This window comes from Hevea brasiliensis, chromosome 11, assembly GCF_030052815.1.
Source record: "Hevea brasiliensis isolate MT/VB/25A 57/8 chromosome 11, ASM3005281v1, whole genome shotgun sequence".
In the NCBI taxonomy this organism is placed as follows: Eukaryota; Viridiplantae; Streptophyta; class Magnoliopsida; order Malpighiales; family Euphorbiaceae; genus Hevea; species Hevea brasiliensis.
This window is the reverse complement of record NC_079503.1, coordinates 75993838-76065926: the sequence shown is the minus strand read 5'-3', so window position 1 is coordinate 76065926 and position 72089 is coordinate 75993838. Positions and strand designations below refer to the sequence as shown.

At 32.4% G+C, this 72089-nt stretch overlaps 5 protein-coding genes and 1 long non-coding RNA gene across 6 annotated transcripts; 1 reads left to right on the top strand and 5 right to left on the bottom strand.

Moving 5' to 3' along the window:
* Nucleotides 1–12497: 12497 nt before the first annotated feature.
* Nucleotides 12498–13780, bottom strand: LOC110668952 (uncharacterized). Its single transcript, XR_009141197.1, has 4 exons — nucleotides 13549–13780; nucleotides 13387–13479; nucleotides 13173–13289; nucleotides 12498–13086 (listed from the first exon to the last, which is right to left on the bottom strand). It is a non-coding gene; the product is annotated as an uncharacterized LOC110668952 (long non-coding RNA).
* Nucleotides 13781–13866: 86 nt separating this feature from the next.
* On the bottom strand, nucleotides 13867–14893 carry LOC131170455 (uncharacterized). The gene is made up of 2 exons (XM_058129480.1): nucleotides 14369–14893; nucleotides 13867–14219 (listed from the first exon to the last, which is right to left on the bottom strand). Exons 1-2 carry the CDS (start codon nucleotides 14544–14546, stop codon nucleotides 14011–14013), a joined length of 387 nt encoding a protein of 128 aa, XP_057985463.1. The 5' UTR covers nucleotides 14547–14893; the 3' UTR covers nucleotides 13867–14010.
* A 5499-nt stretch (nucleotides 14894–20392) lies between these two features.
* Nucleotides 20393–39081, bottom strand: LOC110670482 (ras-related protein RABA1d). The gene is made up of 2 exons (XM_021832554.2): nucleotides 38608–39081; nucleotides 20393–21106 (listed from the first exon to the last, which is right to left on the bottom strand). Exons 1-2 carry the CDS (start codon nucleotides 38826–38828, stop codon nucleotides 20671–20673), a joined length of 657 nt encoding a protein of 218 aa, XP_021688246.1. The 5' UTR covers nucleotides 38829–39081; the 3' UTR covers nucleotides 20393–20670.
* A 5211-nt stretch (nucleotides 39082–44292) lies between these two features.
* Nucleotides 44293–44882, top strand: LOC131170645 (uncharacterized). The gene is made up of 2 exons (XM_058130187.1): nucleotides 44293–44604; nucleotides 44740–44882. The coding sequence occupies exons 1-2, from the start codon at nucleotides 44302–44304 to the stop codon at nucleotides 44755–44757; spliced, it is 321 nt and encodes a 106-aa protein (XP_057986170.1). The 5' UTR covers nucleotides 44293–44301; the 3' UTR covers nucleotides 44758–44882.
* Nucleotides 44883–46878: 1996 nt separating this feature from the next.
* On the bottom strand, nucleotides 46879–57535 carry LOC110670484 (protein HIGH CHLOROPHYLL FLUORESCENCE PHENOTYPE 173, chloroplastic). The gene is made up of 17 exons (XM_021832556.2): nucleotides 57297–57535; nucleotides 56419–56664; nucleotides 56168–56329; nucleotides 55973–56023; nucleotides 54640–54774; nucleotides 54438–54461; nucleotides 54173–54284; nucleotides 53675–53800; nucleotides 53539–53588; nucleotides 52078–52233; nucleotides 51906–52001; nucleotides 51706–51821; nucleotides 51486–51609; nucleotides 48926–49039; nucleotides 48652–48732; nucleotides 47927–48089; nucleotides 46879–47203 (listed from the first exon to the last, which is right to left on the bottom strand). Exons 1-16 carry the CDS (start codon nucleotides 57360–57362, stop codon nucleotides 47943–47945), a joined length of 1806 nt encoding a protein of 601 aa, XP_021688248.2. The 5' UTR covers nucleotides 57363–57535; the 3' UTR covers nucleotides 46879–47203; nucleotides 47927–47942.
* A 2431-nt stretch (nucleotides 57536–59966) lies between these two features.
* On the bottom strand, nucleotides 59967–60906 carry LOC131170454 (uncharacterized; the record flags this gene model as incomplete). Its single annotated transcript, XM_058129479.1, has 1 exon — nucleotides 59967–60906. A coding segment is annotated over one exon (480 nt), but the record flags the coding sequence as incomplete, so codon positions are not given.
* Between the last annotated feature and the right edge of the window lie 11183 nt (nucleotides 60907–72089).

Below are 72089 nucleotides of genomic sequence, written 5' to 3'. Positions count from 1 at the left end.
AATCTCTCGAGCATTTGTGGGTGTTGTCTCCTCATGTCCTCCTCTCGTTCCCAAGTAGCCTCTGCCCGAATGATGGTTCCACAAAGACTTTTACCAATGGTATCCGCTTGTTTCAGAGTCGCTTTACCTCATAAGCCAGAATCTTTATGGGTTCTTCTTCATATGTGAGGTTTGGATTCATTTCAATTTCTTCTACTGGTAGTACATGAGATGGGTCTGATCGATACCTCCTCAACATAGACACATGGAAGACGTTATGTATCTTCTCCAACTCTGGAGGTAGTCCAAACGATAAGCCAATGGACCCACTCTTTCCAATACCTCATATGGCATGATAAAACGAGGACTTAGTTTCCCCTTCCTGCCGAATCTCATAATCCTCTTCCAAGGAGAAACCTTGAGGAAAACTTTCTCACCCACTGCATACTCAATATCCCTTCTTTTCAAATCAATATAGGACTTTTGACGGTCTGATGCAGCTTTAAGTCGATCTTTGATCACCCTAATTTTCTCTTCAGTCTGTTGAACAATGTCGGGTCCAATCATCTTTCTTTTGCCCCCGTCATCCCAAAACAACGGGGTTCTACATTTTTTGCCATACAAAGCTTCATATGGAGGCATCCCAATGCTTGATTGGTAGCTGTTGTTGTAAGCAAACTCAATCAAAGGCAAGTGTGTATCCCAACTACCCTCAAACTCAATCACACAAGCCCGTAGCATGTCCTCCAAAATCTGAATTACCCTCTCAGACTGGCCATATGTCTGTGGGTGGAATGCAGTACTGAAGTTCAATCTAGTTCCTAGGGCTCTCTGAAGACTACTCCAGAATCTAGAAGTGAACCTAGGATCTCTATCTGATACGATGGATACTGGCACTCCATGCAGTCTCACAATCTCATCAATGTACAACCTGGCCAATCTGTCCAAACTGTAGTCCATTCGGACTGGCAGAAAATGAGCAGACTTAGTCAGTCTGTCACCAATGACCCATACTGCATCATGACTCTTCTGTGTCCTCGGAAGTCCCATTACAAAATCTATCGTTATTCTTTCCCATTTCCATTCTGGCACTGGTAGTGGATGTAACAACCCAGTGGGTACTTGATGCTCTGCCTTTACTTGCTGACAAGTCAGGCATTTGGATACAAACTCTGCCACATCTCTTTTTAAACCCATCCACCAGTAATGCTCCTTTAGCCCTATATACATTTTTTTACCACCAGGGTGCATGGCAAAAGGAGACTCTTGTGCTTCCTTCAAAATGATCTGCCTCAAATCAACATCATTAGGAACACATATTCTACCCTGGTGTAGCAATAGACCATCATTTCTGATTGAGAACTCTAGTTTCTTGCCCTGCCGGACTTCTTCTAATAATTTCTGATACCTTTCATCATTCTGAGCAGCCATTTTGATCTGATCAATTAACACTGGCTGTACATGCCATGCAACTGCTGTCTGCCCCTCATCATTAATCTCTAAACTGGCATGTAATGATCTCAACTCATGTACCAAAGACAAAGGAGTAACCTGTAGACTTGCCATAGTCTTGCGACTTAGGGCGTCAGCTACAACATTAGCTTTCCGTGGCTGATAGTCTATCAGGCAATCATAGTCTTTTATCAACTCTAACCATCTCCTCTGTCTCAAATTCAACTCTTTCTGGGTGCCCAAATACTTCAAACTCTTATGATCTGTGTAAATGTAACACTTCTCCCCATACAAATAATGTCTCCAGATCTTAAGAGGAAACACAATAGCTGCAATCTCCAAATCATGTGTTGGATAATTCCTCTCATGCGGTTTTAGCTGGCGTGATGCATAGGCAATGACATTTCGATCTTGCATCAATACACAACCTAACCCATTATGAGAAGCATCGCTGTAAACTGTATATTCTTTACCCGGTGTAGGTAAAGTCAGGACTGGAGCCTCTATCAAACATCTCTTCAATTCATCAAAACTTTGCTGGCATTTGTCCGTCCACTGAAATTTCACATCCTTTCTAAGTAGCTTGGTCAATGGAGATGCAACATGGAGAATTCCTTCACAAATCGACGGTAGTATCCAGCTAACCCCAGAAAACTGCGAATCTCTGTGACATTTCTGGGTGGCTTCCAATTAAGGACGGCTTCAATCTTGCTAGGATCTACCTTAATACCCTCTGCTGATACTATGTGCCCCAAAAATGATATCTCCTTCAGTCAAAATTCACATTTTGACAATTTAGCGTATAGCTGTTTCTCCCTCAAAGTTTGTAGTACAATCTGCAGATGTCTATCATGCTCTTCTGCATTCCTCGAATAGACCAATATATCATCAATAAATACCACAACAAACTGGTCGAGGTATGGTCTGAAGATAGTGTTCATCAGATCCATAAAAGCAGCCGGGGCATTAGTTAACCCGAAGGGCATGACCAAGAACTCATAATGGCCATAGCGGGTTCTGAAGGCAGTTTTAGGAATACTCTGCTCTTGTACTTTCAGCTGATAATAACCTGATCTCAGGTCAATTTTGGAGAACACAGCTGCACCCTTCAACTGATCAAACAAGTCATTAATACGGGGTAATGGATATCTGTTCTTTATTGTCACCTTATTCAACTGCCGATAGTCAATGCATAACCGGATAGTGCCATCCTTCTTCTTAACAAACAATACTGGTGCTCCCCAAGGTGAAACACTAGGGCGAATGAAGCCCTTATCAAGCAGCTCTTGCAACTGTACTTTCAATTCTTTTAGTTCTGCAGGTGCCATTCTATATGGTGTTATGGAGATTGGGTCCACACCAGGCATAACATCAATTTCAAACTGCACCTCCCTTTCTGGAGGTAATCCTGGCAATTCATCAGGAAATACATCCGGAAAGTCACATATAGTAGGAATGTCCTCCAATGCTGGACTCCCCACTTGGGTGTCTATCACATGTGCCAAGTACGCCTCACACCCTTTCCTAATCATTTTTACGCGGTCTGGTGAAATGATGTTTGAAGGCAATAACTGCCTCTCCCCATGTATTACTACCTCGCCATACTGAGGAAGACCAAAAGTGATCTTGATCTCTGATCCAATCATTGCATAATGCCTGGCTAACCAATCCATGCCCAAGATAATGTCATAATCTCTGAAGGGCATTTCAATTAAATCAAACAAAAAAGTGTGTCCTTGGATCACCAAAGGACAGTCCCTATATAGCCTATTTACCCTGACCTCCTGGCCTAATGGACTAGTTACTAGCACATCATAGTCCATTGGTACACACTGAATAGCAGTACAGCACATCACACTAGCACTAACATACGAATGTGTGGAGCTAGGATCAAATAACACATGCACATCTTGGTCAAGGATGGAGAAATTACCAGCTACAACGTCTGATGTTTCAGCCTCCTCCCTCTGACGCATGGTATACACTCTGACTGGTGCGCCACTAGGTACTGGCTGATTAACAGTGCTTTGACTTCCAAGGGTGTTACCAGGACCCCTACCTCTGCCTCTACCTCTAGCAGCTGACTATGGTCCTCTAGGTGCAGAGACTTGGGCTGATCCCTCAGATGTAGCAGAAGGTCCAGACCGGCGCGGACTAGTGCAATCTTTAGCGAAATGTCAGCTCCCTCCACAGTTAAAACATGCACCGGTGGCCTTGAAACAAACCCCACCATGAGTTCTCCCACAAGTTTCACACTGTCGTACTAATAGAGATCCTCGAAAAGCTTGTTGGGTCGGCTGACCAGACCGGGGTGGTCTTTGGCCAGAAAATCTGCCTCTGCCGGATCTACGGGAGCTGGATCCCCCAAACTGTTTCCTCTTGCCAGAACCACTCTCAGATGCTTGTCCTGTAGTCTTTTCAGTCTTCTCTTTCTCCTGTGTACCTTTCTTTACTGCCCCTTCTGATTCTATCCTTTCCAGTTCCAGGGCCTGTGAGATCAACTCAGCGAAATTCTGATGTCGAAAACCCATGACTTGCATTCTCAAATTCGGCCTTAATCCGGACTCGAACCTCTTACATCTGTCTCTGGGGGTGGAGACTAAGCTTCCAGCATAGTGGCTTAGCCTTGAGAAGTCTCTCTCATATTCTACTATGGTTCTGTCCCCTTGTTTCAAACTCAAGAATTCTTGTAACTTCATATCCACATACGCATCAGGAACCCATTTCTGCCTGAATTCCCTCAGAAAGTCTGTCTATGTCAGCACAGGTGGCTCAACCAGGCTGTGGGGGATGGTCTTCCACCATTCATATGCATCCCCTTGTAATAAGGAAACAGAATACTCAAACTTCATCTCTTCCGTACACTGCAGTTTTCTGAAAACTCGTTCCATTCTTTCCAGCCACTGTTCTGCCTCCAGTGGATCCACAGTGCCTTTAATCTCGGTGGCCCCAAATTTCATCAACTTTTCATATTACCGAACTGAGGGCTGTGGTTGTGCTACAGGTACTGGCATTTGAGCTTGGGGTGGCACATTACCTGCCATTTGCTGGAAAAACGCAGCCATCTGCTGTACAAATTGAGCAGGGAACTGCGGTGCTAGAGCAGGAGCTGGAGTGGCTAACCCACTCACGTTCTGGAGTGCTGGGGCTTCCCCTTGAACCTCAGCCTCAACAGATTGTTCTTCGGAATGATCTCCTCCTTCCATTCCATTTTCCAAAATTTTCTACTTCCTGAAATCAAACACAAGGAGGTTAACCTCCGTTAGTGCATATCCATGATGTAAATATGTCATATGTATTAATTAAAGACACTTGAGCAGTTGTACTTATCAATAAAATGTTCATACACATAGTCAAAATTTATTACAAAAAAACATGCTCTGATACCACTAAAACATGTCACACCTTACCCCTCTATAAGGCATAACATGATCCCGTAGAATACTTAATGAACTACCGAACTTCACCTACCGATAACTCATTAAGTACCCTACAAGGGATTTTAAAACAATTTTCTTACATTTTGGAAGTGGTGAGCATTTTGGGAAGAATTAAAAACCATTTATTCAAAGTTTAAATACTAGTAAAAATTTTTGTCCATTTTAATTTTGCCGCAAATTTTATAAAAATTTTGACAGAGTTCCGTTTGTAATTGGAGAAAACAGTTCTTCAATTACCTGAGAAAAACACTTCCAAAAATTTTTCACAACTCCCAACCTCCAATAAATCTCAATCAACTCAATTCAAATCACTTCAAAGTAATTCCACAATACAAATCAAAATTCATCATCTCAAAACATTTAATACTTCATTCACAAGGCATAAAACATGAAATTCATATGTACAAATATTAAATTTACAGAAGGAAATCCAAAGTAATATTATTACAATTTACTTACAACTGCTCAACTTACATTAACACATACAACATTATTATATTTACATCAAAATTAACTACAAGGGTATAAAATAATATCCGTACAAAAAGACCAAAGTAGTTCTCGATTTAATAGCAGCTCACTCTGCTGCTTTCTCCATGCTCTTATCTGTGACAGTAAAATAAGATATCGCTGAGTATAAAAATACTCAGTGGTGCACAATAAAAATTTAAAATGTAATACATAAATCATTCATTGGTGAAACACAATTTAAATATTTCTCAAATGATCAAAGCTCATAATAACACAATTTAGTCAAACAATTTCATAAACACAGTGTTGCCAAAGTCATACACAACTTAAGCCATGACACAAAATTTTCGATCAATGCCGTGTTGTACACCACGACAAAGCAATCTACAATCCCATTAATCGAAATCAATGAGGGAGGTGGCTAGCTAGCTAATGAGTACTCATCCAATCTCAACCTCAACTGGCAAGCCAGAGAGGGAGGAAAATAAACGATCTCAACTCCATAAATGGAGGAGGAATAATGTGATATTGTCATGCTAAGTGTGAACATAAAATTAATTCAAAACAATTTATACAAATAATTTATTGGAAATCTGGTAAACTTTCAAAGTCATATTCACAATCATAAATGGCAACATAATTCATAACTAGCTCAAAAAAAATCAATTTTTCAAGAATCATATATTCAAATAAAAATTTCTGTGCACAGACCTGACGTGAGTCGCCTCTAGGCCTTGACTCAGTCTCTCAGAGCTTCTAAATCTCTTTTAGCTGAAACACACAGTTTCATAGTGTTTCAGTACCATAACTTAACATAAGTCTGAAAATAAATTTAACTTTATTTTTACTAGTTCTATTGCGTTAAATTCGACGTTCTCGAAGTTTTTGTGTTTCGGGTTACTATTCACTACACTATTCAAGTCAAATTGTTGACTTTTTAAGGCTTAATAGGTATGGGAACTTCAACTTCACCCACATACCACATTTTGGTCATAAATTTGTTGGTTTTGGTCATTTTCTCAAAGCTTAAATCCTTTTGGCCAAATTGTCAAATTTTCAGTTTTGGTGCTTCAAGTTGCACTGTTCCATTGATAATTTTACTGTTGGAATTTGACAAAACTTCCTTCATAGAAAATGTTCCTTAATGTCTGAAGTTTATTCTCATTTTTGGATCACCCCAATTGGAGTTTTGTAGCTCAAGTTATGGCCATTTGAACCAGGGCTGCCGGATGGAAAACAACCCTCATTTTCTGGGTAATTTTGGTGCTGGCAGGTTTGGGTCACCAACTTGGGGTGGACAAATGGCTTGGTTGCTGGCAGAATTTGGACTTGTGTTCTTCATAAAAGTTTTAGGTATATATCCCACCTAACCACTGGTAAAGTTTCAGGTCAATTTCACCTGCCTAGCTCGAGTTATGACCAAATGAACAAATACTGTTCATTTGGTCAGTTTATACAGTGGCAGACTGCTCTTATTCAACTTTGGTCAATTTGTTCACTAGGTTTTGGTCAGTTTTTGGGCATGGTTCCTAAATGAAAATTGTGTCATTTTATGTCTATTTTCATCCCCAATTGGTACCATATCAATTGGACTTGTAAAATTTCAGTTTTGGTCCTTCAAAGTTGACTTGGTCATGCTGCCAGCAGCATGACCATGCAACCTCCTAATTTAACTTAATTTCCTACCATTCCCACACAACTCATTTGGTCATAATTGACCATTATTTCACTTCACAATAGGTCAAAGATGCCATTTACTCATTTCTTACATTTTTAGTTCACAAACCCTAAGTCCCAAAACCCTAACTCACTTAATTGTTGTAATTAACTAAATTCAAAGCTATCAACCATAATCAATCAACTAATGGAGGTCCATAAACTCATTTAAATACATCAAACCGTACAAAATCATACTCCCTTCAACCAGGCCGAAATTTCAGTAATGGTCCTCACAATCTTTTTCTTTTCATTTTAAACATATTACAAGCTAATTCAAACCAAAACACAACAATCAAATCTCAACTTTTAAATTGATACACTTACCTCAACTTTAATACCAAATCTTCAATTTTTCTCCTCCTTTCTTCTTTCTTTCTTGTTCTTAAGTTGAGATTGCAAGCTCTAGTAAGGTTTTTAGGGGAGTTATGAAGATTAAGTGAAGGAATTTAAGCTTAAGTGTAAGCTTAAATGAAGAAAATTCATGGAGGAACTTGGGAGGAGGTGGGGCAGCACAAAGGAAGAAGAAGAGCTAAATTGAATTTTTTTTTTCTTTTATTTTCTTTTATCTATTTTGGTTTATGGAAGACCACAAAAACCTAATTAATTAATTAAATTAATTTATTTATTTATGGCATCATGCATGAGGTCATGCATGATGTCATCACCTTTTTACTTTTTCATTTTTCTCTTTTTTTATTTCTATTTTATTTCTATTTTTCTATTAGTTCTTTAATTTAATTCTCGATTCCGAAATTTTCTTTTCTCCGATTTTATTTGACAGTTAGGTCAGGAGTCAGCTCTCGGGGTCAATTGACCAAATTGACCCTCGCCAAGTTCATCGGTTTGCAAATAATTTCATATTTCTTAGGCTCTCGACCTAATTATTTGACTGGCTTAACAGTTCTTTTTGTGATTTTCTTTTCCATTGTGTTCATAAGGGTCCTAAGGACCGCGTCACATTTACAATTCGAATTTGAGTTTAAAACGACTTGTGATGCTCTCGAGTAGGTCACCCATCGCTGTGACTCTCGGCTCGTTTAACTTCTTATGTTCTATTTTTCTTATTTATACTTGACTAATTGAACATTACTAATTATTTGTGTTTATGGTTTCTCTAGTTGTCTTAAGTATGGTTCTAATCCCCTTAATTGTCGGACTGACAGGTCACCTAACGATAAATATACCAGGCTATACAAATAGGGGTGTTACAAATTCAGCCACTTTGATATATTTATTTATTATTTTATTTCTTTTAATTTCTTTATTTTGAAAAAACTTGATCCCAAACTTAAATTTCTGTATAACACGATTTTTCATCATATTAATAATTCTCATGCCCAAAACTTAATTGAGTCAAATTTTATTTTTATTATTATTATTATTATTATTATTATTATTATTATTATTATTATTATTATTATTAAACTTAATCATATAACTTTCACGATCTACACTTTAATTCTACCCAAATCTTACAACAAGTGAGAATATTAACGTCATGTTCATCATTATAAATTTAATGAAGAAATTTAATTGTTCAAAACCTAAGACTCTGATACCACGTATAAAATAATTCTTAATAGATCATAACAATCATAAACATAATGTGAGTCATAAACATAAGATTCAACTATCACTCTAATAATGAATTTTGAACAAATAAATTCTCACAGATCTAGAAAGTGTACCTGATGCGGAGTTTAATTGAGTCATAGTAATAATTGAGAGAGACTATTTAATTTAATAAATTGATTTCTCCCTCTTGACCTTTCTTAATTTACACACAAAACTTTAGTGATGGAAGACATTCTTGAGATGACCCCAATATCTCTGACTTTATAAAAGAGAATGTGTGTGACCTTATGAGTAGAGAGAGGACTAGCATATATATATATTCAAGATTTAATCTGGCACGTCCATCAAATATCCTTATACAATTAGAATTATGATTTATTTTAATTAAAGTAAGTATCAATTAATATCAGACCACATTAAAGGATTGATTTTGGCCCATTTAATTTTTTAAAATCATGGGCAAAATCTTACATTAAAATGATGAGTGAGTTATTTTAAGGTCCTTATTTTATCATTTACGTATTAATCTTTATATTTATATAAATTAGTCCCTAAATATAATAATTATTTACAAATAGATCCTTATAACTTAACAAGCTAATCCCTCAATATTACCATTATTTATAGATTGATCCTTGTATCCCTCTCTCTCTCTCTCTCTCTCTCTCTCTCTCTCTCTCTCTCTCTCTCTCTCTCTCTCATTCTTATATGTCTCATTTTGTCCATATTTGCAACAAGCTGAAAGTACATGTCCCACATTGTGAAAAAAAGTTCAAGCGTTGAATGCTAAAAGGCAAAAAATTCAAAAGTACATGGAAAAATTTAGAAAAGAGAGGGACAATGAGAAAAAAAAACAAAAAGGAAAGAGAGGGAGTCACTGGAGAGAGAGATAGAGAGAGGCATGGAAAAGAGAGAGAAACAAAGTGAGAGAGATATAGGGACAGCGAGGAAGAGAAGCATCTGAGAGTCACTTTGTCTCTCTCTTCCTATTTGCCTTTCTTTCTTTCTCTCTCTCCTCCTTTCTCTCCTAATTCTTTTATCTCTTAATTAGACAAACTGAAAGAGAAAGGGGAGAGTTTGATTACAAAAAAAAAAGGAGATAGAGGGAGAGAGAGAAGCAGCAAGAAGCAAATAGAAAAACAGAGGCATGAGAGAGAGGGAGAGGGAGACAGAATGAGAGAAATATGTGGCGAGAGAGAAAGACTCTCCCATGCATCTGTCTCTATCTCTCTATCTCTTCCTCTCTCTTTTTTTTTTCTTATTTGTGTCTCTTTTGCCTCCCACTCTTTCCTAATTTTTTTTCATCTGTGCTTCTCTCCCTCTATTTCCTAAATTTTTCCATGTACTTTTGAAATTTTTACATTTTTGTCATTCAAGGTTTGAACTTTTGTTTTTATTTTTATTTTTATTCTTTTATTTTTTGTAATTCAGGACATGAACTTTCAGGATATTGCAAATAAGGAAATAATAAATATCATCATAAAACTTGCCGACATTAGATAGCGTTGATGGCAACATTCCAGGTCAGCACCAATTAATGTCATTAGCACTTTTTCCAAATGGTGCAAAAGTAAATGTCCTCATTTGTACAAAAGTACATGTCCTCATTTATACAAAATAAAGTACATGTCCTAAATGCTAAAAGCACATTAGTACAAAGTACTAAAGTGTGATTTCCTCTAAAAATGAAAGGATTATTTTATCCTAATTAATTCTTTTGTATAAAATAAAGAGCCAAAATAATGTAAATAAATGTCAAACACACACTCTTTATCCTCCATCTCTTCTCCTCTCTCATTTTTCTTCTCTCCTCTCGTCCCTATCATATTTCTCCTTTAGTCTCAAATTTCTACTTCTTTGACATTGTAAATATCAATTGCAAAGATTAAAAGCCATTTACAAACTCATCAATAAGAAAAGAAAATTAATCATCATGGAAATTGAATGAGTCGGGCCAAATCCTTGAGCACTTGTTATGTTATCTCAACAACCCATTTGCCTTACTTCCTCATCCCCTTATACTGTATATTGCTATTTATCATTTCACCTCCTCACTTCCTTTTGGAAACCACCTTTTCCACTCCATTTTCTGTTTCTATAAAAAAAATCACACAAGATTTCAAAACATCTCCTTCCTCTTTTCTTCCTCCTACACAAGGAAAAAAGGTTGCAAAGTCATAGTATTCCAATTTCAAAATCAACAAGCTTTCATGGTTGAAAAGATTCAAGAGGTGATGGGTTTCATAGATAGTAGTCAGATATGAAAAAGAGGGTATCGGGCTAAGTTTACATGTACCAATAATGGGCACCCAAATACACTCTGTATCCTAAAAATATTGTAACCCTTTGTTTGGATTGAGGGAATGTATAGAAGAGAAAATAAAAGAAATTTAATTTCTCCAAATTCTCTTATTTGGATATCAAATAGAGGAGAGAAAAGAGGATAATAAAAAAGAAATCTCACTTCCCAAATTCTCTTAATTAACCTAAAATATTTCCCTCCAAATTGGAGTGAAATTAAATGAAAGGAATTATAGGAATAAAAGTGTTATTTATATCAAAACTACTTAAATACCCTTGTATAATTGAAAAAAAAAGGAAAATGTATAATTTAATTAGTTCTAGAGTTTTACCATTAATCACTATTTAGCCTCTGTATTTTAGAAATTGAACGATTTAGTCTCTAACTTTTCTTTCATTAAAATTGAAGGTCCTTTACATCCAATGAAACCATTAGTCAAAGCAATTTTCCTATGGTTCAAAGAAAGAGAAATTTTAGAGTAACTAAAAGACCCTAAATTACCCTTTCTCTCTCTCCTTGTCCCTCTCCCTCTTTCCCCTATTATCTCTCCCTCTCCCCTCCTCCCCACTCCCCTCCCCTTTTCCCTCTCTCTTTCCCCTGTTTTTCGCTTTCCCTATTTCAATCTCTCCTCTCCCATTTCTTCCCAAATAATGCCAAACTAGCAAATTAAAATAGACAATTAATAAAAGACAAAAAAAAATTACAATTCCCGCATTTACAATCCCAACCATTATAATTTGTTATCAAGAGAGTTCGTCCTTGCCACGAATTTCCAGTAAAAAAAAATTGAATCCTAGCAATTATAATCCCCGCATTGAAATCCCAGCAACAAACACTACAAAAAAAGTGAGTATAGGGGACACATAAAATTGTCCCTAAAACTATGAATAATCATCCCCAAAGGTATAGGGGACAACATTAATCGTCCCCACCTGTTGTCCTCTTTACCTCCGTACCCTATTCTATAAGAGATGACAACTCATAATGTCGTCCCTAAAAAAAGAGATGACGTCCCCAATATGGGGAAAATAGTCGTCCCTAATATGGGGACGACAATCATAGTCATCTCCTAACATGGGATGACTGTCGTCCCCCTATATGGGGATGAATGTCGTCCCCATTGTCCAAAGTCAAGGGGGACCATAATCGTCCCCTATAAAAGGGGGACAACGCTTGTCCCTAATTTTGGATCAAACTCAAGGGGGACCATAATCGTCCCCCCATCAAATGGGGATGACATTCGTCCCTATTTAAAGGGGACAATACTTGTCCCCAATTATGGAGACCATAGTCATCCCTTACTATTATAGGGACAACAGTCGTCCCCTGATAAAAATTGAATAGGGATCATTTTCGTCCTCATATCCTCATATTTTATCCCTTATAAAGTTGCTTTTAATGTTGAGATATTATATTTATAATTATTAAAAATATTGATACTCTTAAATTTCATATTTAATTCAAAACAACTACATGATAAAATTAATATTCAACAATAAAATGCAACATAAGTTTTAAAGTATGATATAATAATAATTTTTAAGTGTACATAACTAGTATGCAAAATAAACTTAAATCTACCTATTTTTATTCCTAATTTGTTCATACTTGATAATATTCAAACTAAAACTCCTATGATAATAGTAGTCTTCAAACCCTAATTCAACTTCATTGCTAGTCTGCAAGCCTTCATCACTCGATCTGTTAATCCTACAATAGACTTAAATAAAAGGTCATTCAAAAAGTAGTTTTTCCAATTCATAAAATTAAATATATCTAAAAAGTACTTACTATTGTCATATCCTGACTTTTTGATGATTTGTATCCTATCAAACTCTCAAATCTTTTAAAAAACTCTAAATTGCGCTCTTCTTGTTCCTTGAGTCAAGCATTTAGTTATGCTATCTCATTATTGCATTGTTCTTGTTCCTTCAAACGAGCATTCAACATTACTACCTCATCTCTCAAGTCATTTAATTCCTCATTTCTAGAACCACATGCCATTCCTCTAGTGCTTGCTTTGTATCCTAATCCTTTACCATGAACATAACCAGATCTAATGCCAAACATCTCTTTTAAGACATCATCTGGAGGAGGACCAGTCTCATTATCATTTGTTGGTTGTTTCTCAATCCTTTGCATCTCTTCCTACAAAATATAATATTAAATATGTGAATATTTAATATATAAATATAATCTAAAAATATTAATAATTTCATAGTCAAAATACTTACACATATCCTTGATGATTCTAGATCATGCCATTATGTTTGGCCTTGCTCATCTAAGAACCCATGTGTAGCCATCCAAACTTCAGAAGCATATGGTACTTCACCAATCTCCTCATCTATCTATAGTATTAATTATATTAACCATGCGTTATATAACATAATATAACTAAAGAAAAGAAATAACTATGAGTAAATAGTTTTTTTTTTAATAATTTACCATATCTTACTATACTTGCGCAAAAGGAGTGGGACCAGTTGAAGCGATAATTCTTTGACTAGCACGATTATTTGTATTGATGGAACATAAAGCCTACATGATATTGATGTTAAAAAAAAATATTTATTTTTTACCATAATAGAAAAAGTAATTAAAAAGTACCTGAAAGTCCTCATTAGCAAAAACTTTGAACGTTTCCTTCCAAGTATCCACAGTCAATCCTTCAGGAACATGTTGCAGTCTTTCATCATTACTTGAGTACTTCAAATACTTAAGGTGTAGCTTGTATTTTCATTTACGATACAATATTTTCATCTCATAGAAACAATAGAATTCAAACTTAGCTTTTTTTTATCTCAGCCGTATCAGGCTTCACCTTTTGCATTTCCTCAAGCTTTCATTTTTCTGGACTCTCAGGATTTACATCAAAGTAATCCTATAAAATTTAAAAATTGATTCTTAATCATGCAATATCATGTATTCATCTTATTTGGCAATTTAACATAGAATATAATAAAATATAATGTGATATGATTTAAAGGATAAAAAGAATTTTTTTAAACAAGAAACTTTAAAAAAGCATATGAAGTTAACCTGAATCATACTCCATAAATGAGTATGATATCAAGCTTCAATAGCATTCCAAGGCTCCTTAGGTGGACCACAAGATCTTGCACAATATCCTAACCATGATGCCAACTTTCTTTCATGTTCACCAATTGGTCGAAAATATTTTCTTGGGGGTATGAAGATAATCAACTTGTCCTTCTTTCCATTTGTCAACTTATCAAGATCAATGCCTTTGTACAATCCCCTACCACTAGCCAAACATCCTAATGGAAGAACAAAAAAAAAATCATCCAATATACACAACTCATCAAATGTGTTTGAGCAAAAAGATTAATCCAATAAATTAGCAAGATTTGGTGAACTTCTAATAATTTTATCAATCTCTTAGCTTATAGAAGTGTGTGAAAATTACCTCCAAAATTCATTGAACTTCTTCCACTTGTCTCAATCTCAGGTTGACAAGGATTTCTATCAGATTGATTATTTACTCCAGTAAAAGAAGTTGGAGGAAGCGAAGATTGTGAGCAATCATTAATAGCACCAAATAACTCATTATCAATGTGAGCCCTCAAAGATCGTCTTTGTTCCATTAAAATTATAAAATAACAAAAGCATTCATATGCATACCTATTATACTTCAAAATTATTAAAATAAAACTTTTATTGAAATTTAGTTAAAATGTATAGAATCATACCAACAACATTTGAAGCGGGTGGAGATAATGAAGGAGCATTACTGACACCAACTGGATCATTTTCAATGTTAGTTGTTAAAGATTGCCTGCTTTCCTCTACATCATATCATAAGAAAAGAATTTAGTTATATAACTATCATAATTCCAAATTTCTAAAACAAAAATTCGACACTTATTTATAAGTAAAATACGAAATTATACCGATAATTGATAGAGGAGGAGAAGATAGTGATGGAGCATCAGTAATGGTAGGTGGTGCATGATTAGAGTTGGCTCTAAAAAGTTGTCTTTTTTACCTAAATATAAAAAAAAAAATAAAATTGGTTACTTAGTATTTATAACTTATAACTTTTTCGCATGTAAGCTTGCACTGAGCTTGCAAACAGGGTTAGACCTTGAAACTTGTCTCCATCCATCTAAAATTTGAAAAAAAAAATTACAATTTTCTAATAAATTATAACATTACCATTCAAAGCTAAATAATTCAAATATTCAAATAAATACCTTCAAGTGTAACAAAGTCAGACAAATTTTTTGATTGGGAGGGTGGAAGTGTTTCTTCAGACGAATCATCATGTGCAGAAGATATGCAACTTTTCAACCTAGGCGGCATCTTCCTATTATTCTTCTTATGTTTACTTACACTTGCCATCACCTAAACAAATTAAAATATGAACAAACATTAACAAACTTAATAAAAAAAAATCAACAATGTGTCAATATATCAAATTATACCTGATAAATAAACAAATACAATAGGAAGAGTATGTCAAAATTAAAAAAATTTATATTTAAAACCACCTTTAATCATCATCATCTTCTTCTTCAAATTCATTAGTATCATCTCCAAATTCATCTTCACTAACATCTATATTTTCTTCCTGATTATGTTCCTCATCATTTTGTCCAATTCATTATTGAATTTCTTGAGCTGTTTGAATAGGAACTTCTTCAGGATCAACATCAACCCTATTCAAGTCAACAATATCATCATCATTGTCTAACGGTCTTGTTGGACGACCATGCATGTCATTTTCCTCTTCTTGGTAAACCTCATTATCATCAGTAATTTCACAAACATCATCCTGTAATTCAATAGGCATGTTATAAAGATCTCAAGGATAAGTTTTCATTACAACAAGCCAATTTAGATTTTTTGGATCCTTAACATAAAAGACTTGCTCAGCTTGATAAGCCAAAATAAAAGGCTCCTCTATACTTAATCAAGCATTGGCTTTGACACTTGTGATTGGCTATAAGTCCAAGGAAAAGGCATGCTAAATTTTATTTTGATTCAGTATTTCTTTGAGTACAGTTATGTGCCACCAGAAATACAGTATAAGAAATGAAAGGGAAAACAATACAAAGCAACAAACCCAAGCAAGAGATAAGAGAGAGAACGCGCACAAAGACCTAATGCACTAAGAAAATGCGGTCGTAATATCATGAAAAGATCTCCATATAAAACAGATCTACAAGTAAAAATTATACATTGCAAAAACTTTTAATTGTTATCTAAAGGAAAACAAGAAACAAAAGGGAGCCAAACCAACCAAAACCCTAGAAATTTCAGAAATGAAACATTTTAAAAAGGGAGAGAGAGTACCGGTGCCAGTCTGTTTGGTTTCGGAAAAAAGGGTTTGAGTAATCTGAAATCAGAAAATGGGCAAAAGCAGGGGATGATAACTCAGAAATTTATACAGTGAGGGAGAGTAGAGGGAAAAAGGACTTTACTGAAAATGAAAGGGCAGTAGTAGGGATTTGCTTTTAGGAAAATAGATGCATGCGTCTCAGTCACCCCCCACATAAAACCGATGTTGGGCATTACATCTTAGCACACCACAACACCCCCACCCCCCCCCCCCCCCCACCCCTTATTCTCCCTTTTTACTTTTATTTAAAATTTTTTTAAAAAATTTATTTATTTTACCGACCAAAACAATATTTGGTCGGTAAAATTATAAAAAAAATTTCAAATAATTTTTAAATTGTAAGACCCAAGTTCTACTAAACATGACTACTATGACTAAAAACCAAAATTTCAATATTTCTACTATAATTTAACGATTTCATCACTTAATAACAATAATAATAATAATAATAATAATAATAATAATAATAATAATAATAATAATAATAATATGAAAAACAAGAAAATAATTTTATTTTATTTTGGACCGCACCTATTAAAAAGATTATACATATCATTCCCTCAACTGACACCAAATGTAAGTGTCCAAGCCCAGATCTTCTAGGCATTAACAGGAAGTCAAAACATTAAACTAACTATTGAGTAAAAGTTTAAGGAATATATATATATATATATATATATATATATATATATATATATATATATATATATATATATATATATATAATACACTGATAGAAATTTCAAGTGGCATCTGCATTCAAACATGAAAATGCACGATAATTGAAGATTTTTTTATTATTATTAATATTATCTTTTTTTTTTAATCTCCTGCTCTGTAAATATATCAATCACTAAGGTAAAAAGATTAACTAGTATATAATAAAAAATATTGCTTAATACTCGGCCAATTCTATAGTCCTTTTTCCTGAATTCTAGAAACAATCAATTAGGCCTACTGCACAAGCATTCAGAAGCCAACAGATTGCTCAGTCATAGTCTGATATAGCCCAAAATCTACACCCACTTGATACTCTAAAACCATATCAAAATTGTATCCAGTCTCCTAACCACAACAAATAAAAAAATAACTTCAATTCCAAGCAAGTTGCCTAACTTCAAAATTTTATTTTTCTTCCAATGAGCAAACAGAAATAATCGTCAATAGCAACTCAATTAAGAGAAACCCAGCAAAACCATCATAAAAGCAAAATCTAAATAAGCAAAGAAACAAATTAAACCTAGAGGCAGAGGACAAACTGGGAAGGAACGAGTATATGTATATACGGAGAGTGAAATAACAATTTGGAAAGTACCACTTTCAAAAGGAGTTGCGATTGGTCTGAGAATGATACTAGTTAAGTGAGCAAGATTTTCGGACTTAAGCATGAATCATCCTGTTATTTTCTGATGGAATATTTTGGTTAATGAAACTTTCTCATTGGCAAAGACACTGGAAGATGAGATTGCAGTGCTAGATTCCATGGTTAGATTCATCTCCTTTTCTACCTTTCACGATCTCCCCCATTTCTACCTCTTTCCTGATTCTTCTACTTTCCCTCCTCTTTTTTTTTTTTTTTTCCTTTTCCTTTTATCTGCTGGAGGGATGTGCCAACTGTCCAACTTTTTAAATAAATTTCATTTTGGTCATTGAACTTTCAAAAAATCCTATTTTTCACCCTAAAACTTCTATAACTTTTCTTTCAAGTCCAAGTTCAAATTAAAATTTTCTCCCCAAAACTTTATAAATTTTATTTCTATTCCTAATAACAACCATATTTAATATTTCCTTCAAAAATTAGAGTGCTACATAAATAATACTAAAATATACCGACAAATACAATATTTGGCCCGTAATAATTTAAAAAATTTATTGAATAATCATAAAAAATACCAATGAAAACAAATTTGGTCGGTAATAATTCAAAAAAATGTATAGAATAATTATAAAAAAACCGACAAAGACAATTTTGGTCGGTAAAATTACAAAAAATTCAAATAATTTTTAAATAATATTATAACTTTTTTTTTCTTTTAAACTAGTATGTGTTTTATTTTGTCCACTTCAAAAGTAAATTTTTTTAGCTAGTATGGGTGACTTGACTCTATTGAAAATAAACCCCAATTCGTTGTATATAATTTTGAGATTCTATATAATTATATAATTATGTAAAAAAGCTTAAGATGTTTCTAATTTTAACATTTGGAGACTAAAAATTTTCGTCGTCTCCTATATTTGTACCCTTAACTCACACTTCAGGGACGAAATATATAATTGTCCCCTACATTTGAGATTTTTTTTTTTTTTTAATTATGATAGAAAAGTCGTCCCCAATTCTAAATGGTAATTCAATTAAGGACAAAAAAAAATATATTGGTCCCTATAATATAAAAAAAATTATGATTTGAGGACCATAAAAAAAATTGGTCCCCAAAAATTGTCCCCTGTACTTACTTTTTTTGTAGTGAAACTCAGTCTCATAATCAACAAGTGCAGTCTTCCTTTCATCTTGTGCAAATGGAAGTAACCTCTGAGCAACAATTCAGCCAGACTTTAAGGAGGCTAAAACTTTCTAGCCATTCAACTTCACAGCCACCATTTGGACTCCACCAAAGACAGAACCACCAAACCCACATGCAAACCATACGTCTACACAAACCCAATATCCTCAACAGCTCAAACAGTGAAATTCAAACAAAACAAAATCTTGAAGCCCAGTTGAAGAATTGCTTCACTCAAGAATGAACATCATCAAGCACAAAGAGCTTACGGTGTAAACTCAACGTCAAACTAGCAATCAAGGGAGACTCAACAACCACTGTAGGCGCCGTTACTTCCATCATCGTTGCCATTCAAGCGAGGACTTTTCCCTACAATGGCAAACTCGAGAAACCAGGCCGGAGTGACCCCAACGCCATCGAAGCCCAACAGCTTCATCACAATCGCAACATCATTGCATAATGCCAAATATTCCCTACTCGCAGTGACTTCACAATGCTATGTGTTGAGAGAGCTCGATAACATGGGAGGCGAATAATGGTGGTGATAAGGCATTTGGGAGGCATGCAGATTTGTGGCTTGCAGTTGAAAATGGAGAGGTTACAGAAAACGATTTGGTTTTTCCTGAAGAAATAAAGTGAAATGGATGTATCGTATATCATGGAAACATTCAATATCATCTCTATTAATACCAAGGTCCGATTGGAATGGAGTAAGAATTTCAGTGTTTTCAGAAGCAGGGAAAGAAGAGTAGGTCTAGGACTTGTTTTGGAACAGTAAGGATGAGGATCCAATCCGCAAGAGAAATGGTGTTTTTATTTACAGACAAATAATTTTCATTAAAAAAAAATCAATTTTCCTCTATTTTCCTCCAATTTAGAGAGTATTTTTTTGGTTCACATCCAAATAATTGAGAAATTCATTTTTTACTTACTCTCCCTTTCTCCTATTTTCCCTGTCAATTTAATATTCTAACAAAGGAATTCAAGGAAATCATTTTTTTTTCTCCTCTCCATTTTCTTCTATCCAAATAAAAGGTAAAAAGATCACAATCTAGACACAGTAGAAATATACAAATAAAGAGCTTCATGCTATCTGATCTAAAACAAATGGCAACAAATTGCTCGAGATTTTGCAGAATCGATGAGAGTGGGAACCTTTTCTACCATGACTGCCTTTTTTTGGCCTCCTCACCACACATTTGTAGATCAAAACCTCCATAGTTTTCTTTGAAACTTCAAACCATTGAAACAGCACTCTTTTTCGAAGCTCAATGGGATCCTTTCTCTTCAAATATACCTCGCCAAGCTCCCCAAAAAAATCCACATGCTCAAAAATATTAGATCTCCAGCCACTGAAAGAAAGAAAGAAAGACCCACGGACGATAGAGTATCAAGCCCGAGATGCCATATAACATCAATAAGACAATAAGGTTTGCTGAAAGTAAAGCCCACATCATCCGCTGCCAAACCCCAAATGATAGATAGCTTCAAAGAATAAAGAATACAAGACATTTGCAAATTTTCAGATGCGATAGGGTAATTTAATTCAATTTCCTGTGAATTAATGCAGAAAATGTGATTCCAAAAATGAATACAACTAAATAGATAGATTAATGCAGCTTCGGACTTGACTGGGAACCATTTTGAAAGCAATAGCGTAATAACTTGCTCCTAGTTAAGCTGTCTTGTCAGCTAGAAACAACAGTCACAGTTTAGCTCCAAAAAAGGAAAATAAAAATCAATCCATAGCTTTCCTACTGTTGGCATCTTTGAGAAAATTTTACAGAATAATGGTGTACATTAACACAGATGCAGCAAAAACAAACCAGCTCCATCCTCCGTGACAATTGAATTCAGACTCAACTCCTAGCTTGAGCAGCACCCAACTCTCTTCAGAGCAGAAACATCTTTACTAACGTCGATTTTCTCTCCTTTCGACGGAACAGCTGATGCAGCACCTTCATCCCCTGTCTCCATAGCCTTCTTGCTTACAATTCGGTAGATCTGAGTAAGTACTTCAGCAAATGCATTTTCCACATTAGTAGCTTCCAGAGCAGAAGTTTCCATGAAGTAGAGTGACTCTCTCTCTGCAAAGGACTTTCCATCCTCAGTTGAGACAGCAACAAGGTGGCGAAGGTCTGATTTATTACCAATGAGCATCACCACAATGTTTGGGTCTGTATGGTCCCTCAATTCCCTTAGCCACCTTTCAACATTTTCAAATGTTGAGTGTCGTGTGACATCATACACAAGTAGTGCACCCACTGCTCCTCGGTAGTAAGCGCTAGTTATGGCACGGTACCTATAAACCACAAAAGATAAGTTCCAAATAACAATGAGAAGTAGAAGGGAAGCCAATGGGTGATTAATGCATTCGAGCATTTAGTGGCAAAAAGCAAAACAGCATCACATGTGACAGAACAATCTGAGAAATTACATGGAGACATCAGCGAGTAAAACGGCTTGGGATCCAAGAAAAAATCCATTTACTGCACCATATCTAAAAATAAAGATTGAATGGTGCATGCCCAAGAGTCTCACAGGTAAGATCTGAATTGCAATATCAAACTATTGACAGTTACCCAAAAGATCATATCTCATAAAGCGGTAAATTGGTACCTGGAAAGCATTCAAATTAGCATTTAAATTCATCCAGTAAAATTTAGTCAAATTTTGTTAGGTCCACATGCCTTTTCTCGTCAGTTGAAGTAATTTGGCTCAGAACCCCCTAAAATCATTCTCAAACTTCCTAAACAGCACGGTAATTATGATAACACCATCATGTATAATTAAGCTTAAAATGGTCCATTAAATCATACAAGATGAACTTGAGTTATGAGTACCATCGGAAGATTCAAGGAATTTGAATAAAGAATCTACCTTGCAAGATTATTGGAATTCTTTTAACCACTTATATTCAAAAGTCAGAATTCAAGAAGATCAAGCGTTGGATTTTTTTCTCTCTGGACTAGTTGATGAGTTGCAATTGGCAGTGGGAATGTTTAAGCCAAAAACACTTGCAGATGCTTACATTCTGGCTAAGTTGCAGGAGCTAACTGTAGCAACAATTCACAATAAGTCCAAACAATCTACTAAACCCACTACCTTTGTTAAGGCTGAAACTGAAGTTCTGAAGTTTGAGGAAGCTGGGAAAATTAGCAGCCTTTCACTAGATTCCAATTCTACGGATGGGAAAATCTCATCTGATCAGTTTGACCACTTCTTGTACTCTGCTTCAATTGCTCTCTATGGTGACAGTCTTGTTCCATACTATGTTGATGAACTGACTGGGTGTGAATTGGAAATGTGTCTAAGAAGAAACTAGAAGATGCAAGGTCTAAGGATGTTATTCAGGTTCTTATTGAGAACAACCAGCAAACAATTTTGGCAAATGAGGTTTATCAAGAAAATGTGTATGTTCCCAAGAAGAAGTTCCACTCATTTAAAAGGATTTCAAGTTTTATGGGGTATGGTGAAGAGGATATATGTCTAGTCTCTTTGTTTGCAATGGACGCATTCAAAATGTACAAGAGATACTCCCAGATAAAGGGTTGGAAATATGCAGAAGTTGATATTACTGAATTTGATTTGAAAGATTACAAGGAAGCTAGTGTTGGTAAACATATTTTTCCACTTTTGAAGCTATTCTTGGAAAGGATTAGATATAAGATGAAACGAATGTTAAACCAACATTCAATTGGATATTTGAGAATGATTAAATGCAAGATGAAGCAAGGCGCTTCAATTCCTGCCAATGCTTCTTTGGAGTTTCCTAGGAGCACACCAATGAGTTGAGAGCTTGGTTTCTTGCATTCCTTGAAGACAAGGAATCTAGAAGGAGAGAGGGGAGGGGGGAAGGAGAAGTATTGATACGAGAATATGCCATTAATAAAACGGTGAGTACTAGAAGTGAAAAGATGTGTACTGGTGAAGGGGAGTCATTAGAATGGTTAGAGTTGTTTTACTATTCACCAATGAAAAGAAGAAACATAGCAATTGTAGCTTAGAATATGGGAAGTGGCAGAGCATTCATCGTTCTCCTTTAGCTACTCTTCTCTAGCTACTAGTTGAATAAATAATGAAAGCATATTTGTATGATGTATCTTAGATAATAGATCAATGAAGAAGTCTCTCTCTCTCTCTCTCTCTCTCTGAATTCCCACTAATTCTCTCTCTATTCTCTCTCTCTCTCTCTCTCTCTCTCTCTCTCTCTGAATTCTACTAATTCTCTCTCTATTCTCTATTCTTCCTGTTCTTGTGTTCCTATGGTTGGAATATCATGCATCGATGGTATCAGAATGAACGATCTTTGGCCATGGGTTTCTACTTGTAGTTCTTCTTCTTCTTCTTCTTCTCTCTCCTTACTTGAATCTAGGTTTTCCCTCTTCTTTGTTCTTTCCATTAATTTGTCGTTTCTCATTCTTCTTCCTATTTTTCTCTATAATTTCCTAAGATTTCGTTCACTTGGAAACGAAATCAACTTCTTGATTCTTGATTTCTTCTTGCTCAAAACTCTTGTCCATTTGTTTATGCTAAACCCTATTTAATTACACAAAATTTCTAACGCAAAATAGAAGCAAATCTAAATTTTTAATTAGGAAATTATTAGGTCTACTATTTTCTAATTTATATTATTTAGTATTCCTAATTAGAATTGAATTAGAGTTTCAATTCCTAATTTGACTAGAGTTGTAAGCTCTATAAATAGAGCTAATTTTCTATTATTTAGTATTCCTAATTAGAATTGAATTAGAGTTTCTATTCCTAATTTGATTAGAGTTGTAAGCTCCATAAATAGAGCTAATTTTCTATTATTCAGTAGCTTTAGACTATGATTATTATTGAGATTAATAAAATTATTGAGAATTAATTCTCTCTTCTAAGGATTTGTTCCTTGTTCCTTGTTGTTCTACATCAATTTCTGCCATGGATTTTGTTCCTTTCTCATCACAAAGACCTTATCAAAATTGAATGATTAGAAGGTGTAAGGGCTTGTGCTTGTGGTGTGATGAACAATTTGCTATTAACCATGATTGTGACAAGGCACCATTCATGGTGAGTATCATAAATGATATTGAAGATGAGGAAGATGTAGAATTCAATAAAGAAGAAGAAAAAAGTGTTGATGTTGAAGATTACTCTTGGTCCTGTGAAGAGAACCCAAAAATTCAAGGAAGTTTTGATGAAATACAAGAAAGTGATGAAGAAAACAGCAAGGAATTGCAACAAATCCAAGAAAATGTTCCTGACATTGATGATAATTTTCCACAACACTAGCCATCAATAGCAAATGTTTCTGCTGTCAATAAGAGTGTCGAACAAGACATGACCATTATTGATGATGAAAAGAATGAACAGATTCAAGATGTAAATGAAGAACATTTTGATGTTGAAGAAGATCAAAAGAAGTAGTGCAAGATCATGAAAGATGAAGTTTTTCAAGAAAGCAAGGGCATTGTGTGTGCGTGAGATGTTGTAATTGAAGCTCCTGCTGCACCACCATCTTCTCCTCAGTTGCCAATATTACCACCCTTACAGAGTCCAGTAATTTCCAAGAGAACAAAAAAGTGCATGATGATTGGGAAGATACCTATGCAAGGAAAAGGCAGCTTGGTCTGTTTGTCATTAGTGGCAACAGTGAAGACGTACAACCTATTAAAGGAATTGCAAAGTCATTGAATGTATTGTTGGCCAAGTTGTGCAGGCTCCATCAACTGAAGACTCGAATCAGTATTTAGTTTTTGCGGGTTTATCATCAGATCCAAGAAAGCTTGACATAAAATACTACTACATTGGGCTTTGTGCATCATATGCAGTACAAGCACCAGTTTGCAAATCAGAGGCTGTTGTATTTGGATTCAAAGATAATAAATTTGATTTCAAATAAACCACCAGGATTTTGAAGGTTCTGACATGCACATTTTTGTCATTGACACATCAGCAAAATATTCCACAATTTAATCAACAGTTATACCAAGAAGAACAGGAAAGATTTTAAGTTATAATGGTAGGAACAAATGGCATGGTATTGAACAATTTTGATTAAATATCTTGACAAACCTCTAGAGATTAGAAGTTGATAACCAACTATGTAATCATGCTCTCAAAGATTATAAAAATGGACCTCATAAAGTTTCTTAAACAGGGTAAACATAAATCAAATAATGAAAACATTTTCAGATGAATAGAATACCAAGTCTAGAAGAGAAATGAGGGATGCGCCCACTTGCACACAGAGAGTTGGAAGAGAAGAACGAGGGTTGGGGGGGTGGGGTTGTTGTGGGTGGGTGGATGTGGGTGTGGAGGACCAGAAAGAACAAAGGCCCAAACCTTCACTACACAGCGACCTCATAACTCCACTTTACATGACCATCAAGTGGAACAACTCACTGCACAATTGAAAGCCCTTGGCAAGCATCCTATAGTGGAAGAAGAGTCTGTTACGCAACACCTAACGTCACGACCCTAATTCCATTGAATCTGCACCTATTGCAGTTTATACTCTGGGTGCACAACATGCATCTCATAGTAGTAATGTGTTAGGGTTAAGGAACCCTAACAAAGAATTATAAGAGTAGGGAAAAATTAGAGAAGAGAGAGAGAATTGAGAAGTATTATTTCTTTGATAATTCTTGAATGAATTACAAGATTAGCTTGTTTGAGAATTTATATCTCAACTCAGTAGCTACTTTCTCTAAAGTCAAACATAGCAGTTACCAATTCTGTTACAGAATCAGTTATACACTCTAGCTTCCTTTCCCGCCAATATTCCCCTTTCTATTACTATTATACTTTCTTCTATAGTATGTAACAATACCCCCTCCTCAGCACTTTCTTGTCCCCAAGAAAGTGGCTGTTCTGGAAATTGAGCAGTGACAAAACTTCTATACTCCCAGGTGGCATCCTCTTCAGGCAATTGAAAACACTTGATAAGTCCTTGTTCCACCTTCTGATCTCCCCTGGAAACCACTCTAGTCTGTAATACCTTCTCAAACACAGATAAAGCCTTACTCCTAGGCCCAAAAGCCTTAGAAATGAAGGCAATAAGATGCTCTTGCTGTTGCAACACTGCTCCCATTCCCCAATTACTAAGCATCTGTCCCAATTACAAATGGCTTAGAAAAATCTGGTAGAGCTAAAACTAGAGCTGTAGACATTAATTCCCTAAGCTTCTCAAAAGCCTTTTGAGCAGCAGCATTCTAGTGAAATGAATCCTTCTTTAATAAATCAGTTAGAGACTGACAAATAACCCGATAATTTTTTATGAATTTCCTATAATAGCCTATAAGTCCCAAAAAACTCCTGAGATCCTTGACTAAAGTAGGAACAGGCCAGTTTACCATAGCAACAACCTTCTTTGGATCAATAGCAACCCCCTGTCTTGAGATGATATGCCCAAGATATTCAATTTCAGTTTGCCCAAAGAAACATTTAGATCGTTTAGCAAAAAAAACGTTGGGCTTGCAGCACCTCAAACACTTGTTCCAAATGCTCCAAATGACTCTCCATATCCCTACTATAAACTAATATATCATCAAAAAATACTAGTACAAATTTCCTTAAAAAAGGTTGGAAAATGTGATTCATTAAGGCTTGAAATGTGGCAGGAGCATTAGTAAGCCCAAAAGGCATCACTTTAAATTCAAAATGCCCATGGGGTGTCCTAAAAGCAGTCTTAGAAACATCATCCACCTTCATCCTTATTTGATGGTAACCAACCCTCAAATCTATCTTGAAAAGATCACAGCCCCATGCAATTCATCTAGCAAATCATCAATAATAGGGATTGAAAACTTATCCTTAACTGTCAAATCATTAAGTCTCCTATAGTCAACCCAAAATCTCCATGTCCTATCTTTCTTCTTCACTAAAAGAACAGGAAAAAAATAGGGGCTAGTGCTAGGTTGAATGATGGAAAAGGAGAGCATATCTTTTACCAATGTTTCAATCTCTGTCTTCTGGTAATGGGGGTATCTATAAGGCCTAATATTGACAGGCTGAGCATCATGCTGTAGAGGAATAGCATGATTGTGACTTCTAAAAGGTGGTAAACCTTGAGGCTGTTCAAAAATGCTGCTATATTTCTGGAGTAATTGTCGCAGCCTCTCATCACACCCAAAATTGGAAGTAGCTGATAGTAAGAAGTGGTCAAAATGCATAACACAGAACAAAGAAGTCTGAAAATCCTTACCATCTTTCCTCAATATATTGGCAGAACACCAAAGCCCAGACAGCAGCTTACCCTCTCCAATGCCATGCAAAACTACTGATTTTCCTTTCACAATAATAGTAATTGTTGATGCCTCAAAGTCAAATAGTACTGGATTATACTTCTTTAACCAATCCACTCCTAATATCATATCAAAACCCCCTAATTCCAGAATCTTCAAATCAAAATTAAACTCATTATTGTCCATTTTCCATTTAAATTGCTGACACTGTAAATCACACCCCAACTTCCTCCCATCTACCACTGTAATAGCAGTGTATGGGGTTGAAACCAACTCCAATTTCAATTCTTTAGCTATTCTTTTGTCAAGGAAACTGGTGGTACTACCACTATCAATTAATATCACCAATTGCTTGTTTTTATAAAGGCTCAACATCCTTATTGTATCAATACCATGACTACCTTCCAATGCATGAACTGACAGAGTATTTTCTTCCATATTATTTCCCCTTTCCTCCATCTCCATTCCTGCTTCAAACCACTCCTCTTCACCTCCATCATCATCCTTCTCCTCGGCACAAACTGCATTTAATGATTTCTGCTTACATTGGTGCCCTGGAAAATACTTATCCCCACATCTATAACATGGTTTAGGCTGATTCTTAACAGGGTTTGAAGAAGAATTTGTTGGTTTATATACTGAAGATGAAGTAGAAACAGGCAGTGGATTGGGTGAGTTGGTACTGGACTGAGTTTTAATTGTTGTAGGGCTAGGTTTATCAAAATTTGGTGGTCTTGTAGGGTTTTGATAGGTCTGATATGGCTTGGCACGCTAGTTTGGGTAATTAGTCTAATATGGAGTTGAAGGGACAGTAGATTGGCTTCTAAAAGGTTTGGAAAAATTGCTGATATTTATAGACCCTTATTTTGTGATTTTGTGATGAATATGTGCATTGAGGCTGTGAGAAACCCGATGATGAAAAATTATGACTGTAAGATGTAATTAGAGGCATGGAGCTGAATTATTAATTCCGTGGCATGATCTTGAAAAAAAAATAATAATATGTTTTTTAGGAAATTAATTTAATTTAAATAAAATCTTGTTTTGTTTAAATTAAATATGGGTAGTTCTTAAATAGACCTAATTAAGTTTAATTGGGCCCCATGGACCTAAGAAAGCCTATTTATGAATTTTAAATATGACCCATTTAATTTATTTTTAAAAAAATTAAAATAAAAAAATATCTTTTTCACTATCCCTCTCCCATACAAACTCTCTCTCACCCCATTGGTCCCACTCTCTTCCTTACTCCCTATTGGTGCCGCCCCTTCTCTCTCTTACTATTGGTTGGAACACCTCACCCATATCCCAATCTCACCCAATTTCCTCAATCCCAGTTGTTTAAGTTATCTAAACCTTATCACCTTAGGACTCTAAACCCTACCACACCTCTTCCTCACTTTCTATTGGTGCCTTCCCCTTCCCATCTCTTCCTATTGGTTGAAACACCTCATCTATATCTCAGTCTCACCCAAATTCTGCAATCCTAGTTGTTTAAATTTTCTGAACTTTATCACCCTAGGACTTCAAACCCTATCACACCTCTCTCCCAAAACCCTATAAATACCCCACTGGTAAAAAAATTTAAAAAAAAAAAACAGGGAAGAAAAAAGAGGAGGAGGAGACAAAAAAAAAAAAAAAGGAAAAAAAAATTAAAGAGAAGAATAGCCAAAATTCTTTTAATTCTTCTTTCTTTCTAGCGATATTTTTTAAAGGTTAGTTCTTTTATTTTCTTTTCAAGATCTATGCCATGTAATGTTTAATTCTATGTTCCTTGTTTTAAATTTATTTTATATGTTCATATAGATCATGTAATCATGTTTAATTTGAGGGGATACACAACTCCGCACATGTTCAGTTGTCTGTCTCTTATATTTTTGTTAATTTTCGTTATTTTCTGAATCTGTAAAAAATTTGTAAAAATTATATTCATATTCTACACGAAATTCTATTAATTTTAGGCTCAAGAATCACTAAAAAAGCATTAATATTTTGTAATTTTTTCATGATTTTTAGACTTGTCTAACTATTTTTCAAAAATCAAATTTATTGCTACTATCAATCTGTCAGAATTTAGAAATTGTATATTTATGCATGTTCTTGTATTTTCTTGGGTTCCAATTGATATTTGATCTGTTTTTTCTGTGCTTTTTTAATTCAAGAAGTGTTATGAAGTGTTTGGAATATGTTAGAAGATGTGGACCCTTAGGCAGTTGTACCTAATTAGGAATCTTAACCCTTTAGGAGACTAGAGTTAGAATGCAATGTAAATTGTTATTAATGTTTTTTTATTTTCTTTATTTCTTTTATCTTCTTTAGTTTCTTTATTTTTAATTACAAACAAAATTGGTAAAAGTAGCCCTAAGGTAAGTACCAAAATAGGGCATTTGCGTGGAGCTTATATGGAGCTAAATAGAGTAAGCCAGGGATATCATTGCCATACTAGAAGAGAATATCATTTTTTAAGGATAGCTTGCCCCCAATAGCAACTGCATTTACCAACAGGTAAATAGTCCTAAACTCCTTAAATAACCATTGGCATGAAATTGTAGTAATAATAGAATTTTTACTTGATAAATTAAAATTAACTTTGTTTTTAATTTAACCGACTTTTGCATTTAATTAATTTAAATAAATACTTTGTAAATTAAAATTAATCTTATTTGTAAATTAAACTAACATTGGCATGTAAAATAAATTTAATTTAATACTTGGTAATTGTAAAATAAATTTGCATGTTAGAAATCTTTATTAGGTTGTGATTGTTTAAACCTTATGTGATATTAGAATAAATTACACATGTACATAATTAACTCAGTTCAATTATCATTAAATTAACTTGGTGAAAATTAATTAATTAGGTTAAATAGAAAAGTAGGGTTATTTAATATTGAATTTGTTTGTAAATTAAATTCTCAATAATAAATTAATTTTAGTCATCTGGTAAATATCATTTAAATAATTAGCAACCCCATATATAGGAATTACTTGTGCATGAAAATTGTATGTAAACAACAACCCTTTTGTGAATTATTTGCGTGTGTAGGATTAGAATTGCATTTTTTAGGATGAAGTTTAATAAAGAAATAATAAACAAGACTTTTAGAAACATTAGTGGAGGACTGACACTCGAATTAACGAGGTTAGACCAGGCATAAGGGGTGCCTAACACCTTCCCCTTACGTACCCACTATCCCGAACCTAGACATTAGGCTATGGTAATAACGGTTGTGGAAACTCTGCAAGGAGTAAGTTGTCATCCATGACCATCGGAAGAAACACTGAATATGTCCCGGTTATTACCCGGGTGGCGACTCCTGTCTATCTATGCTTTTGTGGCATAAATCCTTAGTACCATGGTAGTGTTATGAGAAGACGGCACTTACCAGTGGTTTGATTCTATTAGGATTATATGAAGTGCATGTCTAGGAAATGCAATTTACAATTTGTGTAGACCATTCAGTTAGGATTTTGTTTGGTTTATAAATTTTATGATGTTGTATGATGTTTTGGCTAACTTTTGTAATTTTTTCATGATTTTTAGGCTTGTCTAACTATTTTTCAAAAATCAAATTTCTTGCTACTATCAATCTATCAGAATTTAGAAATTGTATATTTATGCATGTTCTTGTATTTTCTTGGGTTCCAATTGATATTTGATCTGTTTTTTCTGTGCTTTTTTAATTCAAGAAGTGTTGTGAAGTGTTTGGAATATGTTAGAAGATGTGGACCCTTAGGTAGTTGTACCTAATTAGGAATCTTAACCCTTTAGGAGACTAAAGTTAGAATGCAATGTAAATTGTTATTAATATTTTCTTATTTTCTTTATTTCGTTTATCTTCTTTAGTTTCTTTATTTTTTATTACAAACAAAATTGGTAAAAGTAGCCCGAAGGTAAGTACCAAAGAGAGCATTTGCGTGGAGCTTATATGGAGCTAAATAGAAGTAAGCCAGGGATATCATTGCCATACTAGAAGAGAAGACCATTTTTTAAAGGTAGCTTGCCCCCAATAGCAACTGCATTTACCAACAGGTAAATAGTCCTAAACTCCTCAAATAACCATTGGCATGAAATTGTAGTAATAATAGAATTTTTACTTGATAAATTAAAATTAACTTTGTTTTTAATTTAATCGACTTTTGCATTTAATTAACTTAAATAAATACTTTATAAATTAAAATTAATCTTGTTTGTAAATTAAACTAACATTGGCATGTAAAATAAATTTAATTTAATACTTGGCAATTGTAAAATAAATTTGCATGTTAGAAATCTTTATTAGGTTGTGATTGTTTAGACCTTATGTGATATTAGAATAAATTACACATGTACATAATTAACTCAATTCAATTATCCTTAAAGTAACTTGATGAAAATTAATTAATTAGATTAAATAGAAACGTAGAATCATTTGAAATTGAATTTATTTGTAAATTAAATTCTCAATAATAAATTAATTTTAGTCATCTGGTAAATATCATTTAAATAATTAGCAACCCCATATATAGGAATTACTTGTGCATGAAAATTGTATATAAACAACAACCCTTTTGTGAATTACTTGCGTGTGTAGGATTAGAATTGCATTTTTTAGGATGAAGTTTAATAAAGGAATAATAAACAAGACTTTTAGAAATATTAGTAGAGGACTGGCACTCGAATTAACGAGGTTAGACCAGGCGTAAGGGGTGCCTAACACCTTCCCCTTACGTACCCACTATCCCGAACCTAGACATTGGGCTATGGTAATGACGATTGTGGAAACTCTGCAAGGAATAAGTTGCCATCCATGACCATCGGAAGAAACACCGAATATGTCCCGATTATTACCCGGGTGGCGACTCCTGTCTATCTATGCCTTCGTGGCATAAATCCTTAGTACCGTGGTAGTGTTATGGGAAGATGGCACATACCAGTTGTTTGATTCTATTAGGATTATAAGAAATGCATGTCTAGGAAATGCTGTATAAGGAGGTGGTACTTAAGTGAGACCATTGTGACTCCACCATTTTTTCTAGGCATTACCTGGTGCATTTTATATAATTCTAATGGATGTTATTTCGCCTCACATCCCCCCCCCCCCCCCAAAAAAACAGTATTCTTAGGCTTTTTACTGACTTTCAACACTTGTTCTTGAAGCCTAGCAACTTCTATAGCCTGAGATAAGGAAACAGGCTTCATCATTCTAACAACCAACCTAATTTCATCCTTTAAAACCCCCATAAAAGCAAACAGAAAATAGGATTCACCTAATTCAGGCATTAATATCTCCATTCTTATTCTCAATTCCTCAAATTCATCTTGATATTCCTCTAATCATCCCTCCTGCCTCAGTTTCATAAAACCCTCTACTAAATCCTCTAGCCCTTCATCCCCAAATCTACTGCAAATTCCCTTCTCAAATTCTTCCCAAGAATGTACTCCACCCTTGTTCCAATTATGAAACCATGCATCAGCCCTATCCACCAAAAACATGCTAGCTATTGGTACCTTTTGATCAATAGAAACCTTATAGATCTCAAAATATTTTTCACACCTTCTCAGCCAAGCCCTAGATTCTTTCCTATCAAAAGTAACCAACTCTATCTTGGGCAAAATCTGTGTCACACCTTCCATAAAAGAAAATTTTCCAAGGTCATTACGGTTACCTATATTCTGTAAATTCTGGATCCATGTAGGGTTAGGTAATAAACCCATGCCATTTCCCAAAACTAACTGAGATCCAATATTTTCAGATCTACTTCCACCTTCCCCAGAATTACTAACTTCCTTACTCCTTCCAGCACTCATGTACGCTCGCAATTCTTCCAAGATGACATTCTGACCCTCAGTTTTCTTCATCATATCTTCTTTAAATTCCTTCAGATCTCCAGTAGTTCTTGAAGCCACTTCTTGCAGATTCCGAGAAACTTCTTGCAAATTCCTCACTTGTTCTTCCAGCTCAGCAATCTTCACCATCTCAGGACTCACTACAATTGATCTGGTCATATTTCCGACTTCCAGGAACCAATTACCCACTGATTCTTGGATCTGATTGCTCTGATACCAAATGTTAGGGTTAAGGAACCCTAACAGAGAATTATAAGAGAAGTAGGGAAAAATTAGAGAAGAGAGAGAGAGAGAGAGAGAGAGAGAGAGAGAGAGAATAGAGAAATAGTTGAGAGAGAACTAAGAAGTATTATTTCTTTGATAATTCTTGAATGAATTACAAGATTAACTTGTTTAAGAATTTATATCTCAACTCAATAACTACTTTCTCTAAAGTCAAACATAGCAGTTACCAATTCTGTTACAGAATCAATTATACACTCTAGCTTCCTTTTCTGCCAATATTCCCCTTCCTATTACTATTATACTTTCTTCTATAGTATGTAACATAATGTAGCATCAAAACATGTGAGATTTACCCCTATTGGTAATCTACCCTTGCACTTTGAAGATAGGACACATGCTGGGTATGATGAGCATATTCCTGATGAACCACCCCATCCTCATTTTAGGTAAAACCAGCATTTTGAGCATTATGATCTTCATGGTAGTGCCCTTGATAAGGACCATAGGCAACCTCCTAGATATGATAATAATGAACATGTTGATGTCATTAGTAAGGTCAAATTAAACACCCCTGAATATGATGGAAAATTAGACCCTAATGCTTTTATTTATTGGTTAGATGGGATGGAGGAGTATTGTATTTTTATCACATGTCTAATTTGCCAAAATAAAATTGACTAGAGCTGTTAGAAAATATTGGCAACGTGTTCAAAGCAACATGGAGCACTTGAATGAGCCTCCAACTACTAGTGGGCTATCATGAAAAGCAAAATGAAGGAGAAGTATGTGCCTAACTATTATAGGGAAAATATAGTGAATGAAATGATGAATCTCACGCAATCAACCTCTAGTGCAACTAAATAAATGGAAATTTGTGAGGAGACTTTGCTTAGATGTAATTTGTTTTGTGATTTAGTTGAGAACCCTTTCCTTGTACTCCATTTTATTAATGGATTGAAACTTAACATTCAGAGGGAACTCAAATTGCATTCTTCTAAAATAATAGAAGAAGCCTATAACAAGGCTTTAGAGATATAGAGACACTACCAATTCCCCACCTCCTGTCAATTTGCTTCATATTCTTTTAGATCATATCAGTATAAGTTGTCTCCACAATTTGTAGGTCCAAATCAGTCCAGTTGTGCCAAAATCATCTTTTAATTCTGGAGATAGCACTAGTAAAACTGCAAGTAAAGCAATTGTTTCTACAAATTCTCAATTATATTATGCTCAAATGATAATCATATCAAAGTCTAAGCTACAATAATAGAAACCCTAGGTTCTATATAATATATATAGTAAACCCTAAATAATTAAAATACTTCCCAAATAAAATACTAATACTAATAGAATTCTTGAATAATAAAAAAGGGCCTGTTTACTTTGGAAAACAGTTTTTTGTTTTCCATTTTCTAAAGAAACTTCAGTTTTCATTTTCAACGGAAAACAAGGGAAAATATGAAAAACACGTTCACCTCTTGTTAATAGAAAACAGTTTTCTAATTCAAAAAACTAAAAAAATTATACATATCTTTCATAATTAAAAGAAAATCATTATATAATATATTTAAAATTCATTTTCTTATTAAAATTATTTTAGTACCTATTATTCATTTATTTTATGATAATATAATTAATTTTTTATCATTATAAATAAATAATTACAAATATTTTTCTTAAATAATTATTTAATTTTAATTAGGAAAAGTTATAGTGTAATTTTGATTATATTTTCAATTTGCAGAACAAGACTTTTATTATAAAGGAAAACAGTGGAAAACAACTTTATCTTAGTTAAATTTTGGAAAATTGGAAAACTTCCCCATTTAGAAAACTGACACATTTGAACACAAAAATCTATTTTTCAGTTTTCCTGAAAAAATTTTCTAGAAAACTACTCCAATTTTCTATAAGCGAACAAACCCTAAAATTCCTAATTTTACAATGAACATAACTCCTAAATTCTATCTTCCCATACTACACTAGGGTGACTTTACAGCCGTGGGTTTCTATTGATTAACCACTTGCAGAAGTGTAAAGGCAGAGCAGCAAAACCCCTTCAGAACAATTCAAACGAAAATGGATTTTACAGGCAATTTTATGGATCTTTGCAAGATTCTCTAGCTCCCTTTTTTCTCACATAAATTGTCCTAGTTGCCTCCAACTATTAATGTTCATCAAACTTGGAACTTCTAATGAAAAAGAGATAAACATCCAAATAGACTTTCCTGCTTTTATAATTCCAGAGATCAATACTTATATCCTCCCAAAAAAGAGGAAAGCAAAAACAGAACCAATTGAAAATGAAGAGACAACAACCACCTCAGATGTTAAGATACCATAATCCTGCATGTGCTGCAAAGTCGAAATGGAAATGTTGACGCAACTTCCGATTCCCAAAACTAAATAATCTATACTCTAATAAAAGGGAACCCTGAAATTGAAACCAGTTGATACTTTTTTTTCCCACAGAACACACATACAAGAGGGTGATCCACCTTCATGACTGTATAATAAGCATGAATAGCTAACAAAGATTATCTACAACGCAATTTCTGAACTCCCCAATAAACAACTTAAATTGATAGCAGTTACAATATGATAGGGATATTGATGCAGAAGATACAGGTGGTAATAGTAATACAAGAAATTCCAAAACAGTAATCCAAAATCCCTCTCTCACACGTCCTAGCAGTTACGCAAACTGCCCCCAAGCTATACAAGCTGGAAGAAAGATACAATTTCCATTTTTCATGCCTATCCCTCACTCATTCTCTCAATTATAAAGACTCTGGAGCTGCTGCCTTCACATGGTTCTTGTATTCCTCTCCAACAACCCACATTCCAGCTCACCCAATTCTAGCTGTCACCTTCCAGAAGATTCTTCTTCATCCATATCCCTATCACAATTCCAGCCCATTATATCAACAACTCTTGTAAAACTTCCATTCTACAATACTCTTGTTGAGTTGCCATTGCCATTACCACCAGAACATCACTAGTCCACTGTCACTGCAGTATTGACTCAAAAAACACAATGAACACGTGCTTTTAGTCTAGCTCTTAACTGCATCATCACCACCGTGACATCAATAGTCAATGCAATCTCATTACCATTACATCCATAATCAATGCCATCTCATTACACATGCACAACAGCAAAACACCTTCATCTTTGCCTTTGCTATCGCTAATGTACTGCATAAAGGCATTACATGTATGCCAGTCATGGATATGTTTAAGAAAGCATAGACTTTCCTACATGTATTTGCAATGCAGTTTGCGGGATACATAAATTCATATAAATGCTATAAGTTCTATATTTATTTGAAATTATCAATAGAACAGGATGATCTATGTACATATTGGGTCATCCCCTTAAAACCTGGCCTGCGAGGGTTTGTTTGACTAGACTAGGCTCAGTTAAAATGTCCCAGAAACTCAAATAAGCCTGAAACTAACTTCAAGTGGTTAGAAGGCAGGATTTTACGCATCTTAAACAGCAACAGTTATTTACTGTCTGCTAGTTAGCAGAGATGTTCAAGCTTGGAATACAAAAATGGAGCTAAAGATCCTAGGAGCCTTGATTCTCTTTAACCAAGATCTTAAGTTTCATCTCCACCAGACCGTACAGCAAGAGTTTTTTAAAAAAAAAAAAATGTTTAAAGTTGAGACTTGAGAGTGAGAGGCATGTGAACTCAGCCTGAACCATCTTAGGAGCCCTGCACTCTTAAACCTAGGCTTCATATCTAAAACTACCTACAGTAATCATCAAAAACAATCCATAATAGCACTCAACAATTATGAATAACTCCTTGGAGTAATGAAATTACCTCAAAATTGATGGGTCAAAATTTTAATCTGATGTAAAGGAATATGCTCTAAAAAGTGAAAGGTAAAGCTATTCTTATAACTGTCAGAGGTACACCATAAAAGTCTTAAATTTAAGCCCGCATAAGGAAAATAAAATATCAATAAAAATAACAAGAAGAAAAGGAACTTTCTACATTAATTGTATTGGTTATTTGCATAGATTAAACAAATTTCAAGATGAGTTAAAGGAATATGTACTGGAAGAGGGGATTAGAGCAAAAGCACCACCATGCTACTGATTACTATGCAGGAACTAGAGCTTCAAATTCTGCTTACATTTTCATTTCACGAAACTAAATAAAGCCATCTAGAAAATTCCTAAGATAAGGTACAGCAACATAAAGAATTTTCAGTCACTCTATATGCTCATTTTTCTGGGAATGTATCTTTGCTCGCTTTGTTCAATTTCCTTTCTATCTTTTCCCATGTAAAAAGTGCATGGTTTACTCCTCCATAACACAATTTAACATACATACAACTCATCAGTTGGAGTAGGGATCAAGGAAGAGATGATTCTCCCCAAAGTGTATAGTTTACTTACTCCCCATTGTTAATGTACATATAACATGGTATATGTGTTAAGTATATTTTTAAAGAGAGAAAGAAAGGAGAGGCGGGGGGAGTATAGAAGGAAAATGAAGGGCAAACTAATGACAACACTATTAATTTAACCGTTGGGACTATAGTCCAATCTCCAATGGTCAAGTGTCTAACTCGTATTAAAAGAAGTGAAGAATTCAAATCCCAACATCCTCTACCTCTCCCTATCTCCCTTTCCCTTCTCCTTACAAAAAATAATAATCATTTGTGGGGGGGAAAAAAGCCATAGGATTTGCGCAACTGTATAGTTCTTATGTCTCCTAACTGTATCCTACTTTCCACACTAATTTTAGGAGCAAACCGATAGAAAATTCCAAAGCATGACCCCAAATCAAATTCAGAAATTCAACCCTCAATCTGTCTAAACCAAATATATGAATCTAACATAACTTATCATTTGTCCTGCTGCCAATCTATGGGTTAAACACAAAGGTACTCGCGATTGTACAGTATGTGTGGTCTATAAATAGTCACAATCAGGTTCAATCCATGGGCTACACAATGATGATGCTCTTCCTTTCCCTTAACAACTACCAAAGACTGCAGCAACCTAAGGGAAAAAAAATAGAATAATTTTACTTCATTCCCAACTCAATGTCAAACTGTTCATACAGCAGGCAATATAAACATCCAAACTGCATATAGAAGCTGTAAAATGTCAAGATCTACTGGTCTCCATCGCAAATCTCAATCGAAAACCAGGATGACAAAACATTCAACATCTAATTTACTTCTCTTTTCCTCGGTTTTTACAGCAAGCAACCAGCAGAAAGCTTAATTAACATGCTAAACCTCTTATGTATGGAAAACCCAGATCACAAAAGCAGACAACTGTTTCAAACGCATAAAATATCCAAAAAGAGCTACCAAAAAATCCCAGGTCGCTATTTGAGATTTCAAAAAATTCTAAAGTTAGACGCAAAGAGATCACAGAAACAAACAGAGACTTCAAAAAAAAAAAAAGCAGCATCTTCATAATCAAACTAAAAACCCAGATCACAAAATCCAAAAATACACAAGCAAAAGAAACAGCAGAACACAGACCTCTCTTGGCCAGCAGTGTCCCAAATCTGGGCCTTGATGACCTTGCCATCGACGTTCAAGCTACGAGTAGCAAACTCAACTCCTATAGTGGACTTAGATTCCAAGCTGAATTCATTCCGAGTGAACCTGGACAGCAGATTGGACTTGCCCACACCAGAGTCACCTATAAGCACCACCTTAAAGAGGTAATCGTAATCATCTTCAGCTCTGTACCCAGCCATCACTTCTGCTCTTGCTTTGCTTCAAAGAAAGTAAATGAGAAGAGAAAGATGTTGTCTTGTATTTAACAAAGAAAAAAAAATCAAATCCCTCAAATGAAAAAGCTTTTGTGTGTATTTTTTTGACTCTTTTTGCTCTGGAAGTGAGCTGGAAATGGGAGACTCCTTTCTGCTTGCTGCCTCTGTGTACTCCAGAGGAGAAAGCTGAAGAAAGTGAAGGTGTGAATTTTGAAGGAGACTCTAAATGACCACAATGTCCTTACACAAAGCAAATTAATAACCTAATATAACTCTCATGTGCGGCTTTAATTTGAGGGTATTTAGGTCTTTTAGGCACTGTATTTAGCTTTTTCCATTGAGTGTGATCCTTAATTAATTGGCTTGTTAAAAATCCACCAACAAAATCAGAATAAAAAAAAAATCCTTTGTAATAACACCAAATTTTATGTATTATTGTTTTTTTTTTTTATTTCTCATTCTTGACCAAGAAATTTGGGGCAATCTTGTCAACTTATTATTTATATTTCCTTTCAAGCCAGCTTGATTTCTTAAATGTGGTTCCTCACCATTTATCATTAAGTTGATAGCTTGATGATGAAAGCCAATTTCCTTAATTCACTCCATGCGAAAATAAATAAAATCGAGACTTTTTATCATAATGCAAAAAATAGTTCAACTTTTAAATATTTTATTTTTGCCTTTTGAAAGGTTTAATAACTTTGGGCTACGGGTGAGCATTCGGTTTAAATCGAATTAAATTGAATCGAATCGAATCAAATCATGAAATTGAATTATATATTTTAAAAATTGAACCGAATCAAAATGGATGAAAAACATAATAGAACCGAATCACTCTATTTCGATTCGGTTTTATTTAAATCGATCGGTTTTGATTTTTAATTAATTTTTTAATTTAGACTTGATTTTTAAATTATTTGATTTGATTTTGATCTTGATTTGAATCTAATAACTATAAATCAATAAAATTAAATAATTTATATATATATATAATTACTTATAATTCATAAATTCTTCATAAAAATAAATCAATTCAAAAATCAATAAAACTATTCAGTTCAGTTTAATCAAATTTTTTCTCTTAAAAACTGAATCGAATCGAAATAATCGAAATTTTTATAATATAAAATTGAACTGAAACGAATTATTATAAAAATCGAATAGAATTATCGAATTAAGGTGATTCGGTTTAATTTATTTGGTTTGAACCAAATAATGTTCACCCCTACTTTGGGCTATGAGTATAGAATATTTAATTCCGTTGTTAAATGCAGCTGATAATTATAAGTTGTTAAATGCAACTGATAATTATAATTATTTAAATAATTGTTTGATTCACAGTTCATAGAACATTCATCAGCTTCTTTTTCTATTAGCTATATAATATAAATTATTTATAAATTGCAGTATTTTTTTATTATTGTTTTGATAAAAATGCCCATAAACATAATTTTTTTTTTAATTCTCTCGAAAATAATACCATTGTAAGAATATTGAAAAGCATGTTCTTTGAATAACTCTTATATATGAATACTCTTTTATTTATCAATTTTTACTAAAGTTTTACAACAGTAAAAATGAAATAATTTAATTAATATTTTTAAAATTCATTATTCTTATTTTTAATTTATCACTCTAATTTATTTTTTTAGTATTTTTTATATTTCTTCTTAAGTTATTAAATGACTTTTTTTATATTATTTTTTTATTTATCTATTTCAATAAGAAAATAAATTAATAATATAATAAATTAATAATTATATATTTATTTCATTAGTAAAATAAATTACAAAATATACCCTTATTAATCATTTTACTTATCAACAACAGCAACGATTATACATAGTGCCTATTTGACATTGCGTTTGGAGAGTTTAAACTGTTTTTCTGAATAAAAGTAATATTTTAGATGCCGTTAAAAGTTTGGAATAAATTATTTTATTATTTTAATATTATTATGACTAAAATTTATCAAATTTAATTTCAAATTATTTTTTAATACTCTTTAATTAATACATCTAAAAAAATAATTTTCTCAATAGCAATTCTAACAGCAATGCCAAGTTGGCCTATAGTTTACCGAGTACTTAATATAAATCAGTTATAATTAACTAACAGTAATAGTTATCAGCTATTAGTTATCAATTACATTTAACAGTTAAACCAAACCAATCATAATAAATATAATTTAATTAATTTTTCATTAAAGGTTTAAGAGAATGAAAATGTTATTTAAATTTTATTTTTTTTTCATTTAACAACAAATTATTCATTAATTATAAGATTTATCGCATTTATATTAAAAATAAAAAGTATAATTTAATTTAATACCATATAATTATTATTTTTTTAATTTTGTTTATTGTGATTTTTTTTTTTTGATAAATAAGCACTATATGATTGTAGTAAACATCATCCAATTTTTATTTCTCTATTTTTTAATATTAAAAAAATTATTATATCAATAAATGAATTCCAAGAAAAATTTAAAGAAATAAAAATAAATAGTAATGTTATTATTTGAAAGTGGTTCTTTTTTTTCTTTTTTAATCTTAGCTTTCCTGCTGCTTATCTTTCTCTCTTCAACATAATCCAATCATAACAATTTGGGATAAAGCATTAGGACAAAAATCAAGGTTTAATTTCATCTGTTGCTCTTTCTTAACATCAATTTATATTATACAAATACATAAATTTTAATTTAATATCACCTAAAATCTGTCTGATTAAATTTTATTGATTATTCTTATTAAAAACTCATATAGACATGCCAAAATCTTTCACCAGGAGGCCATAGGCAGAGGTGAGCATATTTTGATTTAAATGGAAAAAAATAAACAGAACTTAATCAATTCGGTTTAAAATTTAATCAGTTAAGTTCGGTTTTATATTATAAAAATTTGATTATTTCGGTTCGATTTTATTTTAAAGGAAAAATTGATTAAACCGAATCGAACTTAATAGTAATTTTATATATTCAAATCAAATCAAATTGATTTTTGAATTTATTTTTATGGAAATTTTATGAATTATATTTAATTTTTTTATATATAAATTGTTTAATTTTATTGATTAATGGTTATTAGGTTCAAATCAAAATCAAAATTAGAGCAAATAACTTAAAAATTAAGTCTAAATTAAAAAATAATAAAAAATCAAAACTGATTAATTTGAATCGAACCGAACTAAAATAGAGTAATTCGATTCGATTCGATTTTTTATTCATTTTGATTTAATTCAATTTTTAAAATATATATTTTAATTTTTATAATTTAATTCGATTTGATTCAATTTAATTTGAATCGAATGCTGACCCCTCCCACAGGTGAAAAGCGGTGAAATCTTCTCACAAAAAATTCGAGATGAGTTGAGGAACTTGGTGGAAGGAGATTCCAACATTGCAAAAGTGGTGTCCACTTGCTATTCCAAGCTTTTTTACTTCTTTTGGGCCGTTTGAGGTAAATGAGACAATGGAAGACAAAGGCGGCTGTTGAGGATCCCATTCAAGTATAGTTAGAGTCAGTCTTTTTTTTTTTTTTTTTTTTTAAGTAATTTGTTTCATAAATATTTTTTATATTTAAATTTTTTTAATAATTATTATTAGTATTTGTAATATTTTTATATTAATATTAATTTTTTATTAATAATTTATTATTTTAATAATTTTTTTAAAAAAATTTATTTACTTAAATTTTTTGTTTGTTATTTGAAAAATTAAATTTTTTTAAATTAGTAATTGACTTTTCAATTATTAATTTAGTTGCCGATAGCAATCAATTTATAAAATGAATGTAAAATATAAAATTAAAAACACAAAATTTTTTATAACTAATTATATTTCTAGCAACTGATTTAGCACTAACAATCAATAATTTTTTATTAATTTTTTTTTAAATTTAATTAATTTAATAATTAATTTAATTATCAGTTACTATTTACAGTCAGCTCATTGCAACTGACAACGGATTTAGTTGGTTGCCAATTCAATTTTCTTTTTTTAATGAATTATGCATGTTGGGGTGAATGCAATGGTGCTGCACATGAGATGGCCAAGCACTCAAATGTGGCTAATCCAGTCATTTCTTGTTCTAATAATCCTATAGTTGTTTCTATAGCTGAACTAGCTGATGTTGTAGTTCCTTTTGCTTAAAATGAAATTAATCTTTCCATATATACGTACACATTGTTAGGCTTTAGCAGGATAGTCCCAGATCCACAAGTTTCAAGCCCAAGTCCACCAGTGCCTCTCCTTTATATAATAAACGTTCCCAAGTACACCAATGCTTCGTGTGTGACCTTTTCTAGCATGCAAGTGTTGAATTGGTAACAATTATAAAAAAAAGTAGTGAGTGACCAAATTGTTGATGATTTCTTGTCAATCTTGATATTCTTGTTTTATTGTGACCGACTTTCCACTATATGCAAATCTCATAGAAAATTATGATTATATTAATTTAATATAAGAAGCAACCTTTAACAGATAATAGGAAAAAAAAAAAAAGACATTACCGATAAGCTTTTGATAAATTTAAAATATAAAAATATAAGACTCATATATTTAATAAAGTAATTACTTTATATATAAAATTAAAAAAAAATTTTATTAAACTTAATTTATTATAAATTAAAGATATAAACATATAAAATTTATATATTTAATTGATAAATTTTATCATTATATTTTGATTTCGTAATAAACTGATTTAAATAAAAAAAAATTCATGAGGTTAAAGCTACTTAGCAAGGATGATTGCAGTAGGGTCCACCAAAAGAATATGGACCTCATGTCCATTAAACAAAGTCTCAGATATATAGATAATAAAATAAACGTTTTATAAATAGAAAATTGTCACCATCCTTTCTCACTAGACTGAGAATCCAATATTTAAAACAACACTTTTGGCTATCCTGGCCCATGGCCTCTCTATGACTGCATACAGGCATAAACGTCTTTATCATACTTCTCATCTTCACTTTCATTACCCCTAAAAAAAAAAAATAATTACCTTACGGAACCATTCAATTTTATGAATTATTTTATAAAAAAATTTTTAAATTAATTTATTAATTATTTTATAAATAAAATTATTTAATTATTAATAGACAATAAATAAAAAAAAGAGAGATTTAACGGTGAAAGAGGTAATGAAATATGTTTTATTTATTTTTTTTAAGAAAGTAATAAAATAATATAATTTTATTTATAAAATAATAAATAAATTAATAAATTAATTTAAACACCTTTAATTTTTAATTATAATAATTTTTATAAAATTAAATTAAAATTTAATGATTTTTATTAAATAAATTAAAATTTAATAATTTTTATAAAAAAAAAACTCATGAAATTGAGTGAGCCGACGTCGTGTGATATTTACCTCCTCTAAAAATGTTGTCAACTTCTCTTCTCAAACATACTTTCTTTTTTATCTGTTGTCTTGTTTTTGTTTCGCGAGTTATGAAAATGTCTTCCTCTGAAGAACTCTCTTCGTCCTCTCCTTCATTGCCTGCTGATACCTCTCCTCAAAAGATTCAGCTGGTGTCTAAGTCTGTATCGGATCGACTTCTCAATAAATTCTTTGATGCAAGCGAATTTAATTTTGATTATGAGCAAAGTGGATTGTGGTCTCCTCCCATTAGAAGAAGTGCTTTCTTGAGCTCCCCAGATCGGATTTTCACCGAAGAAGAAATGCTCCAAAAACTTAGAAACATTATGGATGAACGTCGACGACGAAGTAGAAGACAAAAAGGTTTCTGCAATGTATGGTACCCTACCCTGCCAATTTCTTGTTTCCTCTTTTTACTGTTTCATTAATTTTCTTCGAGGAGAAAGAGAGAGAGACAGATTTGAAAATATTTATTTATTTTCTTGTTTCTTGGAATTTGTCTTCTGCAGGCAGCGTGTTGCTTCTGATGGGATACAGGAAATTTCGTAGAATATTATAATTATCTCTGCTGCAATACAAAGAGAGAAGACGAAGAACTTGCAACTTTTTTTTTTTTTCCTACTTTACGATATGAAAATTGTGAATGTTTTTGATAGACAATTAATATATAGTGAATTCATATACATTTACATGCAAATTTTCCCATTTTCTTTTATTTATTTATTTTATTTTGAACTTAATTAATATCTTTCCCTAGCTAAATTAAATTGAAGTTCTCTCCATCTGTTGCAAGCCTAAGCCTGCACCATTACATGATCTCATATTGTCAGGTTCTTTTTCACTTTTAAGAGCTATTCACAATCAACGAAGGAACAACAACAACAACATTAATATCAAACCCATTCAGCTCTAATTCGCATCAATATCTAAAATTTATAAATCCAATTTGATATTACTTTTGTTTACGTTATCTTAGCATTTGATTAATTTTATGCCAATTGTCAACATGATGCATTTCTTTTGACCTGTATTTTGTTAAGCTTAGTTAGCAGAGTTTTAATAACTTATAAGCTTAACACTATATTCAATAAAAAAACTTAAGGCAATAGATTTATGAGTGCTTTTTTTACGTATATCTCTCATTCATCTTATCTTTTTTCTGATGTAAGAATTTTATATTTACATATTCCCAACAAGTTTTATTATAATCAATAATTATAGTGAGTTCTGTGTAGATTCTAACGATTATAATGAAATTGTTGTATATATACCTGTTTCACTAAATAAAAATTTATTTTTTTATAGGGATAGTATGGGGTTTCAAAAGATTTTTTTTTTTTAAGTTAAATAAGGAGAAAAAAAGAAGTGACTTGCATATTGTGTCATGATTTAGTCCATTTATATTTCTTAAATTTATCAAAACCACACAAATGCAAGAAATTCTAATTTAGGTACTAAAAATTATTTAAATATGAAGAAACTTGGATTTGGCCATTTAGGCACATCACCTATGGACTTACAGTTGCCATCTAAAGAAACCTAAACAAGGGAAAGTCACAAAGAAGGAATTAAATGCCAACACAAAATGACAACTTAGTTTTATAATTTTAATTCAAATATCAAAAGCATATTGGAACTAGAAGCCATAATATCATAAATACAGTAAAAAAGAAATTTCCAAAATGATTTTAAAAACTGAATAATTATTTATTTAAAATTTAATTATTAATTAATTAATTTTATTATTTAATTTAATAAAATATTTAATCTCTTTATTTATTTTTTATTAATTAAGGGACAAAAATAATCAATATCACCGCACGTACAAATACTTGAAAATTTCTGAGTTTTCTCTCATTAATCACATCCACATGCCTTATACAGTCCATCACATTCTCATAACGTGCTTGTCGCGTGACAGACAGGATAAGAGGAACCGCCATTCACGTGGATAACAAGTGTACATCAGGATTGAGAAACAATAAAAACTCCAAAATCACAGGCACAGCTCATGCAAACACAGAAGGTGGTGGGTCCTAAGATTGAAAACTTTGCAATGCAATAACCTAAAAAGATCTGCAATATTATGATGGTTGTTACATCTGTCCAATAGATTTTCATTTTGTCTCTGTCCATACTCAGCCAATTTGATTATCATATTTAAAAATATAAATTCTAATTTAATTTTCACAAAAAAAATAAATAATAAGTCGTGAAGCTAATCATGCAGTAGTGCAATCTCCATCTGCAATCCAGGAGGGAAGTCAACGATTGAAATTTTAGCTGCCCTGTCCTCTGCTTTCCGTGAAAAATATTGAAATTAGAAATGGGTTTTCCATTTTACAAATTTTCCCAGCTGAAATAGTTAAAACTCATTGGTAATGAAGCCCTTGATATTAATATAGCTGGAGCCCTGGAACTGTTTCCATCAGAGATGCTCCATCTTGTGTCTTCTTCTAATTTTACTTTGTTTTTACCTTTGTCACGTTCATTTCCTTCCAAAATGTTTCTTGGAACACGGCATTATGTATAGGAAAAGGAATTAACATCACCCTTCTAAAGATGTATACAAAGCCTGAGGCTTCATCTGAGTCATCTGAAGCATCTGTTCCCTCATTAACATAATTCGTGTCGTCAAGCTTTGGATATAGATTAAGGATCATATATAATTTTTAATATGTGAAAGATCTCCTCTCTTTCATTCTGTGCACAGCAATCAATGTAATTCACAGAATTGAGAAGATGAGTTCAAGATTTCAAATTGTCAGATGAAATGGGGCAAGAAATTTGGTATATACACAGCTTAAAATATACAAAAGTTGAGTTCATTTTTTTCATTAGTCGTTGAAGACAATATATTTTCTACACTCCAGCATCAGTCACTAATTGCTTCAAGTTTCTCTTTTCTTGCTTGGCTGCCTAATGAATCCTCTACAGGTCTGCTTCATTATTTTGTAATTGTAGGGGTATGATCTGCAAGGACAAAATAGATTATGAAACTCATTGTCGTAGTTGCTGTAATATGTGTATGCGTGAGGAAAGAATTTATGCGAAAATTTCAGTTCGTTAGTCTACTTCATTTCATTGATCACCATTGCAAAGGCTTAGCCACCCATGACTTTTGCCAGTTCATCAAAGAATACACAATCTGCCTAGCAACTCAAAACAAGCATAGAAATAAAATTATGCATACCAAGATTTATTTAATTGCAAAGCTTTTAGTATAGTTTCTTGAAATATGAATGACATTGAACACAAAACCTTTTAAATTTTAAACAGTATTAATTCAATCCCCACCTTTATCATCATGAGTCTGTTCATGTACCCAAACAGAGCCAAAACTCATCCTATCTTTTCACAGTTAATATTCAATACCCAACAGATTTGTAAGACATTATGTTCTTTGTTATTTCCCTGTAGGACTTTATTTGGAATATTTGGACTGCTTAACTAGCTTAGTTCAGCGCCTTTGTTATTACCATGGGGAACACAAGTAATGTAATTTTGCAATTGTTTTGTAGATTAATAGATTGAAAGAACCATTGATTCAAAGAATTTACTCTCTTGTATATTGGTTGCTACTTTATCAGAATTTTATTCAGCATCAGCTTCTTTTTGTTGAATCATATATCTAGATGAAATGTGATGATGTTACCATCACATCTATCATTCACAGAGATAATAATGTGAGCGCACCTGTCATCCGTGGGCACTACACTGGAACAGCGCTACGTTCTAGGTATTCTTTCCCTGTAACACCATCCTTCAAAGTTTTAAAATATTCATTGTAATCCTTCTCTGGAGGTGGGTTTTCAGGGTCCACTGTAAATGGTTCACTAAATGGAATCACACTTTTAACCTGCAAAAGAAGCATAAATACACAAATTTTTTTTTGGCATAAATACATAACTAGAACAAAGATATACAGAATTACGTGGTGAATCATTCAAATAAAAGTATTTCACGCAGGCAACTGAGAAATCAAGTGAGCACTTCTCCATTTCCATGGCATAGATGAAAGAGTTTTCATTTCTTTTTCCAACTTATTGAAAAAGCCTTTTCCTTCATTTTATTGAAGCAACAATGGTCAACTGTTCAAAACCAAATTGAAGAATCTACTCTAACATCTAGCAGTGGCAGGTTAGTAGTTATGATTTAGAGAAGTAGGGGAGAGAACTGCAAAAGTTCCCAGATTTTCCTTTCTAGACAAAGGAAATATTTAGAGCATTGGTTCTATTAGGAATCCAAAAAATGATAAAGGAAATGCTTATCAAAAAGTTAACGCTCCATTTGAACATAATGTTAAAAGATTGATAATATATGTTTCATTCAGTAATTTACCCATTAATATTGCTAGAAGGACCAGAAAGCTTGTGTGGAATCAAAACCAACATGACACATGGAATATAATAAATTAGGACCTCAAATGTCTTGTCACATGCATATGGGCTTTCTGTAGCAGCAACACATATTCGAGCAACCTCTTCCCTTGATATTTTACCCTGTGTATATCACAAAAATGATTAATGAGAATAGAGGTCACACCACTTATTTGTCCTAACACAGAATTTTAGAGAGAAACTCCCTGCCAACAAAGAATATTCAGCTGCATCAACTAATATGATCCTATAAAAGTCTGTGCCATATCTAAAAGAGTACCAAAAAGAAATGTTAAACTTCCATATGGTGCTATACCGTTATATTGTCTCCTTGGTCAAAAATGAGATCTGCTCCAGCAGGCTCCTCAGTTAAAGCACAAGGCCTGACAATTGCATATGGCATGCCACTTTCACGTATCAAGTCTTCTCCCTGTCAAAAAGCTAGTAAGTTGAAAAAGAAATTCTGAACACCGAAAATTCAAATTCTAGCCAGATGGTTGAAATAAAGAGGGAAATCATTTATGCTGGACTTCTTATGGTCTTAGGTATTGATGAAAGCTGGAAGATCACTTTCAAGTCTTTTAGCTCAATCAGCGTGAATTTGGATCTTCTATAGCCATCCTATGGCAGTGGCATGTCAACAGCCAAGGAAGAACTGAATAGACTCATCAAAGCAAATATTGTAGGAATGCAGTGATCTGCCTGATTTTGATTCTGTGTGAATTAGTATTCTCTGTGGGTACATAACATGTTATTTGTATTCCTTTCTTTTACTTCGACTTTCAAGATATCTCTATTTTTTCTATATTTTACAGAGTCACAGCAAGTTTAAGAACACATATCTCTATATCTATTTATACAAATATTATAAAGCTAAGCTATGGAAAAGGATCACTAAAAAGTTACAAGGTGGAGAGTCTTTTTTTATTATTATATTATGTGACATTGCAATATTTTCACGTGTTAAAGTTATTTAATAAGCTATGATCCTTAGTAATGTTAATATAAATTATTGGAAACTTTTGAGTTATATCTCATTTAGTGTTTATTTTTATTATAAATAATAGGTGCAATTTTAATTTAAGACAAAATGACTTTTGAAATTCCAATAATTAATTTTACAAATAATATAAAAGAGGACTTTATCATACATTGGATCCCTTTTATCATTTTCCTTTACATATAGCCACTCAAAAATCCCACCACAAGTGATTTTAATTAAAAGTCACCCTCTAAGTTGGTGCTTGTATTGATTTTTGTCATATATGAGAGATTTCTAGCAGCAAACTGTATGCTTTATTCACTTGAACTCCTATACCCGCCAATGTCTATGTAGAGAAAATAGACAGAACCTAACTCAACCCCTAAAACTAGATTAATGGGGGAGGATTGGCCAAGTCCTTGTATAGACTTCCTACTTTATGCCAAAACAACGTGTAATAATACAACTCCTCACGTCTAGACATGGACATTTGGAATATAAAGTTTACAGGCATAAACATTTGTTGGTGGCCTCCCCATCAAGACAAGGGTTGGCTTTGACACCAATACAAAAAATGGACAGGGCCTAACTCAAACCTAAACACTAGCTCAAGGGGGAGGATTGCCAAATCTTTATATTTAGCACTCTTGTCTTATACCTGGTCGATGTGGGGCAACACACTCCCTTCACGCCCATGCATAAATATCTGTGAGTGGCCTAATATCAAGGCAAGGGTTGGCTCTGATACAATATAGAGAAAATGGACCGGACCTAACTCAACTTCAAAAGCTAGCTCAAGAGGAAAGGATTTTCCAAGTCCTTATATTTAGACCTCTTGCCTTATCCCAAATCGATGTGGGACAACATATACTATTTATACTATAATCTATGCATCACAATTAGGCTTCAACGCTTTATTTTTCTACTTCCTCAATTCACAGAATTTTACTCCTTTCATCGTCAATTCTGTAGTTCTTCTCATCATCTCCTTATTCCTAAGTGAAATATGATTCTCTCTAAAAAAAAAGATAAAATTCATACAAAAGGGAAGAATCACTAAAAGATAAAATTCATACAAAAGGGAAGAATCACTATCTTTTTTATTATAGTTCTAATAGAAATATATATAGTTCAATGAATTGATGTGTGGGGCCAACATGATGTATATTAAAAGTAGAGGTATTTTTAAACCATTTTAATTGCTTAGCGTTTTTACCATACTTCTCTTATATTTAGAATTAAGCAATTACTATTTCTTTCATAAAAAAGTAAGAGGAATTAAAACACTAGGGAAAATTTTAAAGATTGTTGGAGACCTGAACTTACAAAGATTTTTAAAGTAGTGCTATATTTGCTCATTGTAGTTCTCATTCGCATAAATATATACAAGAAACCTATAGGTTAAATTTCCTTAGAATACTCTAATTTTTTTCATTTGAGTTGTATATATTTAAGTACACTTTTATTTTTAATTTATTTAAAACTTAGGGTAATTTGAAAGATTATAAATTTTTATTCATATTTTCCTAAAATTTTTTATACATGCTATAAAATGTTCTGTGTGTGCAGGCTTTCCACACTAGTTTCTAATAATCTTAACCTCAAAAGCTAATATCCCAAATATTTAGGATCTTTCATCTTCTTTTTTTTTTTCCCCTTTAATCTTAAGCCTTCTGCCCTTCTCCTCACAGCTCCATCAATTGGGTCAAAGGTTTCACCTAATGAACCATGTAAATATCAATTTGGGGTTCAGTGAACAAGTTAGATTTCAGAAGTTCAGCACCTCATAAAAAGCAATAAGTCCCAAATAATATATTATTAAACTACTAGACTTTGTTGATTTAATGGAATTTATAGACTGACATTAACAGCTTATACATAAATAATAACCAACCTTCAACTTGAAAGTTAGAATAAAATCCAATTCCTTGTTCAAGCGTACAGCAGGAGGTTGTTTACTGAGATCAAGGCCAGGCCTATCTGGTCGGGTTACTCCTGCAGAGCTCACATGTACAAACCTAAAATGGACAAATCCCAAAATCAAAATTAAAACTTTCAGCAGATCAATCGAAGTCAGGAAGTTAAAAAATAAACCAATAAAATAAATGATAAACCTGGGAGTTATAGGATCATTTATAAAGGCCCTTATGCTTGACAATGGAAGCTGAAATGGACCCTCTATGAAAGTTGGATTCAGTTTTCCATCATACTCAAACTTGCTGAACATAAGCTGAAAATATATTGGGTAAAATTACCAAAAAAGCAAGAAGCTAATGAAGCAGAAAATGAACAATCCTCAGCAGATATGGCGTGCCTGCAATGAGACAATATTGCTTTGATCAAATGGAGGAGCATCTGATACAGTCCGAGCTCGAAAAATTGGCCTCAAAGAAGAAAATGGCAGGCGTATCTAAAAAAAAGTAATTCCAATTGAGAACATAATTCCTTAACACAACCAATCAGGAGGAGGCTATGATCTGACTTACTGATTGCCATCCTTCTACAGTGTCAAAGCTTGCGGTATAACCAACAGTGTCCCAGTCACGGCTGGTACGAACAATGAGTTTGTACCTACGACCATCACCTTTAAGGCACAGTTCCAAACCATCATACGCAGAAAGGTTCTCCGGTGTTGAAAAATTCTGAAAAGAAATTAATGTGAATTTAGTTTTTGTAATTACATAAGACTTGCTAAGTTAAAACAATTGTTCCTTTCCATCATTGTTGTCCGCTGAAGTTTTCATTTTAAACATGATCAATTTCACTGAGAGAGAAATTGAAATGGCAGAATGACATTGCTTAGCGGAGATGGTGCCTCATATAGCCAAAACTTCAAACATTTGTCACTTTTCATACATTTGTCACTTTTCATACAAGACTAATTTCTAAAAATTCTATTATTGCATCCATGAAACTGCTCCAACCTTAAAATTACTTGTATTTGACTATATCCAATATCATATAATGTTCCTCCACCGCATGCAACATTATATCTTATATGTGAAATTGGCAGGTCTAGTGGTTTAAGCACAGGACTTTCCAATCTGATATGATGTAAATCACGTAACTATTCTGAAAGAGAAATCTGTCAAAATCAAACCACCGCTACCAAATTGCAAAACCATGAAGCACAAAGAGATTTAATGACATGAAGTTCAAGACAAATAATACAAAGGTGCATCCTTGGAAAGTAAATTAAAGCCCCATAGCCAAACTAATAACAGGCTCCATAAATGGTTAGGAAATATGAAAATGGTATTTAGTCTTACCTCTCCAAACTTTCAAAAATAGCACAACACAACAGAAAACATATAAATCAGATTCGAAAGAAAGGCTTACTGGGCTCAGTTTAAATAACATGCTAGTCAGTAATTTATTTATTTATTTTTTTTTTTAAAAAGAGTGTTAACAGATAATCATTTTGATGTAGCACAAAGATGCTCTGACACCACTTGATGTAGAAATAGAAAATTTAACGTAAGAGAAAAAAATTTTCAAGAATCAAATAGGATAAAGAAACTAATTCTCAAGTAAATGGAGAAACAAATTCTCAAAAACACTTTATTTAATTGCCAAAATTTCATAATATCAAGCTTATAATAATAGAGTCCCTGGTCCTATTTATGGGGTTAAAATCCCAATCACATTAGGATTTTAGGAGTCCTAATTAACATCTAATTAGGAATACTAAATAATATAAACTAGGAAATAATAGACCAAATAATAATAAAATTCCTAAAGAATAAAAACTCCAATTTTTTTTAATTTTACATTGAATATAACTCCTAATTCTAATCTTCCTATACTGCATCATAATTTTCTCTTTAGCATTAACAGAATCACTAATCAAAGAATGGATGATAAAAGACCAGATGCTTTTGACAAACAGGAAACTACGCCTCCAGGACAAGCAAAGAGAGAAATCAAGCTAAAATGCTGCAGATTACCCTAGTTCTGATACTAGTGAAGCCACCATTATTTGCAGTGGAAACGACACCTGACAAGATAAAAGAAAAGGACATAAACAGGAAGTACATTTGCTTATTGAAACTAATTAGGCGACTGAGTTTAAATGAAACAAACCTTTGAAAATCCCAGTTGGTCCACCATTTTCTCCCCCAGTTGTGTCAATTTGAAAATTACTTTCACTAACACCTCCCATTACAACATCATCTAAAGCGCCCCAAGGTAGATCTTTAAAACTATTGTCTGAAAAATGCAAGTTCGAGAAAGAATGGAGAGCATTGATGCTTACAACATGTTATATTGCATTTCAGTAAAGATAAAAATGGACAAAGAACATCTGTCTTTCTTTACACAGATTCAGAGCATCACAATGCTTAGTGATTAGTGAATAGGGGGAAAAATAGAACAAAATCTATTGGCTGCCAATAAAAAAAACAACTTTTCAAGTTATTCAGTTGAGTGCTGAGGATCATGCCAAGTCATTATGAATAAATCCAACAAATTGTTAGATAAATGTTCCACTAAAATAATTTTCTGAGCACTCATTCTTTTGGTGTTTATATAATCATAAGCATGTAAGTATAAAATACTAACTAATGCAATTATGGAGAGTACCTTCACATCCAAATAACAGTTTCCCACTTCGAAGTCCAACATTTCCCTTTACAGCATTAAGCAGATTCTTCATCCCAACATACTCCACCATTTCAGGTGAGTCACCTTTGATCTGCTTTCATCAATCAAACAAAGCTTCACATCTATCAACAACCAAATATTTGATGCTTCCAACGAAAAAGGGAAAAGCAGAGAATTTCTGAAATGAACTTAACAGGAAGGATAAATTTAATGAAAAAGACAAGATAGACAATCATTTCTGTACCTCTGGTTCAAAGAACTTGATTCCCTGTACATCATAAATGAAAGTCAGATGCCTAATGTAGAAAGAAATAAATATTTAATATGGTGAAAGAGGGACAGCAAATTGACAAATGTTCTGGTGAATATTCATGATGATAGCCCAGCTCCATGATGACAAGCAAAAAAACTATAAACATTCATGAAAATGATGTTTGCAACCGTACTTGACTGTATTTCGCCCTTTCCGGAGTATCACCTTCTTTGGGACCAACAATGACAGAAGCAGCATTAAAAACTTTTTTGACCCCTTTGAAGTACTCAGGGACCAATGTGCTTTCCTTAGTGATATCTCCAACAACCTAATAAGTCAAGAATGAAAGAGTGAAGGAACCAGTTAAAAGCATGAAATTGAAACAGGATTAGATTTTTACAAAGTAATTCTGTCATTTGCAATTATATAGTGGAAAAACTTGAAGTTAAGCCAACCTAACGAACCAATCATCTTCCACCATCAAAATAAATAAATAAAGATAATATCCCATGCACAATGTCTTCAACATGAAATGAACATTTTTCCAATAAATATAATGCAGAATTTATACATACATTGGCTAATGGTCACATTTAAAGTAGATAATCGAAAGCATGGATTTAAATTGCCATCATGACCACATTCAAGGGTAATGAAAATAGGCCTATAATAGCCATAACGTAATGGTAAGGGCCTATTGATATGCAAACATTATTTGAAATATTTGCAATGAAATGAAGAGATATTTAAAGGTATAAGTAAAACTAAATGCACAACTAAATAATCAGCATAAATACATTAATTAAAGACATTAAATCCATCATTCTTAAACATCTTTGACATTATTTTTCAATTGATTATGTATTTTACTAAAAATAATTCCAAAAATAATTCAAAACACACACACAATAACCTACAGATTGGGCAAACTAACGTTTCATACTATAATTTTCATAAACAACCTAATATAAATTATAATTTTCTCCAATAAATAAGCAAAACCACCAAAAACAAAGACAAAATAACTCACCATTTGCAAAATATGAATGTAGAAGTGTGATTAATTGCTCACCTTCACATCAAATAAACTTTCACTATTGATGATCTTAGCTCAAAAAGTGAGATTTGTAAAAGATCAAAATTTGAGATAGAAAGTTGAGAAGAACAGAAGAATAGCCCTATAAACCAAAAGGAAATAAGTTGCTGCCCCTCTGCTCAAAAATAAAAGCATCCCACATGAGTAACAGCCGTTATCCATTACTTAACAGCCAATAATGGCCATTAAACCTGCAAATTTTTTTCTGTCCTTATTTCACAGTTTAGGCTCAAACCTGTATTTAGTGGCTGTTACATAACCATGGCGCAAAGCCAAAGACCATATTCTAGAGCAACTATGGATGAAAGTGCAAGCTTTATCAACCAGAAAACTGTTAAAGTGTATGTAATAATTGCAATTATTGTATTCATCACCACATTGCAATTTTTGTATTCATCACCATGCTTTATACTAACGGCAGCCAACTCACCAAGTCAATACCTGAGCCCAATATCCTTCTTGCCTTCTCTTCACTTCTGACCTGAGAAAAGATTTGACATGAAACAAAATAAGTGGAAGGAAGAATGACCATACTCTTCTCCTTATTCTCTATGCATTTTTCCTCAAGTTATTTATGTAAGCTAAAGTAGGCAAAGAAATACTTGAAGAAGGTAAGAGCAGATACCAGTACTCGAACTTGCTGTCCTTTCTTCCGTAAGATGTCAACTATTCTTTTGCCAACACCACCTGTAGCTCCAACTACCAGGACAATGCCAGAACTGTCCATCGCACTTTTTGGCTCACTAGAGGATTGATTGGATAGTCCTTCAACTAGAAACTCAAAAAACTTCAGAGATAGAAAGTTACAGTTAGTCGAGAATTTAAAAGACTTTCTGGTTTGATGAGATAAAAATTCCAACAAGCACTATGTCTAACCTTAGCAGGAGATGGAGGTCCATTGAAAAAATATAATGTTTTAAAAAATCTGCCAAAGTCCCAACCTTGCCTCCCAGTTTCTGCTAATATGGGTCCTCTATATGTTTTCAAAGTGAAAAAAGCTGACTTTTGTTGATACTGCAGTCTATCATCAATCTGAAGAAATGGTTTAGGAAGTGGAGAGGACAGCAAGCGAGGATGCATAGAATTTCGGGATAATTTGCCACCAACAGGTGATGAAGAACCCTGCAGTGGTAGTTGATTATGTTATGAGGTGAAAATAATCCGATTAGAATCCAAAATACACGAAAAAGAAATTGTATGATGCTCATGCAGCAATTTCAGTTTAATAGTTAAATGACTAGATTAAGAACTACAAGCTTTCAATTTCAAGAAAGGGACACAAAGGAAAGATTTTAGGTTCATTTTGTTCATCATTTAAGAAGCATCTGAAATTGGACACAAACTTCACATTGAAAATATGGACAAGTGAATTCAAGGCAAAGACTAAACCGAGAGAACATTGAATACATTTCAACAACTTATATGGTATAGAATAGAGGGTTTAGCAAGTAATGCAGCAATCACTGAATTACAAATTACAATAAGCATAATTTGCCACTCACTCACCACCTAAAAATATGCAAGCAAAAATTGGAATGCCAAATTCAAAATGAATTAGAAACCCAAATTTCAGCTTCAAACAGGAACCACCCAATTGAAAAAGAAGGTATCATAAACATCTTCAGAGGATACCAGACTACACAAGTAATTTGTTTCCATTGATGAACTTAAAGATGTACCAACAACAAGTGACAAAGAAAAGCAATACAGTGGCACAGAAACATACAGACATTCGTTTATTATCATGTTCATACCTGAAGGTTAAGGATAAAAGAAGAAGGGTATGGAGATGATAGTTTGAAGGAATAACAACACTCCATTTCCTTGTACCTTTTCCCCTGGACGGTTAATTTATTAATGGGCAGTGAAAGGAGAGCAAAGAAGGAAATGATAATACTAACACATAGTTCATGGAAGCGTGTGTAGTAGTTGATATTTGTTTTTCAGGGCTTAATACAGACCACACACGTACTTTCACCCTCAAAAGACTCCTTAGAATTTCCACTGTCAACTCTGGAAGATGTTGTGAAGCAATGATTTTTGCCTGATGGACTGGACTCGCGAAGACGTGGGCTTCTTTTCTTTTTCCCCTCAAGAAAATGAACTTTCTTTTCTCCTCATCCAGAGGCGTTTTGGATCATAGTGTTTCTTATGGGCTTGTTGTAGCTTTTCTGTTCTGAGTTCTGACCTGATCACTGGTGGGCTATATATATACATATATATTAAATTTAAAGATATTTCTCTCTCGAATTTTTTTTTGTTAAACTTAATCTAGAAGGACCCAAAATATAAGTTTATGATTGAACCCATTTATTTGCTTAAGATTTTTCTTTCCTACAAAAAAATATAAATATATTATGAGATCTATCTATTAAATGGATAAATTCAATATATTTATATATTGAATAAATAATGTATCGAATTTAATTAAAAAATTTTCCTATCCATATAGTTTTTCAATGGTAGTCGTAAAGGAAACAATAGAGATGTTGACATGAATGAATAATTCAAGGTCTTTTTGTAGACAATTGATTCTTTATAGTATTTTATGTGATCAGTCCCTTTCATGCCTACAAGGCACTAACACTGTAATCACCCTCTCTTCAACTGTGCACATACCTATGGGAGGGTTTATATATTTTTTTTTTGGTACATCGTGTTGGCCATTACTGTGTTTTAGTCAACAATGTTGTCACGACCCAAAAATTCTGAACCGTGACCGGCGCATAATTTAAGTATTCTTAAATCATGCAAGCCTTAGCAGAATATCTTGAATAAATATATTGTTACTTACTAATCCTAAAAATAAACAAAAGCCAAATAAACAAAATGCTGAATAACATCATAAATATTCCATAAGTAAACTGCGGAGTCTCTACAGATTTCAAATAAAAACTCAAACTGTTCAATAAACTAAACTAATTATTAGCCCGAGAAAACATGAATTCGGGCATACCATCAGAACAAATCAAAGTTGTCCCTCTCCAGAAAACGGACTGAATATTTGGATCACCGCGAATTCTCACGATCGAAGCGGATAATGCACGAGAAAACGTGGTTTGAGCTAGATGCTCGATGAATGATAATTATAGCACACAACGGAATAGGAGCAGGCGGCTTGATTAATTTCACAATAAATTTCTATTCAATAAAATCATGCTCATCTTTGTCAAAATCATTAATAAAATAATTTCAGTAAAACATATATATAAAATAAATTCATTCAATAAAAATTTTATAGTACGATTGCACGGTGATGATACCCCACATCACCAAAGGTCGGATGGTAAGCGCTACGGATATCGAATACTTTCCTTCTCCTTCACAGATATCAATGCATATGATACTAATGCAAACCATAAACTGCAATGATGCATGACTCAACAATGCAACCTAATACCGTGATAGTCCACACGGCGGCGGATAACGAAGCAGAATCGCACGGTACCAATTCAAAGCAGAAAACCAATTTGTACAAATCAATCAAAATCAATAAAAATTTGGATATCAAATAATAACTGATAGTGCAATTCCAATAGTGTATTTCAATAGTTTCAGAGAATCAATAAAATCAAATCAATCTCAAATCAATTCAATAAAATCAAATCAATCTCAAATCAATTCAATAAAATCAAATCAATCTCAAATCAATTCAGTAACACATCGGTAAATTTTATAGTCAAATATCAATCAATATAAATACATTAAAGGCCTGTTCCCGGAATCCTAATGGGTCTAATGCAGAGATAGTTGGCAAAATCAATTATTTAATCAAAATCGAAATAAAATTTAATAATAAAATAAAACTATAGAAAATCACATATAAAATCATTGTTAAAATATTGATTTAAAATTTCATTTAATAACAAACTTAATGCTAAGAAATTTTAAAAGGGACAAAAACGGTGCCATGTACTATAATTACCACTCACCTGGAACCTCCAAGACAATAGTTATTTTCAATGGAAGAGAGACAATTTCAATTGGCTGATTGAATATTCGAATCTCCTACACACCCAAAGTATTAAAGAGAAATATTAAATAACAGTAAAATAAAATGATTTTTAATATATATATATATATATATATATATATATATATATATATATATATATATATATATATATATATATACACGCGCACAGGGACGTGGACGAATAGGGAGAATAAAAGTTGGGGCGGGACGCTTCACTTGTTTTATGAACAGGGACGGTGGGACGCTTCAATTGTTATATGAACAGGGACGGGACACTTCCGAATATATATATATATATATATATATATATATATATATATATATATATATAAAATCTAAATTTAAAAATATTATCTTACAGTAATTATGATTAATCCAATTCAATACTAATGATCAAAGAAAAAAAATAATAAATTTTTAGGGTAGTTGTAACAAATAAATGAAAGAAAATAAAATTAAATTCACCCATTATTGAATAAAGAATGAGAATTTTTACCTTGAAAACAGAATCGAATGTGATGAATAGAGAAGGAAAAATTTAGGGATTCTCTGTTGAGAGTATTTGATAGAGGTGACAATCAGGTTTTGAGAGCAAAGTTTAGCAAAAGAGATAATTAGGGTATATATATATATTTTAAGAGTTCTATTAGGTGTAGACTGGGATAAGAGTTATTATTGAACTGGGTTGTTTAGATTGCAGATATATATTTAATTTCAAAAATAATATATATATATATCTAAAAATAAATAAGCATATCATTTAATAAAAATATATATTTTTTATAAATATATTAAATTATTGTTAGCTAATTAAAATAAAATAATAATAAATAATAATTGTATATGGGTTTTCACATACTTCCCCCCTTAAAAAAAATTCGGTCCCCGAATTTGGATAGACAAAAATTCTAACCTGAAGAATCAAATAAATGAGGATATTTGGCTCGCATTTCAGATTCTGCCTCCCATGTGGCCTCACTACTTGAGTGATTATGCCACAAGACTTTGACCAAAGCCACTTCCTTAGACCAGAGTTTCCTAATTTGTCGATCTAAAATCTTTACTGGTTGCTCCTCATATGACATATCATCCCTAAATTGTATGGTTTGAGGTTGTAAAACATGAGATGGATCTGGTACATACTTTCTAAGCATAGAAATATGGAAAACTAGATGTACATGTGCAAAACCAGGTGGAAGGGCTAAACGGTAAGCAACTGCTCCAATTCTCTCCAAAATTTCAAATGGACCAACAAAACGAGGGCTAAGCTTCCCCTTCTTCCCAAACCTCATGATTCCTTTCATAGGGGAAACTCTCAGAAATACATGATCACCAATCATAAATTCTACATCTTTACGCTTAGGGTCAGCATAACTTCTTTGTCGACTTTGAGCAGTCAAAAGTCGATCATGAATTAGTCGAACCTTCTCTGAAGTTAATTGTATCAACTCTGGTCTAGTAAGCCTTCTTTCTCCAACTTCATCCCAACAAACCGGTGACCTGCATTTTCGACCATATAATGCCTCATATGGAGCCATCTCAATACTTGCCTGATAACTGTTATTATAAGCAAACTCCACTAAAGGCAAATGATGATCCCAACAGCCACCAAAATCCATAACGCACGCACGAAGCATATCCTCTAATGTCTGTATGGTCCTTTCATTGTCCATCATCCGTCGAGGGTGAAAAGCGATACTAAAGTCTACTCGTGTTCCTAAAGCTTCTTGGAATTTCTTCCAAAATCGAAGTAAACGAGTACCACGATCGAGAGACAATGGAAATCGGAACTCCATGAAGACTAACAATCTTGTTTATATACAAGCTGCAAGTTTAGCAAAGTCATATGTAGTCTTCACAGGAAGGAAATGAGCAGATTTTGTCAATCTGTCCATTATCACCCAGATTGCATTGTAACCACCTCGTGTACTAGGTAAACCCACAACAAAGTCCATGGCAATATGCTCCCACTTCCACTCGGGAATAGGCAATGGCTGAAGTAACCCAGATGGTCTCTGATGTTATGCCTTAACTCACGACAAGTCAAACATTTAGCAACAAAGTCGCAACATCCCTCTTCATGCCACCCCACCAATAATGCTCCCTTAAATCACGGTACATCTTAGTTGAACACAGGTGTCTTGTGTAAGCAGAATGGTGTGCCTCCTCCATGATTTCTCTTCTCAACTCATCAACATTGGGGACACAAAGTCTAGTGCCATAACGAAGAACTCCATCATCATTCAACATGAATCCTTGAGCTTGGCCTTGATGAATATTATCTATAATCTCACACAGCTGAGAATCCCTCTTTTGAGCAGCCTTAATTCGATCAATCAAGATAGGCCTAACTCGAAAATGTGCTAAGAATGATCCAGCTATGATTTCAAACTCTACTCCTTGATCTAGCAACCCATGTAATTCACCAATCAGAGGCCTCATCTTGGTAGATATATGGGCTAAACTACCAGAAGACTTCCTGCTTAGAGCATCAGCCACTACATTAGCTTTTCCAAGATGATACTGTATGGTGCAATCATAATCCTTCAACAATTCTACCCATCTCCTTTGCCTAAGATTAAGATCACGTTGGTCAAATATGTATTTGAGACTTTTGTGGTCAGTGAAGATTTCACAAGTCTCACCATACAGATAGTGCCTCCAGATTTTCAAAGCAAAAATTACTGCAGCCATTTCCAAATCATGAGTTGGATAATTCTGCTCGTGCCTCTTCAACTGACGAGAAGCATACGTAATAACCCGTCCATGTTGCATCAAAACACATCCTAAACCAATCCTAGAAGCATCACAATATACTACATAACCCCTTGATCCAGATGGAAGGGCTAACACTGGTGTTGTAGTTAAACGAGTCTTAAGCTCCTGAAAACTTTTTTCACAAGCCTCAGACCACTGAAATTTCACATTCTTCTGTGTCAACTTAGTTAAAGGTGCTGCAATACGAGAGAAGTCTTGAAGAAACCGTCTATAATACCCTGCTAAACCCAAGAAACTACGAATCTCTGACACAGTTGTGGGTCTAGGCCAATGAAGCACTGCCTCAACTTTCTTCTTATCAACGCACACCCCATCCTTAGATACTGTATGGCCTAGGAAGGCCACACTATCTAACCAAAACTCACATTTTGAGAACTTGGCATATAGCTTGTGTTCTCGTAAGGTCTGAAGGACAATTCTCAAATGCTGTTCATGCTCCTCCTTACTCTTTGAGTACACTAGAATGTCATCGATGAATACTATAACAAATTGATCTAAGAAAGGCTTGAAAACTCTGTTCATGAGATCCATAAAAGCGGCCGGAGCATTGGTAAGACCAAAAGACATTACAAGAAATTCATAGTGTCCATACCTAGTCCTAAAGGCTGTCTTCTTTCTTGACCCTCAATTGATGATACCCAGATCGAAGATCAATCTTGGAAAAATACTTTGCACCTTGAAGTTGGTCAAACAGGTCATCTATGCATGGAAGAGGATACTTATTACGCACAGTTACCTTACTCAATTGCCTATAATCAATGCACATTCTCAAAGACCCATCCTTCTTCCGTACAAATAACACAGGAGCACCCCATGGAGAAACACTAGGGCGAATAAACCCCTTATCTAGTAGGTCCTGTAGTTGCTCCTTCAACTCCTTAAGTTCTGCGGGTGCCATACGATAAGGTGGCATAGATATGGGCTCAGTTCCAGGAACTAAGTCTATACCAAACTCTACCTCTCGCTCTGGGGGTAAACCTGATAAATCTTCTGGAAACACATCAGGAAACTCCTTAACCACTGCAACATTCTCCAAACCTGCACCTTCTACCTGAACATCTCTAACAAAAGCTAGATACCCTTTACACCTCTTTCGCAATAATCGTCTAGCACTCACTATTGAGATAAAATTATTAGAGGCTATACTGTGATCTCCCTGAAATTGAAATTCTGCGTCTCTAGGAATTTTAAAGAGTACAACTTTACTATGACAATCCAATGAAATGTGATAAGTGGCTAACCAATCCATGCCTAAAATCACATCAAACTCAAATATATCTAAAGAAACAAGATCTGTAGCTAATTCCCTATCTCCAATGTGAACTATACATCCCCTACACACCATATTAGTATCTATTGCGTTCCTCATAAGTGTTGATACAGATAAAGGATACTCTAACAAATTAGGTGGTGTACTAAATATCATGGCAAAGTATGGGGAAACAAAGGAATGGTTGTGCCCCAGTCTTAGCCATAAGCGTCTGTTCAGATGTCTGATTAATAGTTTGAAGTGGTACCTCCCTTGTTGGATCAAGGTTTGCACCATTAAGACCCTTGGCCTTAGCTCTCCTCTTACGTTTAACAGACTCAGGCACCTAATCATTTTAATAAACAAGTATTAAATATGAAAATGTGAGCCAAATTAAGACAGGTGAAAAAGTGCGAAGGACGCAGATATCTAAAGCAATGATAAACTGAAAAGACGTTAAGGATCCTATACTCCGCAAGTTTACTAGACCTCAACCGAGCTCTGATACCAACTTTGTCACGACCCAAAAATTCTGAACCGTGACCGGCGCATAATTTAAGTATTCTTAAATCATGCAAGCCTTAGCAGAATATCTTGAATAAATATATTGTTACTTACTAATCCTAAAAATAAACAAAAGCCAAATAAACAAAATGCTGAATAACATCATAAATATTCCATAAGTAAACTGCGGAGTCTCTACAGATTTCAAATAAAAACTCAAACTGTTCAATAAACTAAACTAATTATTAGCCCGAGAAAACATGAATTCGGGCATACCATCAGAACAAATCAAAGTTGTCCCTCTCCAGAAAACGGACTGAATATTTGGATCACCATACAATTCTACCGATCCAAAGCAGATATGCAGACAGAGAAAACGTGGTTTGAGCTAGATGCTCAATGAATGATAATTATAGCACACAACGGAATAGGAACAGGCAGACGCTTGATTAATTTCACAATAAATTTCTATTCAATAAAATCATGCTCATGCTGTCAAAATCATTAATAAAATAATTTCGTAAAACATATATATAAAATAAATTCATTCAATAAAAATTTTATGGTACAGTGCACCAGGGTGATGATACCCCACATCACCAAAGGTCAGATGGTAAGCGCGCTACCAGATATCAGATACTTTCCTTCTCCTTCACAGATATCAATGCATATGATACTAATGCAAACCATAAACTGCAATGATGCATGACTCAACAATGCAACCTAATACCGTGATAGTCCACACGGGGCGGATAATGTAAGCGAATGACATCGCAGTACCAATTCAAAGCAGAAAACCAATTTGTACAAATCAATCAAAATCAATAAAAATTTGGATATCAAATAATAACTGATAGTGCAATTCCAATAGTGTATTTCAATAGTTTCAGAGAATCAATAAAATCAAATCAATCTCAAATCAATTCAATAAAATCAAATCAATCTCAAATCAATTCAATAAAATCAAATCAATCTCAAATCAATTCAGTAACACATCGGTAAATTTTATAGTCAAATATCAATCAATATAAATACATTAAAGGCCTGTTCCCGGAATCCTAATGGGTCTAATGCAGAGATAGTTGGCAAAATCAATTATTTAATCAAAATCGAAATAAAATTTAATAATAAAATAAAACTATAGAAAATCACATATAAAATCATTGTTAAAATATTGATTTAAAATTTCATTTAATAACAAACTTAATGCTAAGAAATTTTAAAAGGGACAAAAACGGTGCCATGTACTATAATTACCACTCACCTGGAACCTCCAAGACAATAGTTATTTTCAATGGAAGAGAGACAATTTCAATTGGCTGATTGAATATTCGAATCTCCTACACACCCAAAGTATTAAAGAGAAATATTAAATAACAGTAAAATAAAATGATTTTTAATATATATATATATATATATATATATATATATATATATACACGCGCACAGGGACGTGGACGAATAGGGAGAATAAAAGTTGGGGCGGGACGCTTCACTTGTTTTATGAACAGGGACGGTGGGACGCTTCAATTGTTATATGAACAGGGACGGGACACTTCCGAATATATATATATAATCTAAATTTAAAAATATTATCTTACAGTAATTATGATTAATCCAATTCAATACTAATGATCAAAGAAAAAAAATAATAAATTTTTAGGGTAGTTGTAACAAATAAATGAAAGAAAATAAAATTAAATTCACCCATTATTGAATAAAGAATGAGAATTTTTACCTTGAAAACAGAATCGAATGTGATGAATAGAGAAGGAAAAATTTAGGGATTCTCTGTTGAGAGTATTTGATAGAGGTGACAATCAGGTTTTGAGAGCAAAGTTTAGCAAAAGAGATAATTAGGGTATATATATATATTTTAAGAGTTCTATTAGGTGTAGACTGGGATAAGAGTTATTATTGAACTGGGTTGTTTAGATTGCAGATATATATTTAATTTCAAAAATAATATATATATATATCTAAAAATAAATAAGCATATCATTTAATAAAAATATATATTTTTTATAAATATATTAAATTATTGTTAGCTAATTAAAATAAAATAATAATAAATAATAATTGTATATGGGTTTTCACAAATGTCGATCATTCTTCGCTTTTATCATGTGAAGTGAAGGAAGAGTTGTTGGAAATCAGTCATGGGAAGTCCTCATATATATATAATTTTCTTGCATAAGAACAAATAGAAAGTCGCAAGAAACTACTTGAAAGTTGAAAATCAAGAAATCAAGCCTATCTTGATTTGATTCTTGTTTTATAGGTTGTAATCCAATGGGTGCCACATCGAGCTCCCAAAGACTTTTCTTTCCCTTTTTTTTCTTTTTTTAATGGATTGACCTATATAAACTATTGGGTATTTAATAATTAATATATCATCCATTGAAGCACCTCAGAACGTGATGGGTTTGATTGTACATGCAAGTATGACATGTTCAAGCTTTTGTTCTTGGATAAAAAAGGGAAAAAGAAGTACTCAACTTGCGAGGAAAATAAGGCAATGAGGTCCTACAAAAGACGCGTATAGTCTTTGAAAGTAGAAAATAGAAATTTTTATTTGGTATAATTATTATCTGGTTTAATTATAATCATTGATCATGGTGAAATTTACATGAATCTATAAAAATCAACGATTACAATAAAATCGTTATATATATACATATATTGATTTCATCATATAATTTTTTAGAAATTAGTGTAAAAGAGAGGATCTGGAATGGAAATTTTTAAGTTTAATTTTTTTTATTTAAAAAATAGAGTTTTTTACCTTTATATGGCTGATTCAAATACAAGAAAATGGTATAAAATATCAGTTAGGGATAAGTACACTTTTAGAATCCTATAGTTTGCACATTTTATTAATAAATTTTTCTTTTATCATTTAAGAGCCTATGTTATCATATTATTAATATTTAAAGTCAAAATTATTAAACAGTCTCAATATATGCTGATATGGTAAATTTTTATCTACTATTAAACTAGTATGAGAAGTGAATCCCATCTATTTACCTATATAATTATGTTATTCATCCAGTATCAAATTTGGAAGAGTAGAAAAAAAAAAAGAGAGAGAGAGAATATATTGACATTTACCTTCTTATTGTGAGAAAATCAATAAGCAAACTAGTGTCTACAGCCAAATAGACGGGTGCACTTACTACACCAGTTTAAAAACATAAAGAGATTTGCCATGTTAGCATACATTGACGCTATTTAACAGTTTTATTTTAAGTGTTAATAGCATAATAACACATACACTTAAGTGCAAAAAAAAAAAAAAATCTCATGTCCCTACTAATAACATGGCCAAACCACATATTACCAATTATCCCTATCAATTATCTCATACTTAAATATATCAATAATAGGGAGAAACCATTTATTGTACATATATAAGTTGGAATGTGGCACAATACCAATCAAACATATTCAAAATATGAATGTGTAGATTATTCTCTTTATGATGATCAAAAAGAATAAACAGACATAATTTTTGAAAATTTAAATTGGATTAAATACATATTTTGTTCCTAAATTTTACCATAAAATTTTAGTAGCACCTAATTTATTGTGACCTACCAAATATTTGAACATCTATTTTTAACATTATTAAACACATGTTGGAAACACACAAGAAAAAAAGTTTCCTATCCTCCAATAATGATGTTCCTTCTTCCTCTTATTTTCTTTTTCTTCAGTGATACTGGTGAAGATCCTCCTCCTTCATCATTTCCTCCATTATCAGAGCTGAAGCCCCAATACAACTTGCAGGGAATCCATAGCAATAGGAAATCAATTCATTTTTATGACAGAAAAGAGTTTTAAAAAAATTACAAATTCAATTAAAACAATTAATCAAACAAAGTGGGTATTAGAAATTAATGCCAAAAAAGCTGATGATAGAGAGTTATTCAGTAAATTCACGAACTAATTCAGCAAATCCACAAACAAAATCCATATAAATTCCCAAATCAATTTAAAATTTTCCACAACAAAATCAAAATTTAAAAACTAAATTATCAATTCTAGTCTCTCGAAAACTGAATTTAATTGAAATTGAAATTTCGTCCAAGTCTAGGACAACCAGAGTCACTCATCCATTCTGTAGATCGACAATAATTGCTTCAATCATAATTGAAACCTTCATAAACCCTGTCCAAGATTCTCAACAAATCCCCCCCAATCCTCCTACTCCAAATACAATCTTTCTCGGTTCATCGCTTCCTAAGACCAATATGGGCATAGCAAGCTACTAGCTTTTGAATAAAATGCTGATCGTGAGAATCGAGTAAGCTAAGTAAACACCCATTATTTGTCTCAATAGCAGTGAAGGATCAGATTGTGAAGCAAAACAGAGGACAAATATAACTTGTTAGTAAACATTAAGGTTCTAATTAAAGCTTTACATAGCCACATAAAATTATTTCATTTATCAACTGCAATTATGCATAACCAATAAATGGTCGGTGCAGTTAAAATAATAATAATAATAATAATAATAATAATATATTGTTGTAATTAATATTAGTGGCCTAGTCCAGAGGTCCAAAATATTTGAATTTCAGTTATTTTAAGAAATTAGTTAATTAAATATTTAAATTAAATATTTGCAAAATTTTAAATTCTAAATAAGGGCTAAAAGTGGAGGGAAATTAACTAAATTATTCCTTATTGAAAGTGATTAAAGGTGACAAATGAGAGGAGTTTGATTTAAATTTCAGTTATTTTAAGTTGCAGGTCATTTGTGTCTTTTTCCCAACATGATATTAGATCGAGTCATTTCAGATTACAAGTCAATTCCAGTCATCTACAAATTCATTATATAAAAATCATAATTAATAATATTGATTATTTTAATAATTATTATTTATTTTAATTACTATTATATATTAATTATTAGTAGTTAACTGTTTATATAGTAATTTAAAATAGAAATGTTACGTAACATTCATTTTTATAATATTGTTACATAGCTAATACATGATATTTTGTATTGTCATGTGACATTTTTTATCATATATAAGTTATAAATTATTTAATAATTATCCTATTAATAATACAATAAATAGTAATTATTATAAAGTAACTTACGATATATTAATATATATTAATTACATATGTTTATATTTATATTAATATGGGTAGATTTTAATTATTTCTATAATGAAATATTTATTAAAAAATTTAAGAGACAAAAGTAATAAAAATAAAATTTAAAATAATTAATAAAAAATTTAAAACATTACATTATTTTATATATTAAAATTAAAAAAATATATAAATTATAATTATTATAGTTATGTGTGTTAGTACGGGTAATTCTCGTTTGACACGTGCAATTTTTATATGTAAGTTATAAATTATTTAATAATTATTTTATTAATATTATAATAAATAGCCATATTATAAGATAATTTTAATATATTATTATATATTAATTACATATATTTATATTTATTTTATTATGAAATTTTTATTAAAAATTTTGAGAGATAAAAGTAATAAAAATAAAATTTAAAATAATTAATAAAAAAAATTAAAATATTATATTATTTTTATATTTTAAAATTTAAAAATATATAAATTAAAATTATTAATAATCACGTATATTAGAATGATCAATTCCTTAATTATATAATAAAGCGGTATCATGTTAACACATTACATAAAATAATAGAATAATATGATATAAACATATAAATATAATTACCGAATTTTAAAAAAATAAAAAATTATATATATATATATACACCATTAATTTACTATTTCATATAAATTATTATACATGAAATAACCTATATATTATATAATTTTTCCACATGTATATATAATTCCTCAATAATGCATAGGTATTTCATTTATTAATTAAATGCCTGTTTTGTTTAACCGTTGAATACAGTCGATAACTGTTAACTGATAACTGTAATTGTTAGTTGATAGCTGGTAACGGATGATAGTTAATTAATGTTAGTGTTTAGTAAAATTATGCTTAACTGTTGCTATTGATATGTGAAATGACAAATAAAAGTATATATCAGACAATTTATTTTATTATTAAAATAAATATCAAATTGTAAATTTATTGTGTTATATTATTTATTTTATTATTGAAATATGAAAATAATTAAATTTTTAAAAAAAATAATTAAATAGCTTTAAAAATATAGATAAATAATAAAATAATTATTATAGTTAATAAAGAAAAACTTATAATTGATTTTAATTTTTTAGATGTAAATAAATATTTTATATTTTATGTTATTAATAATAAATATTTTAATAAAGCTTAAATATTAAAATTATAAATGAAAAAGATAAAAGTATTAATAATATTAATTTTTGAATTAAATGAAAAAGGATAATATAGTCAAAATAAAAAATTAAATCAAATCAGCTATCAGTTAGTGAGAATAGTTTTAAAACTAGAGCTAATATAAACTGCAGCTGATGGGTACCATAACTATCAGTTGCACTCAATAGGTAAACCAAACATCCTATAAGACAGTTAGCAGGTGCATTTCGTTCATGCCTACGCGTTTCAGGAAAATTAATATATGTTTAACAGTTAGTTTAGCTAATTAATTATTAATCAATTAAGCTATTTGCACTATATATGAAATTCCAATCATTTTAATACTAATTAAATCCATCCCATCTTAAATAATTGAATGCTATTAATATTGGAATCTTTAATTTGGAAAATGGTAGTACAATAGTATAGATGTTCATGAAATAAATTAGAAAACTAGAGTTTTTGAAATTTTTTTTAAGAAAAATTAGAAAATAGAGTTTCGTATTTACACGTACTAGTTTTCCAAATAGAAAATAAAAAAAATAGTTTTTTAAAATTTAAAATTTAAAAAACAATTTTAAATTGTTTCCTGCCGTTTTCTTTTATAAATAAATATTCTATTTTTCAAATAAAAATATGACATTTTCATAACAAAAATTATGTTAAAATTTTTTAATTTTTAAATTAATAATTATTTAAAATAATATTTATTTATAATAATAAAAAAATTAATCATATTATTATAAAATAAATAAATAAATAAATAATATATTTTAAAATAAAATAAATTTTTAAATATGTTTTTACAATAATTTTTTTGTAATTATAAAAAATATGAATTTTTTTATTTTTTAAAATTAGAAAATTGTTTTATATTATTTATAAGTGAATATTTTTTTTATAAAAATAAAAATAATTTTTAAGAAAATTAAAATGTAAAAAATTATTTTTTACAGCTAAGACTTTTAAATTCTCAATAATGAAGCAAAATTAAACTTTGTTTTGTATTGGAAAGCATGCTAGAGAATGAATCTTTTCTTGATAAAAATGAAGCGTGTGTGTGTATATATGTGTGTGTGTGTTACGCCATGTACGTACATATCCCTTTATCTTTTCTTAATTTAATAAGGCAAATGCAGTATTATAATAAGCATTCAGAGCATGGGGAAACATAAAATATTAGTTGAAAGGAGGAGGGAGCGAGGAGCTCCGCAACTAGGGGATGTGTAGTTTTTTGTGTAAATCGGAAAATCAAATTTAATCGAATTATTTTAATTTAATTGATTTGATTTTTTAGTTTTATCAGTTTAGTTTGGTTTGAAATTTTTAATATATTTAATTTTCAGTTTGATTTAATTTTTTATTAGTTAAAATTGATTAAATCAATTAAACTAAATAATAAAGGGCTCAACTAATTTTTCAGTTCAATTCAAGATGTATAAATTTCAAGACCCAAGATACATAAGTTCAGCCCAAAAAATAAAAAAATATAATATTAGCAGTTTAACGGATCGAAATCGAACTGAACCGTAATTTTTCAATTTGGTTCGATTTCATTATCCTTAGGTGATCGGTTAGGTTCAGTTTACATTTTTAAGTGATTCAATTTTTGAATTTTTTATATTCGGTTCGGTTCGAAACCAAACCAATCGAATGCTCTCCCCTGTCTGCAACTGCTGGACCCAGCCAAAATTACTTGTTTCCAGAACTTGCAAAGGATAGAAAATTGA

What these genes read in the sequence shown, in the direction of transcription:
- LOC131170645 (XM_058130187.1), top strand. Translation starts at nt 44,302, where the DNA reads ATGAAAATGTCTTCCTCTGAAGAACTCTCTTCGTCCTCTCCTTCATTG.
- LOC110670484 (XM_021832556.2), bottom strand. Translation starts at nt 57,362, where the DNA reads ATGGAGTGTTGTTATTCCTTCAAACTATCATCTCCATACCCTTCTTCT. An exon ending in CTTTTATCCTTAACCTTCAG is followed by an intron (nt 56,665 to 57,296) that starts GTATGAACATGA and finishes CTACCACTGCAG; the next exon opens with GGTTCTTCATCACCTGTTGG. An exon ending in ACTGTTATTTGGATGTGAAG is followed by an intron (nt 53,801 to 54,172) that starts GTACTCTCCATA and finishes TGCATTTTTCAG; the next exon opens with ACAATAGTTTTAAAGATCTA.
- LOC110670482 (XM_021832554.2), bottom strand. Translation starts at nt 38,828, where the DNA reads ATGGCTGGGTACAGAGCTGAAGATGATTACGATTACCTCTTTAAGGTG. An exon ending in GACACTGCTGGCCAAGAGAG is followed by an intron (nt 21,107 to 38,607) that starts GTCTGTGTTCTG and finishes TGTGGTTTATAG; the next exon opens with GTACCGTGCCATAACTAGCG.
- LOC131170455 (XM_058129480.1), bottom strand. Translation starts at nt 14,546, where the DNA reads ATGGAACAAAGACGATCTTTGAGGGCTCACATTGATAATGAGTTATTT. An exon ending in AAGTTCAATGAATTTTGGAG is followed by an intron (nt 14,220 to 14,368) that starts GTAATTTTCACA and finishes TTCTTCCATTAG; the next exon opens with GATGTTTGGCTAGTGGTAGG.